Source organism: Salvelinus alpinus, chromosome 1 (genome assembly GCF_045679555.1).
Source record: "Salvelinus alpinus chromosome 1, SLU_Salpinus.1, whole genome shotgun sequence".
Lineage (NCBI taxonomy): Eukaryota > Metazoa > Chordata > Actinopteri > Salmoniformes > Salmonidae > Salvelinus > Salvelinus alpinus.
The window spans coordinates 20,010,867-20,071,814 of NC_092086.1; the positions used below are offsets into that span (position 1 = coordinate 20,010,867).

Below are 60,948 nucleotides of genomic sequence, written 5' to 3' on the forward strand. Positions count from 1 at the left end.
CTTGACAGGCATTTTCAAAGAACCTTTAGTCAGGGTGAGCTTCGCGCCCTTTTCAAACTTCCTGGTAGTTTGACAACGGTGGATAACAGTTACCTAAATAACTTATTTACTTGATACTCATACCTTATTGACCTTTAAAAACATTCCGTGGAACTCACAGGGAGGGTTGGGGCATGTCTTTCAAACTTCCAAAATATCATTTTTTATTTTACTTTGTATTAGAATATTGAAATGTACAAAAGTAAGGCTACAATTTATATGATGACATTAAAGTGATAGTTCAGCGTTGGACATATTTAGATATTTGTTTCCTTACCTTGAAAGCAGTCTACTGGAAAAGTCTCGGAGTGACTGCAATCCACACTCAGAGTGACTGCAAGACCCCGCCCCCCCACACACACAAACAGTTACCCTGCACCCCACCTCCCAATGAACATGTCTCATTGTTAAAGCGTAAATATGTATATTATTCTTTTTTTATTACTGTTTCATTCACTTCTCACTTCCCCCTCCCCTAATAGCCCCCATACCCGACAGACTTCATTCACCCTGCCCCCAACACCCAACGGTCATTTATAACTGCTACTGTTGTAAATGTGTATATATTATTATTGTTATGTCTCATTCTCTTTTTATTTATTTTATTTTTACCTGCACTGTTGGAGCCCGGAGAACAAGATTTTCACTGTACCCTATAATTACATCTGTGTCCCTATACAAGTGACTAATAAGCTCATCCAATCTAAACCTTTCACAACAGTCTGACTATGAACATCTGTATGAAAACCAAATTTAAAAAAACATTAAAAAACAACTGATGATGCAATATGAAAAGAAATTGGTGGAGGAGATTAATCATCAATGTAAATTGAGAAACTTTTGTTTGATTAAGAGCGAATTCATGTGTGACAGAAAGGTTATGTACATCCTACAGCCGGAGATCACTATGTGCACAGGTAAGAACAGGGATATTGCGCCTGTGTGTGTAAACAGGCTGGTATTGTGGTGAAATAGTATAGGAGAGACTTTGTAACTACTGTGACCTCAAAGAGGTAGAGAATGAAATTCACTCAATACTCTATTGCCCTTTAAAACATGATATATGTGTCTTTCTATTCCAGAAAGCCCACCAGGTATACCCTGGCATTATGTGGCTGAGCGACGATGAAAATGTTATATAAACCTATAATTGAATTACATATTTAGTTATAGGCGTATATCAGGTCCATGTACGTATGGATTGTGCATAGGCTTATACAGCTTTCACATTTTAATTATTTCTTGGGGCCTGAATGTGTTTAAATCGTTTTTTTCAGTTTCATTCACCTGTATTTATACATCTGTATTTATTTATTTTTGTTTTTGCTCTTTAAAGGTAGTTGTTTTTGCCTAGACAACCTTGTAATCATGTTGATTCTTTGTATGCGGTGCACACTGCACAGCACACCAGAGGACTCTTTGTAAGAATCATTGTCATTTTCTTTTAAAGTGTCAATTGATCCTGTAACGGATGGGTCGCCAACTGACAATTTGACACTGAAATAAAACATGAAATCAATCATTCAGGTGTTTCACTGTTCATGTGTCTGATTGTTTAATTTAGGTAGTTGCAAGTGTTTGTGTGTTCTTGGCTTTTGAGTGGTTTCAAATAGGATCACACCACCAGCATGGTTATAGTTTGTGGGCTGGTATAGGGATGTGTGTGTAAGTTGTCTAGGTAGTTGTGTCAGCTGACTAAAGATGTCAGATGTTCTCTCTATAGATGAAGAAGAAGAAGAGGGGAAGGGGGGGGTGGCTGGAACTCAATATTAGGAAGATGATCTAAATGTTTTGTAGACACCAGAAACTGTTGAGCGTGAAAACCCAGCAGCGTTGCAGTTCTTGACACAAAAAGATGCGCCTGGCACCTACATGTACTATCATACCCCGTTCAAAGACACTTAATTATTTTGTTTTGCCCATTCACCTTCCGAATGGCACACATACACAATACATGTTTAAATTGTCTCAAGGTTTAAAAAACCTTCTTTAAGCATCTACATTGTTTGAAGTGGGTTTAACAAGTGACATTAATAAGGGATTATAGCTTTCACCTGGATTCACCAGGTGTTCTTAATGTTTTGTACACTCTGTGTATGTTTGGCAGAAGGATTAGGATATATTTCCCAATAGGATGTGGAATCAGTATCAACATGTTTTTTTGTACATTGTCCTTGTGGCTTGGTGGGCTACATGTATAAAAGGGTTCCTCTTTCTCAAGCTGAACAGAACCTACAGACTACCACCTGTGATTCCTTCTCTGACAGGAAAAGATTACCATGGAGAAGTTGGCCGTCCTTCTGCTTCTGAGTGCTGCCATTGCACTGGGCGACGCAAACCTGATCCAGCTCCTTGGTTTAGAACCCTTACTGAAGACTAAGGTGGAACAGACTCCTCCTGCCGAGGCTCACGTGGCAGCAGTGCAGGAGGGGATAAAGGAAAGTTCATGTCCCTCAGACTGGCACACATATGGATCACACTGTTTCAAGTTTGTCAGCATTCAGCAATCATTCGTAGATTCGGAGCAAAACTGTTTGGCACTTGGTGGAAACCTAGCATCCGTGCATAGCCTTTTAGAGTACCAGTTTATGCAAGCACTGACAAATGATACCAATGGCCACCTACATAGCACCTGGCTTGGAGGTTTTGATGCAATCAAGGAGGGCACATGGATGTGGTCAGATGGGTCCAGATTTGATTACACTAACTGGGACACCGATGAGCCCAATAACGCTGGAGAAGGAGAGGACTGTCTGCATATGAACGCTGCAAGTGCGAAGCTCTGGTATGACGTGCCCTGTGAGTGGAAGTTTGCATATCTCTGTTCCAGAAGAATGTAGGCTAGGAAATGCCACAGCTACTTCCCCTCCACCTCCAGGGGTGAACAGTCTACACTTCAATAATCAAACCAAGATCTGCCACTCACTGCAGCTCACCAACATGACAAATAAAACCTGTATTCACAAAAAAAGCTAGCCACCTATCTAATAATTAGCTAACGAGCCATATCTAACAGTTCAAAATAATGACAGAGGAATTTACAAGAAACAGAAAACAGAAAACATGTAGCTATCGAAGAAACAGTCTTTGAAGCTCAATGCAGACTTTTATACTAAGTCATTATCTGCTGTTAGCTAGCTACTGTTTAGGTAGGCTGACATTTCAGGTTAACTAACATTAGCTAAGCTTGTGATGAAACTGTGTGATGTTGCTAATTCTGCTTTTGAAATTAAAGATACATTACATACTCTGAATTGTTTTAGTTTTTTTTTAGTTTGCTAATGCTTGACAAGTGGTCATGCCGCATTAACAAGTCAATGGTATATGTGCGATTTGTACCAACTGTACAATGAGTCTCACAAAGACACTTAGCTAATTAACATTAAGAAATAACACTTAAAGCACACACAATCTATTTTTAAACTAGAATAAATATAATCTCTCAATAACATGAACCTGCATCACTAAAAATGATTAATACATGATAAAACCTTAACATACTGTTAATATTAATTGTTAACTCTTTACTAACATACCATTCGTTAATGAATGGTTTAGATGTGGGACATTAAGGTTATATAACTATTAACTCAAATGAATTATCAGCTTTATAAACAATGTATTAATGCATTTTTTATGGCTTAGTAAAAATGCATACAATTAATAAATGCTTAGTAGATACATTCACAAAATGATTTTTTTAGGTTAACTAATGCATTGACTAATGTTAATGTATCCTTATTGTAAAGTGTTACCTTTCCCTGTCTTTCATATCTGAGGCTAAATCCATGAGGCTGAGAAATTTAATAGGGAATATGTCCAGACAGAGAGCGAGAGAGAGAAAAAGATAGGAAGTGAGAGAGAGAGATAGAGTTGGTGAGAGAGAGAGGGAGCGAGAGAGAGAGGGAGAGAGAGAGGGAGTGAGTGAGACAGAAAGAGAGAGAGAGAGAGAGCGAGAGAGGGGTGGGGGGAGAGAGAGAGAGCGAGAGAGAGAGAGAGAGGGGGGGGGAGAGAGAGAGAGAGAGAGAGAGAGAGAGAGAGAGAGAGAGAGAGAGAGAGAGAGAGAGAGAGAGAGAGAGTGAGAGAGAGAGAGAGAGAGATAGAGTTGGTGAGAGAGAGAGGGAGCGAGAGAGAGAGGGAGAGAGAGAGGGAGTGAGTGAGACAGAAGGAGAGAGAGAGAGAGAGCGAGAGAGGGGTGGGGGGAGAGAGAGAGAGCGAGAGAGAGAGAGAGGGAGGGAGAGAGAGAGAGAGAGAGAGAGAGAGAGAGAGAGGGATAAAGTGCTATTCTATTTCTCCATTGAATGACGGACTGAAACAAAAACAGAAAAGAAAGAGAAGGCAGAGTGTCCCTCAGACAACAATGTGACAGTCAGTAGGAGGAGGGAGATATGAGGAGGAATTTGCTTCTATTGGGCTGTTGTTGGAGGATATTAGTTTGTGACAGTAGGGTATATTGAAATTATACTTCACTTGATTAGCAAGTACATGTCACGCCCTGACCGTAGATTGCTTTGTATGTTTCTATTTTTAGTTTGGTCAGGGTGTGATGTGGGTGGGTATTCTATGTTGTCATTCTATGTTGTATGTCTAGGGTGTTATATTTCTATGTGTTTGGCCTAGTATGGTTCTCAATCAGAGGCAGGTGTTGATCGTTGTCTCTGATTGAGAATCATACTTAGGTAGCCTGTTTTCCCACTGTGTTTGTGGGTGGTTGTTTAGTGTTTTTGTTTCACCTTTCAGGACTGTTCGTTTGTCGTGTTTGTTGTTTTGTCTAGTGTTGCGTATTTCATTAAATAATATGAACACTTACCACCCTGCACCTTGGTCCTCCTCTCCTTTCCCAGACGACAAGCGTTACAGTACAATGCTTAAGGCGATATTAGCGTATAGGCTCACTGTCAACAAGTTGAAGAAAGTGCAGTGTCAGTGACACAAATTACGATCAAATGAAAACATCTGTTTTCTCCATTCCATTATAAGTATAATTTGAAGATAAATACACAACGCAGAGCATGAGAGGACTAAAAACTAGAGTACTAATAGTCAATAGCAAATTGTAAATAGGAGGTGGATTTCAGTTCAACATCTGTTAGAATCTGTGGAATGTCACTCCTGAACTCAGAGCGACGTGTGCTGCGTGTGCCACGTTTTCATTGGTCTGTACATTGAGTCGGGAGCAGAATACTGGTTATTTGGCCATTGGCCCAGTCGTTCTGCAAGGACATCTGATTGGTCAACCCCAGGATAGAGTGGGGGTTATAAATGGCATCCGGTTCCTTTGTTCAGTGGGGAAAAGCTGAGGACAGGGGAGACTGAACATCTGACTCCCAGCATAACATCTTGATTTGTCCTCTCTGAATAAACCTATTTTTCTCCCCCTAATTTGCTTTGGAGTTAGTGTTATTGAAGAATAACATCAATTGCCAACACCGTCATGAGTGTAGCAATTATTACAAAATGTTAAAAACAAATGATTTAAATTACTCTTTATACACATTTCCATTAGAACCATCAGAACTCAAAACTATGAAGCGGTCGGATATAAGCTTACCTCATGCTTCAGATCGATAGTGAAGTCAATCTTGACAGGGTCCTCTCTCACTTTGTTTGTGAGCCTGGAATATCAAATCACTGTCTATTAGAGTTTGTAGTTAGAACTGAATAGAAGTGTTATTACTTTCCCTAGACCACTTGGAATGTTGATGACAGAATGAAATAGACAGTTTAACCTCTACGGGATCGGTGTCGCTATACCGGGACGGTTGAGCTAATGTGCGCTAATATGAAAGCTTACATTCTTGTTCATCTAACAGCACAATTTACAGTAGCAATTACAGTGAAAAAATACCTTGCTATTGTTTGAGGAGAGTGCACAACAACAAAAACTTTTATCACAGCAACTGGTTTGATACATTCACCTCTGAAGGTAAATAATGTACTTACATTCAGTAATCTGGCTCTGATTTGTCATCCTGAGGGTCCCAGAGATAAAATGTAGCCTAGTTTTGTTTGATAAAGTCCATTTTTATATTTAAATGTAGGAACTTTGTTCTACAGTTTGAACCCTTGTATTCTCTGGCTCCACAACCACACCGGCTGATTGTCACATCAGCCTTCGCTTTCGCTCCTCCTGTCCAGCTCAGGCATTCGGCGTTGCCGGCCTTCTAGCTGCTGCCGAACCTATTGCTGGAAACGCCCTTCACTCATCAAACCAAAACTTGTCTCGTCATCATTACACACACCTGGTTCCAATCCCCAATCTATCACTGTATATATACTCCCTCTGCAATTTGTCTTTGTCGGTCATTGTAAATGTTACTTGTTTTCCTGAGAGGAATCTCTCCTACTATTCCCTGAGTACTTTATATTTTGCACTTTGGGTTTGCCCTGTGCCTTATATTTTGAAATATTTTGGGCACAACAGTGTTTGGGTTTCATCCTGCTTTGATCTATGGAGCTTTAAATAAATTCAGTAGTTCTAAACATGTGACTGCCTCCTGCCTACTCCTCTCTACACCAGCGACAGAACGGCCGACCCAACAAAACAGGAAGCAGCAGGACATCCCGACCTCTCCGCTGTAGGAGCGAAGCTCCGCCACCACGACTCGTGCCTGGAGCGCCTCAGGACTGCCATGGACGAGGTGCTCCGGGCCGTACGCCCACTGCAGGCTACACCACCAACTTCCCAGCTCCCCGCGGTCGTTCCAGCCACCACACCACCATCTACATCACCCTGTCCGATCAGCAACGTCCACCTGCCACTCCCGGAGCTGTTTGACGGCACCCCAGCTCATTGTAGGGGTTTTCTCCAGCAGTATGACCTCCACCTGGCCCGTCATGCCGGGATGGCTTCCGAGAGGTACTAGGTGGCCTTGGTGATCTCGGTACTGACAGGCCGGGCTCTGGAGTGGGCGCAAGCCGTTTGGGAGATGGACGGACCAGAAGTGCTTTGGTCCGATGAGCGCTTCACCCAACTCTTCCCTGCCGTCTTCGACCACCCTACAGAGGGTCGAGAGGGAGGTGAGGCTCTCCTCCGACTACGCCAGGGGTCCAGGACAGCATCGGAGTACACTCTGGATTTCCGGATGGTGGCAGCGTCCCCTGGCTGGAGCGACCAGGCCCTGTTGACGGCTTTCCGCAGGACGGCTGTCCTGCCCTAGTGGACTCAGGTGCTGCAGGCAATTTCCTAGGCCGGTCAGTGGCCTTATCATTACGCGTTCCTCTAGTCCCTTTACAACCCCCTATCCCAGTCTCTGCTCTAGACAACCGTCCCCTAGGAACAGGACTGGTGCGCTAGACCACGATTCCCATTTCCCTCACAGTTACTCACAACCACCATGAACGCATCACTTTCCTCATCTTAAACTCTTCTGCACAGTCAGAACCAGGACTTTTAGAAGACTCGTGCCACGTGCCTGCCCTCTCATCGCCCATGGGAAACTGTGGATTGATGGCAGCATTCGCGCAAAACTAAAAGCGCGAACCACTGCTTTTAATAATGGCAAGGCAACTGGAAACATAACCGAATACAAACAGTGTAGCTATTCCCCCAACAAGGCAATCAAACAAGCAAAGTGTCAGTATAGAGACAAAGTAGAGTCGCAATTCAACGGCTCAAACACCAGAATGTGGCAAGGTTTACAGTCAATCACGGATTACAAAAAGAAAACCAGCCCCGTCAACAAAACATCGACGTCTTGCTACCAGACAAATTAAAAACCTCTTTGCTTGCTTTGAGGACAATACAGTGTCACCTACAAGGCCCGCAACCAAAGCTTGTGGGCTCTCCTTCACCGTGGCCGACGTAAGTAAAACAATTAAACGTGTTAACCCTCGCAAGGCTGCCGGCCCAGACGGCATCCCTAGCTGCGTCCTCAGAGCATGTGCAGACCAGTTGGCTGGTGTGTTTACGGACATATTCAATCAATCCCTATCCCAGTCTGCTGTTCCCACATGCTTCAAGAGGGCCACCACTGTTCCTGTTCCCAAGAAAGCAAAGGTAACTGAGTTAAACGACTACCGCCCCGTAGCACTCACTTCCGTCATCATGAAGTGCTTTGAGAGACTAGTCAAGGACCATATCACCTCCACCCTACCTGACACCCTAGACCCACTCCAATTTGCTTACCGACCCAATAGGTCCACAGACGACGCAATCGCAATCGCAACCACACTGCACACTGCCCTAACCCATCTGGACAAGAGGAATACCTATGTGAGAATGCTGTTCATCGACTACAGCTCAGCATTTAACACCATAGTACCATCCAAACTCGTCATCAAGCTCGAGACCCTGGGTCTCGAACCCGCCCTGTGCAACTGGGTACTGGACTTCCTGACGGGCCGCCCCCAGGTGGTGAGGGTAGGTAACAACATCTCCGCCCCGCTGATCCTCAACACTGGGGCCCAACAAGGGTGCGTTTTGAGCCCTCTCCTGTACTCCCTGTTCACCCACGACTGCGTGGCCATACACGCCTCCAACTCAATCATCAAGTTTGCGGACGACACTACAGTGGTAGGCTTGATTACCAACAACGACGAGACGGCCTACAGGGAGGAGGTCAGGGCCCTCGGAGTGTGGTGTCAGGAAAATAACCTCACACTCAACGTCAACAAAACAAAGGAGATGATTGTGGACTTCAGGAAACAGCAGAGGGAGCACCCCCCTATCCACATCGACGGGACAGTAGTGGAGAGGGTAGTAAGTTCCTCGGTGTACACATCACGGACAAACTGAATTGGTCCACCCACACAGACAGCGTTGTGAAGAAGGCGCAGCAGCGCCTCTTCAACCTCAGGAGGCTGAAGAAATTCGGCTTGTCACCAAAAGCACTCACAAACTTCTACAGATGCACAATCGAGAGCATCCTGTCGGGCTGTATCACCGCCTGGTACGGCAACTGCTCCGCCCACAACCGTAAGGCTCTCCAAAGGGTAGTGAGGTCTGCACAACGCATCACCGGGGGAAAACTACCTGCCCTCCAGGACACCTACACCACCCAATGTCACAGGAAGGCCATAAAGATCATCAAGGACAACAACCACCCGAGCCACTGCCTGTTCACTCCGCTATCATCCAGAAGGCGAGGTCAGTACAGGTGCATCAAAGCAGGGACCGAGAGACTGAAAAACAGCTTCTATCTCAAGGCCATCAGACTGTTAAACAGCCACCACTAACATTTAGTGGCCGCTGCCAACATACTGACTCAACTCCAGCCACTTTAGTAATGGGAATTGATGGAAATTTATGTAAAAATGTATCACTAGCCACTTTAAACAATGCCACTTAATATAATGTTTACATACCCTACATTACTCATCTCATATGTATATGTATATACTGTACTCTATATCATCTACTGCATCTTGCCATCGTTATGTAATACATGTAACACTAGCCACTTTAAACTATGCCACTTTATGTTTATATACCCTACATTACTCATCTCATATGTATATACTGTACTCTATACCATCTACTGCATCTTGCCTATGCCGTTCTGTACCATCACTCATTCATATATCTTTATGTACATATTCTTTATCCCTTTACACTTGTGTGTATAAGGTAGTAGTTGTGGAATTGTTAGGTTAGATTACTCGTTGGTTATTACTGCATTGTCGGAACTAGAAGCATAAGCATTTCGCTACACTCACATTAACATTTGCTAACCATGTGTATGTGACAAATAAAATTTGATTTGATTTGATTTGATTGAACTATAGTCTATCATCTGGTTTCTGTAATGATGTCAGGTTAACTCCATGGGATCTTTATTGAACTATAGTCTATTAAATCATCTGGTTTCTGTAATGATGTTAGGTTAACTCCATGGGATCTTTATTGAACTATAGTCTATTAAATAATCTGGTTTCTGTAATGATGTTAGGTTAACTCCATGGGATCTTTATTGAACTATAGTCTATTAAATTATCTGGTTTCTGTAATGATGTCAGGTTAACTCCATGGGATCTTTATTGAACTATAGTCTATCATCTGGTTTCTGTCATGATGTCAGGTTAACTCCATGGTATCTTTATTGAACTATAGTCTATTAAATTATCTGGTTTCTGTAATGATGTCAGGTTAACTCCATGGGATCTTTATTGAACTATAGTCTATCATCTGGTTTCTGTCATGATGTTAGGTTAACTCCATGGGATCTTTATTGAACTATAGTCTATCATCTGGTTTCTGTCATGATGTCAGGTTAACTCCATGGGATCTTTATTGAACTATAGTCTATCATCTGGTTTCTGTCATGATGTCAGGTTAACTCCATGGGATCTTTATTGAACTATAGTCTATTAAATAATCTGGTTTCTCTCATGATGTCAGGTTAACTCCATGGGATCTTTATTGAACTATAGTCTATTAAATCATCTGGTTTCTGTCATGATGTTAGGTTAACTCCATGGCATCTTTATTGAACTACAGTCTATTAAATCATCTGGTTTCTTTAATGATGTCAGGTTAACTCCATGGGATCTTTATTGAACTACAGTCTATTAAATCATCTGGTTTCTGTCATGATGTCAGGTTAACTCCATGGGATCTTTATTGAACTACAGTCTATTAAATCATCTGGTTTCTTTAATGATGTCAGGTTAACTCCATGGGATCTTTATTGAACTACAGTCTATTAAATCATCTGGTTTCTGTCATGATGTCAGGTTAACTCCATGGGATCTTTATTGAACTACAGTCTATTAAATCATCTGGTTTCTGTAATGATGTCAGGTTAACTCCATGGGATCTTTATTGAACTATAGTCTATTAAATCATCTGGTTTCTGTCATGATGTTAGGTTAACTCCATGGGATCTTTATTGAACTATAGTCTATCATCTGGTTTCTGTCATGATGTCAGGTTAACTCCATGGGATCTTTATTGAACTATAGTCTATTAAATAATCTGGTTTCTCTCATGATGTCAGGTTAACTCCATGGGATCTTTATTGAACTATAGTCTATTAAATCATCTGGTTTCTGTCATAATGTTAGGTTAACTCCATGGGATCTTTATTGAACTACAGTCTATTAAATCATCTGGTTTCTTTAATGATGTCAGGTTAACTCCATGGGATCTTTATTGAACTACAGTCTATTAAATCATCTGGTTTCTGTCATGATGTCAGGTTAACTCCATGGGATCTTTATTGAACTACAGTCTATTAAATCATCTGGTGTCTTTAATGATGTCAGGTTAACTCCATGGGATCTTTATTGAACTACAGTCTATTAAATCATCTGGTTTCTGTCATGATGTCAGGTTAACTCCATGGGATCTTTATTGAACTACAGTCTATTAAATCATCTGGTTTCTGTAATGATGTCAGGTTAACTCCATGGGATCTTTATTGAACTATAGTCTATTAAATCATCTGGTTTCTGTCATGATGTCAGGTTAACTCCATGGGATCTTTATTGAACTATAGTCTATTAAATCATCTGGTTTCTGTAATGATGTCAGGTTAACTCCATGGGATCTTTATTGAACTATAGTCTATTAAATCATCTGGTTTCTGTCATGATGTCAGGTTAACTCCATGGGATCTTTATTGAACTATAGTCTATTAAATCATCTGGTTTCTGTAATGATGTCAGGTTAACTCCATGGGATCTTTATTGAACTACAGGTTATTACATCATCTGGAATATGAGGCAACACTGTGTATAACCATGGAAACTGCAACAACATGACAGCAACAAAGTGTATTCTTTTCTGTGAACATGAACTGTGTAACACGTGTCGTTTTTTCAATAAATTGTTACGTGTTTCATTGCTCCATCACATGATTCAGACTCGGCCCAAACAATGATGTAACGTATTATTCTCCTAAGTTTACTGGCTGAATAATGTTTTGATTATAACTTTATTAGCTGCCAGTGTGTGTATGTGATTCCCTGGTTGTAAGACTGGGTTAACCGCTCAGCTTGTCTCGGCTTGGTTTGGCTCAGTTCAGTTCAGTAGTGTGAAAAGTGTATTAGAGAGGGGTCGGAGCAGGTCGGGCTGCAGGCAGAGCCCAGATGTTCCACAGGTGATTACTGTAGGCTGCAGGAATGTACTGGAGGAAGAGGAGGAGGAGGAAGGAGGAGGGGGAAGCAGGAAGGGGGAGGAGGAGGGATGCTGCTTCCACATCAAATACCTCCACTGTATCTGGGGCCAGACTTTAGAGATGCCATTTCACTGTAACACTACAAACCTCCAGACAGACTTTAGAGATGACATTTCACTGTAACACTACAGACCTCCAGACAGCCTTTAGAGATACATTTACATTTTACATTTAAGTCATTTAGCAGACGCTCTTATCCAGAGCGACTTACAAATTGGTGCATTCACCTTATGATATCCAGTGGAACAACCACTTTACAATAGTGCATCTAACTCTTTTAAGGGGGGGGGGGGGTTAGAAGGATTACTTTATCCTATCCTAGGTATTCCTTAAAGAGGTGGGGTTTCAGGTGTCTCCGGAAGGTGGTGATTGACTCCGCTGACCTGGCGTCGTGAGGGAGTTTGTTCCACCATTGGGGTGCCAGAGCAGCGAACAGTTTTGACTGGGCTGAGCGGGAACTGTACTTCCTCAGAGGTAGGGAGGCGAGCAGGCCAGAGGTGGATGAACGCAGTGCCCTTGTTTGGGTGTAGGGCCTGATCAGAGCCTGAAGGTACGGAGGTGCCGTTCCCCTCACAGCTCCGTAGGCAAGCACCATGGTCTTGTAGCGGATGCGAGCTTCAACTGGAAGCCAGTGGAGAGAGCGGAGGAGCGGGGTGACGTGAGAGAACTTGGGAAGGTTGAACACCAGACGGGCTGTGGCGTTCTGGATGAGTTGTAGGGGTTTAATGGCACAGGCAGGGAGCCCAGCCAACAGCGAGTTGCAGTAATCCAGACGGGAGATGACAAGTGCCTGGATTAGGACCTGCGCCGATTCCTGTGTGAGGCAGGGTCGTACTCTGCGAATGTTGTAGAGCATGAACCTACAGGAACGGGTCACCGCCTTGATGTTAGTTGAGAACGACAGGGTGTTGTCCAGGATCACGCCAAGGTTCTTAGCACTCTGGGAGGAGGACACAATGGAGTTGTCAACCGTGATGGCGAGATCATGGAACGGGCAGTCCTTCCCCGGGAGGAAGAGCAGCTCCGTCTTGCCGAGATTCAGCTTGAGGTGGTGATCCGTCATCCACACTGATATGTCTGCCAGACATGCAGAGATGCGATTCGCCACCTGGTTATCAGAAGGGGGAAAGGAGAAGATTAATTGTGTGTCGTCTGCATAGCAATGATAGGAGAGACCATGTGAGGATATGACAGAGCCAAGTGACTTGGTGTATAGCGAGAATAGGAGAGGGCCTAGAACAGAGCCCTGGGGGACACCAGTGGTGAGAGCACGTGGTGCGGAGACAGATTCTCGCCACGCCACCTGGTAGGAGCGACCTGTCAGGTAGGACGCAATCCAAGCGTGGGCCGCGCCGGAGATGCCCAACTCGGAGAGGGTGGAGAGGAGGATCTGATGGTTCACAGTATCAAAGGCAGCCGATAGGTCTAGAAGGATGAGAGCAGAGGAGAGAGAGTTAGCTTTAGCAGTGCGGAGCGCCTCCGTGACACAGAGAAGAGCAGTCTCAGTTGAATGACTAGTCTTGAAACCTGACTGATTTGGATCAAGAAGGTCATTCTGAGAGAGATAGCAGGAGAGCTGGCCAAGGACGGCACGTTCAAGAGTTTTGGAGAGAAAAGAAAGAAGGGATACTGGTCTGTAGTTGTTGACATCGGAGGGATCGAGTGGAGGTTTTTTCAGAAGGGGTGCAACTCTCGCTCTCTTGAAGACGGAAGGGACGTAGCCAGCGGTCAAGGATGAGTTGATGAGCGAGGTGAGGTAAGGGAGAAGGTCTCCGGAAATGGTCTGGAGAAGAGAGGAGGGGATAGGGTCAAGCGGGCAGGTTGTTGGGCGGCCGGCCGTCACAAGACGCGAGATTTCATCTGGAGAGAGAGGGGAGAAAGAGGTCAAAGCACAGGGTAGGGCAGTGTGAGCAGAACCAGCGGTGTCGTTTGACTTAGCAAACGAGGATCGGATGTCGTCGACCTTCTTTTCAAAATGGTTGACGAAGTCATCCGCAGAGAGGGAGGAGGGGGGGGCGGGGGAGGAGGATTCAGGAGGGAGGAGAAGGTGGCAAAGAGCTTCCTAGGGTTAGAGGCAGATGCTTGGAATTTAGAGTGGTAGAAAGTGGCTTTAGCAGCAGAGACAGAAGAGGAGAATGTAGAGAGGAGGGAGTGAAAGGATGCCAGGTCCGCAGGGAGGCGAGTTTTCCTCCATTTCCGCTCGGCTGCCCGGAGCCCTGTTCTGTGAGCTCGCAATGAGTCGTCGAGCCACGGAGCAGGAGGGGAGGACCGAGCCGGCCTGGAGGATAGGGGACATAGAGAGTCAAAGGATGCAGAAAGGGAAGAGAGGAAGGTTGAGGAGGCAGAATCAGGAGATAGGTTGGAGAAGGTTTGAGCAGAGGGAAGAGATGATAGGATGGAAGAGGAGAGAGTAGCGGGGAGAGAGAGCGAAGGTTGGGACGGCGCGATACCATCCGAGTAGGGGCAGTGTGGGAAGTGTTGGATGAGAGCGAGAGGGAAAAGGATACAAGGTAGTGGTCGGAGACTTGGAGGGGAGTTGCAATGAGATTAGTGGAAGAACAGCATCTAGTAAAGATGAGGTCAAGCGTATTGCCTGCCTTGTGAGTAGGGGGGAAGGTGAGAGGGTGAGGTCAAAAGAGGAGAGGAGTGGAAAGAAGGAGGCAGAGAGGAATGAGTCAAAGGTAGACGTGGGGAGGTTAAAGTCACCCAGAACTGTGAGAGGTGAGCCATCCTCAGGAAAGGAACTTATCAAGGCGTCAAGCTCATTGATGAACTCTCCAAGGGAACCTGGAGGGCGATAAATGATAAGGATGTTAAGCTTGAAAGGGCTGGTAACTGTGACAGCATGGAATTCAAAGGAGGCGATAGACAGATGGGCCAGGGGAGAAAGAGAGAATGTCCACTTGGGAGAGATGAGGATCCCAGTGCCACCACCCCGCTGACCAGAAGCTCTCGGGGTGTGCGAGAACACGTGGGCAGACGAGGAGAGTGCAGTAGGAGTAGCAGTGTTATCTGTGGTAATCCATGTTTCCGTCAGTGCCAAGAAGTCGAGGGACTGGAGGGAAGCATAGGCTGAGATGAACTCTGCCTTGTTGGCCGCAGATTGGCAGTTCCAGAGGCTGCCGGAGACCTGGAACTCCACGTGGGTCGTGCGCGCTGGGACCACCAGGTTAGAGTGGCAGCGGCCACGCGGTGTGAAGGGTTTGTATGGTCTGTGCAGAGAGGAGAGAAGAGGGATAGACAGACACATAGTTGACAGGCTACAGAAGAGGCTACGCTAATGCAAAGGAGATTGGAATGACAAGTGGACTACACGTCTCGAATGTTCAGAAAGTTAAGCTTACGTTGCAAAAAATCTTATTGACTAAAATGATACAGTACTGCTGGCTGGTGAAGTAGGCTAGCTAGCAGTGGCTGCGTTGTTGACTTTGTTTGAAAGTGTAGCTGGCTAGGTAACCTCGATAACTGGCTAGGTAACCTCGATAATTACTCTAAACTACACAATTATCTTAGATACAAAGACAGCAAAGACAACTATGTAGCTAGCTAACACTACACTAATCTATACGACACTAATCAATATTAATCACCACATATCCTCTACCCTCCTCCATAATATAATCCATGATGTTTATATTAATCATCACATATCGTCTACCCTCCTCCATTATATAATCCATGATGTTTATATTAATCACCACATATCCTCTACCCTCCTCCATTATATAATCCATGATGTTTATATTAATCACTACATATCCTCTACCCTCCTCCATTATATATGATGTTTATATTAATCACATATCCTCTACCCTCCTCCATTATATATGATGTTTATATTAATCCCCACATATCTTCTACCCTCCTCCATTATATAATCCATGATGTTTATATTAATCACTACATATCCTCTACCCTCCTCCATTATATATGATGTTTATATTAATCACATATCCTCTACCCTCCTCCATTATATATGATGTTTATATTAATCCCCACATATCTTCTACCCTCCTCCATAATATAATCCATGATGTTTATATTAATCACCACATATCCTCTACCCTCCTCCATTATATAATCCATGGTGTTTATATTAATCACATATCCTCTACCCTTCATTATATAATCCATGATGTTTATATTAATCACCACATATCCTCTACTCTCCTCCATTATATAATCCATGGTGTTTATATTAATCACATATCCTCTACCCTTCATTATATAATCCATGATGTTTATATTAATCACTACATATCCTCTACCCTCCTCCATTATATAATCCATGATGTTTATATTAATCACCACATATCCTCTACTCTCCTCCATTATATAATCCATGGTGTTTATATTAATCACCACATATCCTCTACCCTCCTCCATTATATAATCCATGGTGTTTATATTAATCACCACATATCCTCTACCCTCCTCCATAATATAATCCATGATGTTTATATTAATCACCACATATCCTCTACCCTCCTCCATTATATAATCCATGATGTTTATATTAATCACTACATATCCTCTACCCTCCTCCATTATATAATCCATGATGTTTATATTAATCACTACATATCCTCTACCCTCCTCCATTATATAATCCATGATGTTTATATTAATCACTACATATCCTCTACCCTCCTCCATTATATAATCCATGATGTTTATATTAATCACATATTCTCTACCCTCCTCCATTATATAATCCATGATGTTTATATTAATCACCACATATCCTCTACCCTCCTCCATTATATAATCCATGATGTTTATATTAATCACTACATATCCTCTACCCTCCTCCATTATATAATCCATGATGTTTATATTAATCACCACATATCCTCTACCGTCCTCCATTATATAATCCATGATGTTTATATTAATCACCACATATCCTCTACCGTCCTCCATTATATAATCCATGATGTTTATATTAATCACTACATATCCTCTACCCTTCATTATATAATCCATGATGTTTATATTAATCACATATCCTCTACCCTCCTCCATTATATAATCCATGATGTTTATATTAATCACATATCCTCTACCCTCCTCCATTATATAATCCATGATGTTTATATTAATCACCACATATCCTCTACCCTCCTCCATTATATAATCCATGATGTTTATATTAATCACATATCCTCTACCCTCCTCCATTATATAATCCATGATGTTTATATTAATCACTACATATCCTCTACCCTCCTCCATTATATAATCCATGATGTTTATATTAATCACATATCCTCTACCCTCCTCCATTATATAATCCATGATGTTTATATTAATCACCACATATCCTCTACCCTCCTCCATTATATAATCCATGATGTTTATATTAATCACTACATATCCTCTACCCTCCTCCATTATATAATCCATGATGTATATATTAATCACCACATATCCTCTACTCTCCTCCATTATATAATCCATGATGTTTATATTAATCACTACATATCCTCTACCCTCCTCCATTATATAATCCATGATGTTTATATTAATCACTACATATCCTCTACCCTCCTCCATTATATAATCCATGATGTTTATATTAATCACATATCCTCTACCCTCCTCCATTATATAATCCATGATGTTTATATTAATCACTACATATCCTCTACCCTCCTCCATTATATAATCCATGATGTTTATATTAATCACTACATATCCTCTACCCTCCTCCATTATATAATCCATGATGTTTATATTAATCACCACATATCCTCTACCCTCCTCCATTATATAATCCATGATGTTTATATTAATCACATATCCTCTACCCTCCTCCATTATATAATCCATGATGTTTATAATAATCACCACATATCCTCTACCCTCCTCCATTATATAATCCATGATGTTTATATTAATCACCACATATCCTCTACCCTCCTCCATTATATAATCCATGATGTTTATATTAATCACTACATATCCTCTACCCTCCTCCATTATATAATCCATGATGTTTATATTAATCACTACATATCCTCTACCCTCCTCCATTATATAATCCATGATGTTTATATTAATCACTACATATCCTCTACCCTCCTCCATTATATAATCCATGATGTTTATATTAATCACTACATATCCTCTACCCTCCTCCATTATATAATCCATGATGTTTATATTAATCACATATCCTCTACCCTCCATTATATAATCCATGATGTTTATATTAATCACCACATATCCTCTACTCTCCTCCATTATATAATCCATGATGTTTATATTAATCACTACATATCCTCTACCCTCCTCCATTATATAATCCATGATGTTTATATTAATCACTACATATCCTCTACCCTCCTCCATTATATAATCCATGATGTTTATATTAATCACCACATATCCTCCACCCTCCTACATTATATAATCCATGATGTTTATATTAATCACATATCCTCTACCCTCCTCCATTATATAATCCATGATGTTTATATTAATCACATATCCTCTACCCTCCTCCATTATATAATCCATGATGTTTATATTAATCACTACATATCCTCTACCCTCCTCCATTATATAATCCATGATGTTTATATTAATCACTACATATCCTCTACCCTCCTCCATTATATAATCCATGATGTTTATATTAATCACATATCCTCTACCCTCCTCCATTATATAATCCATGATGTTTATATTAATCACTACATATCCTCTACCCTCCTCCATTATATAATCCATGATGTTTATATTAATCACTACATATCCTCTACCCTCCTCCATTATATAATCCATGATGTTTATATTAATCACTACATATCCTCTACCCTCCTCCATTATATAATCCATGATGTTTATATTAATCACTACATATCCTCCACCCTCCTCCATTATATAATCCATGATGTTTATATTAATCACTACATATCCTCTACCCTCCTCCATTATATAATCCATGATGTTTATATTAATCACTACATATCCTCTACCCTCCTCCATTATATAATCCATGATGTTTATATTAATCACCACATATCCTCTACCCTCCTCCATTATATAATCCATGATGTTTATATTAATCACTACATATCCTCTACCCTCCTCCATTATATAATCCATGATGTTTATATTAATCACTACATATCCTCTACCCTCCTCCATTATATAATCCATGATGTTTATATTAATCACTACATATCCTCTACCCTCCTCCATTATATAATCCATGATGTTTATATTAATCACCACATATCCTCTACCCTCCTCCATTATATAATCCATGATGTTTATATTAATCACTACATATCCTCCACCCTCCTCCATTATATAATCCATGATGTTTATATTAATCACTACATATCCTCTACCCTCCTCCATTATATAATCCATGATGTTTATATTAATCACTACATATCCTCCACCCTCCTCCATTATATAATCCATGATGTTTATATTAATCACTACATATCCTCTACCCTCCTCCATAATATAATCCATGATGTTTATATTAATCACTACATATCCTCCACCCTCCTCCATTATATAATCCATGATGTTTATATTAATCACTACATATCCTCTACCCTCCTCCATTATATAATCCATGATGTTTATATTAATCACCACATATCCTCTACCCTCCTCCATTATATAATCCATGATGTTTATATTAATCACCACATTCCTCTACCCTCCTCCATTATATAATCCATGATGTTTATATTAATCACCACATATCCTCTACCCTCCTCCATTATATAATCCATGATGTTTATATTAATCCCCACATATCCTCTACCCTCCTCCATTATATAATCCATGATGTTTATATTAATCACCACATATCCTCTACCCTCCTCCATTATATAATCCATGATGTTTATATTAATCACTACATATCCTCTACCCTCCTCCATTATATAATCCATGATGTTTATATTAATCACATATCCTCTACCCTCCTCCATTATATAATCCATAATGTTTATATTAATCACCACATATCCTCTACCCTCCTCCATTATATAATCTATGATGTTTATATTAATCACCACATATCCTCTACCCTCCTCCATTATATAATCCATGATGTTTATATTAATCACCACATATCCTCTACCCTCCATTATATAATCCATGATGTTTATATTAATCACCACATATCCTCTACCCTCCTCCATTATATAATCCATGATGTTTATATTAATCACCACATATCCTCTACCCTCCTCCATTATATAATCCATGATGTTTATATTAATCACTACATATCCTCTACCCTCCTCCATTATATAATCCATGATGTTTATATTAATCACTACATATCCTCTACCCTCCTCCATTATATAATCCATGATGTTTATATTAATCACCACATATCCTCTACCCTCCTCCATTATATAATCCATGATGTTTATATTAATCACCACATATCCTCTACACTCCTCCATTATATAATCCATGATGTTTATATTAATCACATATCCTCTACCCTCCATTATATAATCCATTATGTTTATATTAATCACATATCCTCTACCCTCCTCCATTATATAATCCATGATGTTTATATTAATCATCACATATCCTCTACCCTCCTCCATTATATAATCCATGATGTTTATATTAATCACTACATACCCTCTACCCTCCTCCATTATATAATCCATGATGTTTATATTAATCACTACATATCCTCTACCCTCCTCCATTATATAATCCATGATGTTTATATTAATCACATATCCTCTACCCTCCTCCATTATATAATCCATGATGTTTATATTAATCACCACATATCCTCTACCCTCCTCCATTATATAATCCATGATGTTTATATTAATCACTACATATCCTCTACTCTCCTCCATTATATAATCCATGATGTTTATATTAATCACATATCCTCTACCCTCCTCCATTATATAATCCATGATGTTTATATTAATCACTACATATCCTCTACCCTCCTCCATTATATAATCCATGATGTTTATATTAATCACTACATACCCTCTACCCTCCTCCATTATATAATCCATGATGTTTATATTAATCATCACATATCCTCTACCCTCCTCCATTATATAATCCATGATGTTTATATTAATCACCACATATCCTCTACCGTCCTCCATTATATATGATGTTTATATTAATTGAAAACAGAAAGGAAAATGCAGCACACTGCTGCTCCCAACGTTTCGACCCTTATGTCTTCATCAGGCATCCATATCCCCGGTGGGGGTGGAAGGTCCTATATGTAGTGGCAGTACTCAGTGACATCACTTCCTGAAACAGCAGGTACAAAAAATATAACATATGTTCACAGTCCTAAACATTCAATGTATAAAAATATATGATCGTACACAAGGAATGTGATCAATATTTACAGTAGTATATGTATACATACACATACAGTATTAGGATAATATTTGGATAAAATAACATAATTTTGACATTTTCAAACTATAAAAATGGTTTCAAGTCAAACTCCTCGTTAAGGCCAAGAGACGACAGTGTGTTGAGCCTGTGGATCCAGAAAGATTCCCTTTGAAGAAGTTTCCTCTCAGTGTCCCCTCCCCTGCGTGACATCTTGACCATTTCTATTCCAATGAATCTCAGAGAACTAATAGGATGTCCAGCTTGTACAACCAGATTTTCTGTCTCACCTGTCCGTATATTGCAGCGGTGTTCAATGATCCGTGTCTTAAGGCTTCTACGGGTTTACCCTATGTAAGACAGACCACGAGGACATGTCAACATGTAAATAACATTGATGGACATGCAGGTAATCAGGCCTTTGATGTTAAATCTCTGTCCTGGTCGGGGGGGTAAATGAGTTGCACGTGTAGGTGAAGCTGCATTGAGCACATTGGCCACATTTGTAATTACCATCCGGAAACTTGTCCAAGAAAGTTTCCCTTTTCTCTGGTGGATAATCAGATTTGACCACAATGTCTCTCACGTTAGGCGGTCTTTTAAAGACCAAACGTGGGGGATATTTAAAAATTAGTTTCAATTGTGGGTCAGTATCAATAATGTACCAGTGCTTCCTGATAATGTCCTTAATGCCTTCCCCAATGGTGAGTATAGGGTGAAGCATGATGGGACATGTTCTGCTTTTTCTTGAACTTTTGTTTGAAGGCTTTCCAACTGTGTTAGTCCTTCAAAACAATCATTGACATGTATTACCCAATTGTCTTTGTACCCCCTTTCCTTAAACCTTTTTGTGAGGTCCGTGGTCTGTTTCTTTTAAGAGGCATCAGATCTGCACATTCTTCTGATACGGCAGAATTAACTTATGTGGATGAAAGCTGTCACCTCTAAGGAGGGTATTCCTGTCCGTAGGTTTCCTATAGAGATCTGTAGAGAGGGAGGTTTTATCCTTAATAACCATCACATCAGGAAAACAGATTTGTGATAGGTCACAGTTAATGATGAAACAAAGGTGTTCATTCATGGAGTTTAGATAAGCATGGAATTCCAAGAGTTCTTCCTGGGTCCCTGTATAGACCATGAAAATGTCATCCAAATATCACAAAATAAGGAGAATGTTTGCAAGAAAGGGGTTAAGGTCTGGATTCAGCACCACATGTTTTTCAAACATTCCTAGATATAGGTTAACATAATTAGAAGCCATAGTGATCCCCGTCGCTGTCCCTTTGGTCTGGAGGAAAAAGTCTCCTCTGAAGAGAAAATAGTTGGAGGTTTGTAGCATTTCAGCCAAGTCCATCATACAAATGGTGCTGGGTAGAGCATTAGGAGGACGTTCACTGAGGTAGAACAGGAGGACCTCTAGGCCGCCCTGATGGGCGATGTTAGTATATAGACTGGTAACATCAAAAGTATACAGAATATAATTTTTCAGGAATAGGGTCCACAGATTTCAAAATATTAATAGAATCAATAGATTCTCTGGTATATGTGGGGAGAGAGATTACCCAGGGTTTCACAAAATGGTAGAGATATTCTCTGTCAGAGATACGTTACCACTGACAATGGGCCTGCCTGGTATAGGTGGAGTCACGCTTTTGTGAATTTTGGGGAGAGCGTACTTTATAGTGCCCTGGTCAAAGTAGTGACATTTGGGATGCACGCTCAGTTTCAGACCCCCCCCCATTCTCTCCCCCCCCCCCCCCCCACACACACACAGTTCTGAGAGGAGATAAAATAACCCCTTCATTTACATGAAGCTATAAATAAGGAGAGGAGGAGGGGAAGCAGGTGTGTTCTGGGGGAGAAAGGGGAACAACACATCACTGCCTGTAACTCAGTGTCAGAACTAGAACACGTCCCTGGTGAATGACTCTGATAACTAGAGAGAGTAGACACGAAACTATCAGTTGATCTTTGGGTAGGACTGAAACCAGTGGTCTACAGACAGCTGTTCCTGTTGTAAAGTACATGTAGATCTTTCCTCAGTCATTATTGGTGGTCGTATGTCCTCCTCTGCTGTACGTTGACAGAACTGCAGACTCTATTCTGATCACTGAGGCAGAATGTGAAACATAGCATGACATGCCTCTCTCTATATGTTGGACCAATCCTTCCACTTAAGGGGATACTTCAGAATTTTGTCAATGAGTCCCTTTATATACTTCCCCAGAGTCAGATGGACTTGTTCATACCATTTGTATTTTTCTGTGTCCAGTTTGAAGGAAGTTAGTTAGTTTAGTCAGTCAATGTTAACTAGTGTTTCCTATAGACTTCCAGTCACTGTGCGATCTTCATCTGACTCTGGGGAAGAAGATAAAGGACCTCATTGAGTGTTTACTTAGTCATGGATGGATGTCAGTGGGAGACTAAGTGAAGACCAGACCTATACAGTTGTTATTAATGCTGAAATGATACTGAGTCCAACATATAATGTTAATACTAGAGAACAGTCAACTGTTAGGTCATCTCTGGTTGGTCAGAATCCTTCTTATGATAATAAAGCAGGTAAGGATTCTGGGCTCCTCTCTCTTCGTTCAATTTAAACAGTCATTATCCAGATTCACCCTCATTTTGTGCTGCTAACACTGATGTTCATCAACATGCTCAAATACAAACACTTGTTCTTTAGAATGTTCTTTATTTAATATCCACAATACAACAAAGCTCTAACTATTCCTCTATTAATCATTAGTAATTCAACTCATTTCACAACAGTAGAGAGACCTAGTCATCATGACAGTGTTTCAGATGTCATGTTTTAGAGAACATGATGCTGGTACAGTGAATGCATCAATAGTAACTTGTCATGAGAAACAACCCTCAACAACTATTTGACATCACATTGGTTATTGTCATAATATTCACTGCTGCATTCAGACTTCAGCCCAATATCATCCATGTTGTTAGGATTTTAACGTCTATATTTAACAGCAAAGCAATGAATAAAACATAATTTAACAGCTTTAAACTACCAGCTGCACTCATTTAAAAATGAATATTTTGTTTTACAGACTACAACTAGTCTTTCTGATCTCTTTCTCAGAGAATGTTGACCCCAACGACACTTTACATGTGAACACCAGGTCCTTGTCCCAGTCTGCAGTCTGAATGGTCAGATAGCTGCTGATCTTGAAGGTTTTGTCTGGTTGCTGCTCAGCAGGGCTGGTAGAAACATCTTCTGTCACTGATTCACCATTAGACATCCAGCTGACATCTGCCAACCCCTTGGACTTCTGAGACAGGTTACTAGTCAGACACACCAGTGTTGCTCTGCTGGACTTGAGGTCTTCAGTGGATGGAGGGAACAGGGTCACAGCAGGTGTAGCCAGATCTCCATCTGTAGAAAGTAGTCAACGGATGAGATGAGAAGAAAACACAATGGATAACAGTTTATATTTCAGAACATGTGGGTATCATTACCAATACACCCTGCATTAAGAGCAATTATATTACGATCTGCTCTTCATGATGTTTACAATGATATTGATAGAAGGAATCATACGGTGTTAAGGTGTTAAAATGAGAGACAGAGCAATTTCTGGAAACATTATTTATAATATTACATCAGAGCTCTGGAAGACTAAAATGCTAAAAGCTGAACGAAATGTGGACATTTAAATATAAAATACAAATAATTCACAAGGAAATGGGATTTAAAAAAATGAAAAATGAAATATCTCCTTTACATTGAGTTATATAGACAACAGAAACACAAGATATTAATGATTAAACACTTTGAGATGAAAGATCTCCTTTACATTGAGTTATATAGACAACAGAAAAACAAGATATTCATGATTAAACACTTTGAGATGAAATATCTCCTTTACATTGAGTTATATAGACAACAGAAACACAAGATATTAATGATTAAACACTTTGAGATGAAATATCTCCTTTACATTGAGTTATATAGACAACAGAAACACAAGATATTCATGATTAAACACTTTGAGATGAAAGATCTCCTTTACATTGAGTTATATAGACAACAGAAACACAAGATATTAATGATTAAACACTTTGAGATGAAATATCTCCTTTACATTGAGTTATATAGACAACAGAAACACAAGATATTCATGATTAAACACTTTGAGATGAAAGATCTCCTTTACATTGAGTTATATAGACAACAGAAACACAAGATATTAATAATTAAACACTTTGAGATGAAATATCTCCTTTACATTGAGTTACACAGACAACAGAAACACAAGATATGAATGATAAAACATGAACAGAGCAGACCAACCAGAGACATTAACACAGTCATCAAACTGTTTCATAAGTCATTTACAAACAAAATACGAGACAGGATTAAAGCAGGTGCAAAATATTAAATCAGTGAATTTAAATGACATTTTATTAAACAAACATTTAAAAAAATATATATATATATCTGACCAACACTATAGTAGAAACAAAACATATTCTGTAGATTAACACATTAGAAGGGTACTCACCAGTAACAATGAGCTTGGTTCCTTGTCCGAATACCACAGTGATTCAGTTTGTATACACAGCCGTACAATAACCTCCTCCCTCTCTCTACTGAGGACAGGAACTGAACCATCCATTCAGACAGAGCTTCACTCTCTCTACTGAGAGGACAGGAACTGAAACATCCCATTCAGACAGAGCTTCACTCTCTCTACTGAGAGGACAGGAACTGAACCATCCCATTCAGACAGAGCTTCACTCTCACTAACGAGAGGACAGGAACTGAAACATCCATTCAGACAGAGCTTCACTCTCTCTACTGAGAGGACAGGAACTGAAACATCCCATTCAGACAGAGCTTCACTCTCTCTACTGAGAGGACAGGAACTGAAACATCCCATTCAGACAGAGCTTCACTCTCTCTACTGAGAGGACAGGAACTGAAACATCCATTCAGACAACGCTTCACTCTCTCTACTGAGAGGACAGGAACTGTAACATCCATTCAGACAGCGCTTCACTCTCACTACTGAGAGGACAGGAACTGAAACATTCATTCAGACAGAGCTTCACTCTCACTACTGAGAGGACAGTAACTGAAACATCCCATCCAGACAGAGCTTCACTCTCACTACTGAGAGGACAGGAACTGAAACATCCATTCTGACAGAGCTTCACTCTCTCTACTGAGAGGACAGGAACTGAAACATCCCATTCAGACAGAATTTCAATCTCTTTACTGAGAGGACAGGAACTGAAACATCCCATTCAGACAGAGCTTCACTCTCTCTACTGAGAGGACAGGAACTGAAACATCCCATTCAGACAGAGCTTCACTCTCTCTACTGAGAGGACAGGAACTGAAACATCCCATTCAGACAGAGCTTCACTCTCTCTACTGAGAGGACAGGAACTGAAACATCCCATCCAGACAGAGCTTCACTCTCTCTACTGAGAGGACAGGAACTGAAACATCCATTCAGACAGAGCTTCACTCTCTCTACTGAGAGGACAGGAACTGAAACATCCCATTCAGACAGAGCTTCACTCTCACCACTGAGAGGACAGGAACTGAAACATCCCATTCAGACAGAGCTTCACTCTCTCTACTGAGAGGACAGGAACTGAAACATCCCATTCAGACAGAGCTTCACTCTCTCTACTGAGAGGACAGGAACTGAAACATCCATTCAGACAGAGCTTCACTCTCTCTACTGAGAGGACAGGAACTGAAACATCCCATTCAGACAGAGCTTCACTCTCTCTACTGAGAGGACAGGAACTGAAACATCCATTCAGACAGAGCTTCACTCTCTCTACTGAGAGGACAGGAACTGAAACATCCCATTCAGACAGAGCTTCACTCTCACTACTGAGAGGACAGGAACTGAAACATCCCATTCAGACAGAGCTTCACTCTCACTACTGAGAGGACAGGAACTGAAACATCCCATTCTGACAGAGCTTCACTCTCTCTACTGAGAGGACAGGAACTGAAACATCCCATTCAGACAGAGCTTCACTCTCTCTACTGAGAGGACAGGAACTGGAACATCCATTCAGACAGAGCTTCACTCTCTCTACTGAGAGGACAGGAACTGAAACATCCCATTCTGACAGAGCTTCACTCTCTCTACTGAGAGGACAGGAACTGAAACATCCCATTCTGACAGAGCTTCACTCTCTCTACTGAGAGGACAGGAACTGAAACATCCCATTCAGACAGAGCTTCACTCTCTCTACTGAGAGGACAGGAACTGAAACATCCCATTCAGACAGAGCTTCAGTCTCTCTACTGAGAGGACAGGAACTGAAACATCCATTCAGACAGAGCTTCTCTCTCTCTACTGAGAGGACAGGAACTGAAACATCCATTCAGACAGAGCTTCAGTCTCTCTACTGAGAGGACAGGAACTGAAACATCCCATTCAGACAGAGCTTCTCTCTCTCTACTGAGAGGACAGGAACTGAAACATCCCATTCAGACAGAGCTTCACTCTCTCTACTGAGAGGACAGGAACTGAAACATCCCATTCAGACAGAGCTTCACTCTCTCTACTGAGAGGACATGAACTGAAACATCCCATTCAGACAGAGCTTCACTCTCACTACTGAGAGGACAGGAACTGAAACATCCCATTCAGACAGAGCTTCACTCTCTCTACTGAGAGGACAGGAACTGTAACATCCATTCAGACAGAGCTTCACTCTCTCTACTGAGAGGACAGGAACTGAAACATCCCATTCAGACAGAGCTTCACTCTCACTACTGAGAGGACAGGAACTGAAACATCCCATTCAGACAGAGCTTCTCTCTCTCTACTGAGAGGACAGGAACTGAAACATCCCATTCAGACAGAGCTTCACTCTCTCTACTGAGAGGACAGGAACTGAAACATCCCATTCAGACAGAGCTTCACTCTCTCTACTGAGAGGACATGAACTGAAACATCCCATTCAGACAGAGCTTCACTCTCACTACTGAGAGGACAGGAACTGAAACATCCCATTCAGACAGAGCTTCACTCTCTCTACTGAGAGGACAGGAACTGTAACATCCATTCAGACAGAGCTTCACTCTCTCTACTGAGAGGACAGGAACTGAAACATCCCATTCAGACAGAGCTTCAGTCTCTCTACTGAGAGGACAGGAACTGAAACATCCCATTCAGACAGAGCTTCACTCTCTCTACTGAGAGGACAGGAACTGAAACATCCCATTCAGACAGAGCTTCACTCTCTCTACTGAGAGGACAGGAACTGAAACATCCCATTCAGACAGAGCTTCACTCTCTCTACTGAGAGGACAGGAACTGAAACATCCCATTCAGACAGAGCTTCTCTCTCTCTACTGAGAGGACAGGAACTGAAACATCCCATTCAGACAGAGCTTCACTCTCACTACTGAGAGGACAGGAACTGAAACATCCCATTCAGACAGAGCTTCTCTCTCTCTACTGAGAGGACAGGAACTGAAACATCCCATTCAGACAGAGCTTCACTCTCTCTACTGAGAGGACAGGAACTGAAACATCCCATTCAGACAGAGCTTCACTCTCTCTACTGAGAGGACAGGAACTGAAACATCCCATTCAGACAGAGCTTCACTCTCTCTACTGAGAGGACAGGAACTGAAACATCCCATTCAGACAGAGCTTCACTCTCTCTACTGAGAGGACAGGAACTGAAACATCCCATTCAGACAGAGCTTCACTCTCTCTACTGAGAGGACAGGAACTGAAACATCCCATTCAGACAGAGCTTCACTCTCTCTACTGAGAGGACAGGAACTGAAACATCCCATTCAGACAGAGCTTCACTCTCTCTACTGAGAGGACAGGAACTGAAACATCCCATTCAGACAGAGCTTCACTCTCTCTACTGAGAGGACAGGAACTGAAACATCCCATTCAGACAGAGCTTCACTCTCTCTACTGAGAGGACAGGAACTGAAACATCCCATTCAGACAGAGCTTCACTCTCTCTACTGAGAGGACAGGAACTGAAACATCCCATTCAGACAGAGCTTCACTCTCTCTACTGAGAGGACAGGAACTGAAACATCCCATTCAGACAGAGCTTCACTCTCTCTACTGAGAGGACAGGAACTGAAACATCCCATTCAGACAGAGCTTCACTCTCTCTACTGAGAGGACAGGAACTGAAACATCCCATTCAGACAGAGCTTCACTCTCTCTACTGAGAGGACAGGAACTGAAACATCCCATTCAGACAGAGCTTCACTCTCTCTACTGAGAGGACAGGAACTGAAACATCCCATTCAGACAGAGCTTCACTCTCACTACTGAGAGGACAGGAACTGAAACATCCCATTCAGACAGAGCTTCACTCTCACTACTGAGAGGACAGGAACTGAAACATCCCATTCTGACAGAGCTTCACTCTCTCTACTGAGAGGACAGGAACTGAAACATCCCATTCAGACAGAGCTTCACTCTCTCTACTGAGAGGACAGGAACTGGAACATCCATTCAGACAGAGCTTCACTCTCTCTACTGAGAGGACAGGAACTGAAACATCCCATTCTGACAGAGCTTCACTCTCTCTACTGAGAGGACAGGAACTGAAACATCCCATTCTGACAGAGCTTCACTCTCTCTACTGAGAGGACAGGAACTGAAACATCCCATTCAGACAGAGCTTCACTCTCTCTACTGAGAGGACAGGAACTGAAACATCCCATTCAGACAGAGCTTCAGTCTCTCTACTGAGAGGACAGGAACTGAAACATCCATTCAGACAGAGCTTCTCTCTCTCTACTGAGAGGACAGGAACTGAAACATCCATTCAGACAGAGCTTCAGTCTCTCTACTGAGAGGACAGGAACTGAAACATCCCATTCAGACAGAGCTTCTCTCTCTCTACTGAGAGGACAGGAACTGAAACATCCCATTCAGACAGAGCTTCACTCTCTCTACTGAGAGGACAGGAACTGAAACATCCCATTCAGACAGAGCTTCACTCTCTCTACTGAGAGGACATGAACTGAAACATCCCATTCAGACAGAGCTTCACTCTCACTACTGAGAGGACAGGAACTGAAACATCCCATTCAGACAGAGCTTCACTCTCTCTACTGAGAGGACAGGAACTGTAACATCCATTCAGACAGAGCTTCACTCTCTCTACTGAGAGGACAGGAACTGAAACATCCCATTCAGACAGAGCTTCACTCTCACTACTGAGAGGACAGGAACTGAAACATCCCATTCAGACAGAGCTTCTCTCTCTCTACTGAGAGGACAGGAACTGAAACATCCCATTCAGACAGAGCTTCACTCTCTCTACTGAGAGGACAGGAACTGAAACATCCCATTCAGACAGAGCTTCACTCTCTCTACTGAGAGGACATGAACTGAAACATCCCATTCAGACAGAGCTTCACTCTCACTACTGAGAGGACAGGAACTGAAACATCCCATTCAGACAGAGCTTCACTCTCTCTACTGAGAGGACAGGAACTGTAACATCCATTCAGACAGAGCTTCACTCTCTCTACTGAGAGGACAGGAACTGAAACATCCCATTCAGACAGAGCTTCAGTCTCTCTACTGAGAGGACAGGAACTGAAACATCCCATTCAGACAGAGCTTCACTCTCTCTACTGAGAGGACAGGAACTGAAACATCCCATTCAGACAGAGCTTCACTCTCTCTACTGAGAGGACAGGAACTGAAACATCCCATTCAGACAGAGCTTCACTCTCTCTACTGAGAGGACAGGAACTGAAACATCCCATTCAGACAGAGCTTCTCTCTCTCTACTGAGAGGACAGGAACTGAAACATCCCATTCAGACAGAGCTTCACTCTCACTACTGAGAGGACAGGAACTGAAACATCCCATTCAGACAGAGCTTCTCTCTCTCTACTGAGAGGACAGGAACTGAAACATCCCATTCAGACAGAGCTTCACTCTCTCTACTGAGAGGACAGGAACTGAAACATCCCATTCAGACAGAGCTTCACTCTCTCTACTGAGAGGACAGGAACTGAAACATCCCATTCAGACAGAGCTTCACTCTCTCTACTGAGAGGACAGGAACTGAAACATCCCATTCAGACAGAGCTTCACTCTCTCTACTGAGAGGACAGGAACTGAAACATCCCATTCAGACAGAGCTTCACTCTCTCTACTGAGAGGACAGGAACTGAAACATCCCATTCAGACAGAGCTTCACTCTCTCTACTGAGAGGACAGGAACTGAAACATCCCATTCAGACAGAGCTTCACTCTCTCTACTGAGAGGACAGGAACTGAAACATCCCATTCAGACAGAGCTTCACTCTCTCTACTGAGAGGACAGGAACTGAAACATCCCATTCAGACAGAGCTTCACTCTCTCTACTGAGAGGACAGGAACTGAAACATCCCATTCAGACAGAGCTTCACTCTCTCTACTGAGAGGACAGGAACTGAAACATCCCATTCAGACAGAGCTTCACTCTCTCTACTGAGAGGACAGGAACTGAAACATCCCATTCAGACAGAGCTTCACTCTCTCTACTGAGAGGACAGGAACTGAAACATCCCATTCAGACAGAGCTTCACTCTCTCTACTGAGAGGACAGGAACTGAAACATCCCATTCAGACAGAGCTTCACTCTCTCTACTGAGAGGACAGGAACTGAAACATCCCATTCAGACAGAGCTTCACTCTCTCTACTGAGAGGACAGGAACTGAAACATCCCATTCAGACAGAGCTTCACTCTCTCTACTGAGAGGACAGGAACTGAAACATCCATTCAGACAGAGCTTCACTCTCTCTACTGAGAGGACAGGAACTGAAACATCCATTCAGACAGAGCTTCACTCTCTCTACTGAGAGGACAGGAACTGAAACATCCATTCAGACAGAGCTTCACTCTCTCTACTGAGAGGACAGGAACTGAAACATCCCATTCAGACAGAGCTTCACTCTCTCTACTGAGAGGACAGGAACTGAAACATCCCATTCAGACAGAGCTTCACTCTCTCTACTAAGAGGACAGGAACTGAAGAGGAGAAACCAGAACCATATTCTACAGAGGTCCAACCAGTGTGGTACCACCTTAACACGTACTGAGGGACTCCTCCTGGAACCTGTTTATACCAACCAGTAATATTATCAACAGTCCCCAGGTTACAGTCCAGAGTGTCCGTCTCTATTATCAACAGTCCCCAGGTTACAGTCCATAGTGTCCGTCTCTATTACCAGCAGGCCCCAGGTTACAGTCTATAGTGGCCATCTCTATTATCAACAGTCTCCAGGTTACAGTCCAGAGAGGTCGTGTCTCCTTTCCTCACTGTCACAACAGGCGGCTTCTGTGTCACCACAGTCACACCACTGACACCTGGGAAATAAGAAGATGACATGTAGTAAAGAGAAACATACAGACTCATTATTAATAAAACAGGAAGTAAAACCTCCAGGAAGTCAGACTCCTTACATGTTAGAGCAGTGATGAGAGTGCAGAGTGTCCCCAGCATGTTGTCAGTGTGGTGTGAACGGCCCTTACTGTCCAGCTGAGAGATGAGCAGGGTTGGAGTGTGAGGAGAGGAGAGGCTGCAGGACCCACCTATAAGGAGACAGACAGGGAGGACCAGAGGGAGGGGCCTCTATATCTCAGCCTATCAGCTTCTGAGAGGATGGACTTCTGATCAATTTAAATGACTGTAACTGTTCAACTATCAAAAATATCTACATATTTTATATTGGACTAACAAAAACCATTTGAGATCATTTTGGTTACACGGAAAAGAGCAGTATTTTGTTTCATGTGAGTTATGTTGGTAAGTTTTCTTAAAATCAGCATGTCATAATATGTATAATAATAACATAATAATAATAATATCTGGACCTGATAGTGGGGTTCTGAACTAACAGTACATCACTAAATGACTGTTGATGTCATATGTCTCTACTGTAAACCAGGGGACTGACTATCATGGAGGTTATCTGATACATGGAGTCTTCTGTTAGGACTGAACCTTCTGGAATATCACTTTATCATTCATGCTTTGTGACAACTAGGTGTAATTGTTAATGACAACATTCTAGTGAATGTGTGAAGGGTTTTGTGTAAAACACAAGCATGGAATGTTCTCCTACTGCAGACACACTGGTTCAGGATGACTTGACATTCAGTTAGTGTCTATATTCAGAACATCTGAAAGCAGAAGTGAGTGTATTTGGTGAGGAGGTTTTTGTCATGGTGTATATCACTGTGATACGTTCTCTTTAACAGAGCTGTCCCATGTCTGACAGTAATACACTGCTGAGTCTGTCTCCTCCACAGTATTAATAATCAAACGATAATCTGATTTAGACTGATGATTAGATGTAAATTTAGAGGAGGAGAAACCAGAGCCATAGGTAGGAGCACTATTACCATGGTAGAACCTTATCACATACTGAGGAACTCCTCCTGGAACCTGTTTATACCAACGACCAGCACTATTCTCAACAGTCCCCAGGTTACAGTCCAGAGTGGCTGTCTCTCCTTTGCTCACTGTCACAACAGGAGGCTTCTGTGTCACCACAGTCACACCACTGACACCTGGGAAATAAGATGACATGTAGTAAAGAGAAGCATACAGACTCATTATTAATAAAACAGGAAGCAAAACTTCCAGGAAGTCAGACTCCTTACATGTTAGAGCAGTGATGAGAGTGCAGAGTGTCCCCAGCATGTTGTCAGTGTGTGATGTGAACGGCCCTTACTGTCCAGCTGAGAGATGAGCAGGGTTGGAGTGAGGAGAGGAGAGGCTGCAGGACCCACCTATAAGGAGACAGACAGGGAGGAACAGAGGGAGGGGCCTCTACAGTTAACCAATCACCAGCTACTCTCATTGCTCTACATGAGGCCCTGTCTTCTTCACTGACTCATATTCTACCTCCATCAAACCATAACTGGAGTTTAATATCCTAAACTAGTTTTACACAGAGACAACATAATGATGAGGTACTCAGGATGTTTCCCAAATGTCTCCCTAATCCTTTTATAGTGGACTACTGTTGACCAGAACCCAATGAGCCTTTGTCAAAAGTAGTGCACTGTAAAGGGAATAGAGTGTAATTAGGGACATAGTCTCAGTTTTTGTTCTCTCCCCCCACACACACAGTTCTGAGAGGAGATCAAATAACCTCTTAATTTACATGAAGCTATAAATAAGGAGAGGAGGGGAAGCAGGTGTCCTGGGGGAGAAAGGGAGCAACACATCACTGCCTGTACCTCAGTGTCAGATCTAGGACACGTCCCTGGTGAATGACTCTGATAACTAGAGATAGTAGACATGAAACTATCAGCTGGTCTTTGGGTGGGACTGAAACCAGTGGTCTACAGACAGCTGTTCCTGTTGTTCACTTAGTCATGGATGGATGTCAGTGGGAGACTAAGTGAAGACCAGACCTATACAGTTGTTATTAATGCTGAAATGATACTGAGTCCAACATATAATGTTAATACTAGAGCACAGTTAACTGTTAGGTCATCTCTGGTTGGTCAGAATCCTTCTTTTGATAATAAACCTGGTAAGGATTCTGGGCTCTTCTGTCTTTGTTCAATTTAAACAGTCATTATCCAGATTCACCCTCGTTTAGTGCTGCTAACACTGATGTTCATCAACATGCTCAAATACAAACACTTGTTCTTTAGAATGATCTTTATTTAATATCCACAATACAGCAAAGCTCTAACTATTCCTCTATTAATCATTAGTAATTCAACTCATTTCACAACAGTAGAGAGGTATAGTCATCATGACAGTGTTTCAGATGTTATGTTTTAGAGAACATGATGCTGGTACAGTGAATGCATCAATAGTAACTTGTCATGAGAAACAACCCTCAACAACTATTTGACATCACATTGGTTATTGTCATAATATTCACTGCTGCATTCAGACTTCAGCCCAATATCATCCATGTTGTTAGGATTTTAACTTCTATATTTAACAGCAAAGCAAGGATCAAAACATCACTTAAACGTTCTAACGAAATAACAGCTGCACTCATTGTGAAGCTCTAACAAACTACCAGTTGTATTGATTGTCTGAAACTATTGTTTTACAGACTACAACTAGTCTTTCTGATCTCTTTCTCAGAGAATGTTGACCCCAACGACACTTTACATGTGAACACCAGGTCCTTGTCCCAGTCTGCAGTCTGAATGGTCAGATAGCTGCTGATCTTGAAGGTTTTGTCTGGTTGCTGCTCAGCAGGGCTGGTAGAAACATCTTCTGTCACTGATTCACCGTTAGACATCCAGCTGACATCTGCCAACCCCTTGGACTTCTGAGACAGGTTACTAGTCAGACACACCAGTGTTGCTCTGCTGGACTTGAGGTCTTCAGTGGATGGAGGGAACAGGGTCACAGCAGGTGTAGCCAGATCTCCATCTGTAGAAAGTAGTCAACGGATGGGATGAGAAGAAAACACAATGGATAACAGTTTATATTTCAGTACATGTGGGTATCATTACCAATACACCCTGCATTAAGAGCAATTAAATAGAGAACTGCTCTTCATGATGTTTACAATGATACTGATAGAAGGAATCATACTCTGTTAAGGTGTTAAAATGAGAGACAGAGCAATTTCTGGAAACATTATTTATAATATTATATCACAGTTCTGGAAGACTAAAATGCTAAAAGCTGAACGAAATGTGGACATTTTAAATATAAAATACAAATAATTCACAAGGAAATGGGATTAAAAAATATATATATATATTTGTCTAAGAAATTGAGCTGGATAAAATTTCTGGAGATGAAAGATCTCCTTTACATTGAGTTATACAGACAACAGAAACACAAGATATTAATGATTAAAGACTTTGAGATGAAAGATCTCCTTTACATTGAGTTATATAGACAACATAAACACAAGATATTCATGATTAAACCCTTTGAGATGAAATATCTCCTTTACATTGAGTTATACAGACAACAGAAACACAAGATATTCATGATAAAACATGAACAGAGCAGACCAACCAGAGACATTAACACAGTCATCAAAATGTCAAGTCATTCACAAACAACATACGAGACAGGATTAAAGCAGGTGCAAAATATTAAATCAGTGAATTTAAATGACATTTTATTAAACAAACATTTAAAAATATATATATATATCTGACCAACATTATAGTAGAAACAAAACCTATTCTGTAGATTAAAACATTAGAAGGGTACTCACCAGTAACAATGAGCTTGGTTCCTGGTCCGAATACCACAGTGATTCAGTTTGTATACACAGCCGTACAAAAACCTCCTCACTCTCTCTACTGAGAGGACAGGAACTGAAACATCCCATTCAGACGGAGCTTCACTCTCTCTACTGAGAGGACTGGAACTGAAACATCCCATTCAGACAGAGCTTCACTCTCACTACTGAGAGGACAGGAACTGAAACATCCCATTCAGACAGAGCTTCACTCTCACAGTGAGAGGACAGTAACTGAAACATCCCATTCAGACAGAGCTTCACTCTCTCTACTGAGAGGACAGGAACTGAAACATCCCATTCAGACAGAGCTTCACTCTCTCTACTGAGAGGACAGGAACTGAAACATCCCATTTAGACAGAGCTTCACTCTCTCTACTGAGAGGACTGGAACTGAAACATCCCATTCAGACAGAGCTTCACTCTCACTACTGAGAGGACAGGAACTGAAACATCCCATTCAGACAGAGCTTCACTCTCTCTACTGAGAGGACAGGAACTGAAACATCCCATTTAGACAGAGCTTCACTCTCTCTACTCAGAGGACAGGAACTGAAACATCCCATTCAGACAGAGCTTCACTCTCTCTACTGAGAGGACAGGAACTGAAACATCCCATTCAGACAGAGCTTCACTCTCTCTACTGAGAGGACAGGAACTGAAACATCCATTCAGACAGAGCTTCACTCTCTCTACAAACATCTGGCTTTTCTAGAGTTTCTCTCTATGAAGTAACAGTATATAGCATAGGATCATACTCTGCTCTTGTCAATCCATGAATTGAAGCACTATCCGTATGATACAGTCTTCACTTGATGATGATTACATCAAGAATGGCTAAATCTCTTTTCACAGTCGTCTTATAATCTTTTTGACATGCATGGATGGATGGTTCTTCCATTTCCAGATATCCCATTGTGTCATGTATATATTGTTATAATAATCACTGATCAACTGCTGCTTCTTAGAGTTCACCCCTCTACCACGAAGCAGAAGTGAGTGTATTTGGTGAGGAGGTTTTTGTCATAGTGTATATCACTGTGATGCCCACTGGTCAACAGAGTAGTCATTCGTTTTACAGTAATACACTGCTGAGTCTTCCTCCTCCAAATTATTAATAGTCAAACTATAATCTGATATAGACTGATGATTAGAAGTGAATTTAGGAGAGGAGAAACCAGAGCCATATTTTACAGAGCTCCAACTATAGTAGTACCACTGTAAAACATACTGAGGAACTCCTCCTGGAACCTGTTTATACAAATGAGCACTATTATCAACAGTCCCCAGGTTACAGTCCAGAGTGTCCGTCTCTATTATCAACAGTCTCCAGGTTACAGTCCAGAGTGTCCGTCTCTATTATCAACAGTCCCCAGGTTACAGTCCAGAGTGGCCATCTCTATTATCAACAGTCCCCAGGTTACAGTCCAGAGTGGCCGTCTCTATTATCAACAGTCCCCAGGTTACAGTCCATAGTGGCCTTCTCTATTATCAACAGTCCCCAGGTTACAGTCTATAGTGGCCTTCTCTATTATCAACAGTCCCCAGGTTACAGTCTATAGTGGTCGTCTCTATTATCAACAGTCTCCAGGTTACAGTCCAGAGTGTCCGTCTCTATTATCAACAGACCCCAGGTTATAGTCCATAGTGGCCGTCTCTATTATCAACAGTCCCCATGGTTACAGTCCATAGTGGCCGTCTCTATTATCAACAGTCCCCAGGTTATAGTCCATAGTGGCCGTCTCTATTATCAACAGTCCCCAGGTTACAGTCCATAGTGGCCGTCTCTATTATCAACAGTCCCCAGGTTACAGTCCATAGTGGCCGTCTCTATTATCAACAGTCCCCAGGTTACAGTCCAGAGTGGCCGTCTCTATTATCAACAGTCCCCAGGTTACAGTCCAGAGTGTCCGTCTCTATTATCAACAGTCCCCAGGTTACAGTCCAGAGTCCCGTCTCTATTATCAACAGTCCCCAGGTTACAGTCCAGAGTGGCCGTGTCTCCTTTCCTCACTGTCACAAAAGGAGGCTTCTGTGTCACCACAGTCACACCACTGACACCTGGGAAATAAGAAGATGACATGTAGTAAAGAGAAACATACAGACTCATTATCAATAAACCAGGAAGTAAAACCTCCAGGAAGTCAGACTCCTTACATGTTAGAGCAGTGATGAGAGTGCAGAGTGTCCCCAGCATGTTGTCAGTGTGTGGTGTGAACGGCCCTTACTGTCCAGCCGAGAGATGAGCAGGGTTGGAGTGTGAGGAGAGGAGAGGCTGCAGGACCCACCTATAAGGAGACAGACAGGGAAGAACAGAGGGAGGGGCCTCTATATCTCAGCCTATCAGCTTTGAGAAGAAGGACTTCTGATTAGTTTAAATTACTGTATCTGTTCAACTATCAAAAATATCAATATTTTATATTGGACTAACAAAATCCATATGGGATCATTTTGGTTGTTCTGAAAATAGCAGTATTTTGTTTCATGTGAGTTATGTTGGTAAGTTTCCTTAAAATCAGCATGTCATAATATGTATAATAATAACATCATAATAATATTATCTGGACCTGATAGTGGGGTTCTGAACTAACAATAGATCACTAAATGACTGTTGATGTAATATGTCTCTACTGTAAACCAGGGGACTGACTATCATGGAGGTTGTCTGATACATGGAGTCTTCTGTTAGGATTGAACCTTCTGGAATATCACTTTATCATTCATGCTTTGTGACAACTAGGTGTAATTGTTAATGACAACATTCTAGTAAATGTGTGAAGGGTTTTGTGTAAAACACAAGCATGGAATGTTCTCCTACTGCAGACACACTGGTTCAGGATGACTTGACAGTCAGTTAGTGTCTATATTCAGAACATCTGAAAGCAGAAGTGAGTGTGTTTGGTGAGGAGGTTTTTGTCATGGTGTATATCACTGTGATACGTGCTCTTTAACAGAGCTGTCATATGTCTGACAGTAATACACTGCTGAGTCTGTCTCCTCCACAGTATTAATAATCAAACGATAATCTGATTTAGACTGATGATCAGATGTAAATTTAGGAGAGGAGAAACCAGAGCCATAGGTAGGAGCACTATAAGCGTGGTAGAAATATAAAACAAACTGTGGAACTCCTCCTGGAACCTGTTTATACCAACAAGCAACACTATTCTGAACAGTCCCCAGGTTACAGTCCAGAGAGGCCGTCTCTCCTTTCCTCACCGTTACAACAGGAGGCTTCTGTGTCACCACAGTCACACCAATGACACCTGGGAAATAAGAAGATGACATGTAGTAAAGAGAAACATACAGATTCATTATTAATAAAACAGGAAATAAAACTTCCAGGAAGTCAGACTCCTTACATGTTAGAGCAGTGATGAGAGTGCAGAGTGTCCCCAGCATGTTGTCAGTGTGTGGTGTGAACGGCCCTTACTGTCCAGCTGAGAGATGAGCAGGGTTGGAGTGTGAGGAGAGGAGAGGCTGCAGGACCCACCTATAAGGAGACAGACAGGGAGGACCAGAGGGAGGGGCATCTATATCTCAGCCTATCAGCAAACCACGTAGGACCAGAGGGAGGGGCCTCTACAATCACTAACTACTCTCATAGTTGATTGACATGTCTGGGGGTTAACAGACTTCCACAGTTCTAATATAACTATTATAATTATTGATCTTTACTGGCCTACAAGTCACTTTAAATGTGTCCCAACTATTTAAGCAAATGGGCTGTATGATAAACTAACTCAAATATATTTGTTCTGCTTTTGACCCTCCACCATCTTCTACCCTCATCACAGCTCCAATATATAATCCATGATGTTTATATTAATCACCATATATCCTCTACCCTCCTCCATTATATAATCCATGATGTTTATATTAATCACTACATATCCTCTACCCTCCTCCATTATATAATCCATGATGTTTATATTAATCACCACATATCCTCTACTCTCCTCCATTATATAATCCATGATGTTTATATTAATCACCACATATCCTCTACCCTCCTCCATTATATAATCCATGATGTTTATATTAATCACCACATATCCTCTACCCTCCTCCATTATATAATCCATGATGTTTATATTAATCACTACATATCCTCTACCCTCCTCCATTATATAATCCATGATGTTTATATTAATCACCACATATCCTCTACCCTCCTCCATTATATAATCCATGATGTTTATATTAATCACCACATATCCTCTACCCTCCTCCATTATATAATCCATGATGTTTATATTAATCCCCACATATTCTCTACCCTCCTCCATTATATAATCCATGATGTTTATATTAATCCCCACATATCCTCTACCCTCCTCCATTATATAATCCATGATGTTTATATTAATCACCACATATCCTCTACCCTCCTCCATTATATAATCCATGATGTTTATATTAATCACTACATATCCTCTACCCTCCTCCATTATATAATCCATGATGTTTATATTAATCACTACATATCCTCTACCCTCCTCCATTATATAATCCATGATGTTTATATTAATCCCCACATATCCTCTACCCTCCTCCATTATATAATCCATGATGTTTATATTAATCACTACATATCCTCTACCCTCCTCCATTATATAATCCATGATGTTTATATTAATCACTACATATCCTCTACCCTCCTCCATTATATAATCCATGATGTTTATATTAATCCCCACATATCCTCTACCCTCCTCCATTATATAATCCATGATGTTTATATTAATCCCCACATATCCTCTACCCTCCTCCATTATATAATCCATGATGTTTATATTAATCACCACATATCCTCTACCCTCCTCCATTATATAATCCATGATGTTTATATTAATCCCCACATATCCTCTACCCTCCTCCATTATATAATCCATGATGTTTATATTAATCACATATCCTCTACCCTCCTCCATTATATAATCCATGATGTTTATATTAATCACATATCCTCTACCCTCCTCCATTATATAATCCATGATGTTTATATTAATCACTACATATCCTCTACCCTCCTCCATTATATAATCCATGATGTTTATATTAATCACTACATATCCTCTACCCTCCTCCATTATATAATCCATGATGTTTATATTAATCACATATCCTCTACCCTCCTCCATTATATAATCCATGATGTTTATATTAATCACTACATATCCTCTACCCTCCTCCATTATATAATCCATGATGTTTATATTAATCCCCACATATCCTCTACCCTCCTCCATTATATAATCCATGATGTTTATATTAATCACTACATATCCTCTACCCTCCATTATATAATCCATGATGTTTATATTAATCACTACATATCCTCTACCCTCCATTATATAATCCATGATGTTTATATTAATCACTACATATCCTCTACCCTCCTCCATTATATAATCCATGATGTTTATATTAATCACTACATATCCTCTACCCTCCTCCATTATATAATCCATGATGTTTATATTAATCACATATCCTCTACCCTCCATTATATAATCCATGATGTTTATATTAATCACCACATATCCTCTACCCTCCATTATATAATCCATGATGTTTATATTAATCACCACATATCCTCTACCCTCCTCCATTATATAATCCATGATGTTTATATTAATCACCACATATCCTCTACCCTCCTCCATTATATAATCCATGATGTTTATATTAATCACTACATATCCTCTACCCTACTCCATTATATAATCCATGATGTTTATATTAATCACATATCCTCTACCCTCCTCCATTATATAATCCATGATGTTTATATTAATCACTACATATCCTCTACCCTACTCCATTATATAATCCATGATGTTTATATTAATCACATATCCTCTACCCTCCTCCATTATATAATCCATGATGTTTATATTAATCACCACATATCCTCTACCCTCCTCCATTATATAATCCATGATGTTTATATTAATCACCACATATCCTCTACCCTCCTCCATTATATAATCCATGATGTTTATATTAATCACTACATATCCTCTACCCTCCTCCATTATATAATCCATGATGTTTATATTAATCACTACATATCCTCTACCCTCCTCCATTATATAATCCATGATGTTTATATTAATCACTACATATCCTCTACCCTCCTCCATTATATAATCCATGATGTTTATATTAATCACTACATATCCTCTACCCTCCTCCATTATATAATCCATGATGTTTATATTAATCACTACATATCCTCTACCCTCCTCCATTATATAATCCATGATGTTTATATTAATCACTACATATACTCTACCCTCCTCCATTATATAATCCATGATGTTTATATTAATCACATATCCTCTACCCTCCTCCATTATATAATCCATGATGTTTATATTAATCACATACCCTCTACCCTCCTCCATTATATAATCCATGATGTTTATATTAATCACCACATATCCTCTACCCTCCTCCATTATATAATCCATGATGTTTATATTAATCATCACATATCCTCTACCCTCCTCCATTATATAATCCATGATGTTTATATTAATCACCACATATCCTCTACCCTCCTCCATTATATAATCCATGATGTTTATATTAATCCCCACATATCCTCTACCCTCCTCCATTATATAATCCATGATGTTTATATTAATCACATATCCTCTACCCTCCTCCATTATATAATCCATGATGTTTATATTAATCATCACATATCCTCTACCCTCCTCCATTATATAATCCATGATGTTTATATTAATCACCACATATCCTCTACCCTCCTCCATTATATAATCCATGATGTTTATATTAATCACTACATATCCTCTACCCTCCATTATATAATCCATGATGTTTATATTAATCACCACATATCCTCTACCCTCCTCCATTATATAATCCATGATGTTTATATTAATCACTACATATCCTCTACCCTCCTCCATTATATAATCCATGATGTTTATATTAATCACTACATATCCTCTACCCTCCATTATATAATCCATGATGTTTATATTAATCACTACATATCCTCTACCCTCCATTATATAATCCATGATGTTTATATTAATCACTACATATCCTCTACCCTCCTCCATTATATAATCCATGATGTTTATATTAATCACTACATATCCTCTACCCTCCTCCATTATATAATCCATGATGTTTATATTAATCACCACATATCCTCTACCCTCCATTATATAATCCATGATGTTTATATTAATCACCACATATCCTCTACCCTCCTCCATTATATAATCCATGATGTTTATATTAATCACTACATATCCTCTACCCTCCTCCATTATATAATCCATGATGTTTATATTAATCACTACATATCCTCTACCCTCCTCCATTATATAATCCATGATGTTTATATTAATCACTACATATCCTCTACCCTCCTCCATTATATAATCCATGATGTTTATATTAATCACTACATATCCTCTACCCTCCTCCATTATATAATCCATGATGTTTATATTAATCCCCACATATCCTCTACCCTCCTCCATTATATAATCCATGATGTTTATATTAATCACCACATATCCTCTACCCTCCTCCATTATATAATCCATGATGTTTATATTAATCACCACATATCCTCTACCCTCCTCCATTATATAATCCATGATGTTTATATTAATCACTACATATCCTCTACCCTCCTCCATTATATAATCCATGATGTTTATATTAATCCCCACATATCCTCTACCCTCCTCCATTATATAATCCATGATGTTTATATTAATCACTACATATCCTCTACCCTCCTCCATTATATAATCCATGATGTTTATATTAATCACTACATATCCTCTACCCTCCTCCATTATATAATCCATGATGTTTATATTAATCACTACATATCCTCTACCCTCCTCCATTATATAATCCATGATGTTTATATTAATCACCACATATCCTCTACCCTCCTCCATTATATAATCCATGATGTTTATATTAATCCCCACATATCCTCTACCCTCCTCCATTATATAATCCATGATGTTTATATTAATCACCACATATCCTCTACCCTCCTCCATTATATAATCCATGATGTTTATATTAATCACTACATATCCTCTACCCTCCATTATATAATCCATGATGTTCATATTAATCACTACATATCCTCTACCCTCCTCCATTATATAATCCATGATGTTTATATTAATCACTACATATCCTCTACCCTCCATTATATAATCCATGATGTTTATATTAATCACTACATATCCTCTACCCTCCTCCATTATATAATCCATGATGTTTATATTAATCACCACATATCCTCTACCCTCCTCCATTATATAATCCATGATGTTTATATTAATCACTACATACCCTCTACCCTCCTCCATTATATAATCCATGATGTTTATATTAATCACTACATATCCTCTACCCTCCTCCATTATATAATCCATGATGTTTATATTAATCACTACATATCCTCTACCCTCCTCCATTATATAATCCATGATGTTTATATTAATCCCCACATATCCTCTACCCTCCATTATATAATCCATGATGTTTATATTAATCCCCACATATCCTCTACCCTCCTCCATTATATAATCCATGATGTTTATATTAATCACTACATATCCTCTACCCTCCTCCATTATATAATCCATGATGTTTATATTAATCACTACATATCCTCTACCCTCCTCCATTATATAATCCATGATGTTTATATTAATCACTACATATCCTCTACCCTCCTCCATTATATAATCCATGATGTTTATATTAATCCCCACATATCCTCTACTCTCCTCCATTATATAATCCATGATGTTTATATTAATCACTACATATCCTCTACCCTCCTCCATTATATAATCCATGATGTTTATATTAATCCCCACATATCCTCTACCCTCCTCCATTATATAATCCATGATGTTTATATTAATCCCCACATATCCTCTACCCTCCTCCATTATATAATCCATGATGTTTATATTAATCACTACATATCCTCTACCCTCCTCCATTATATAATCCATGATGTTTATATTAATCCCCACATATCCTCTACCCTCCTCCATTATATAATCCATGATGTTTATATTAATCACATATCCTCTACCCTCCATTATATAATCCATGATGTTTATATTAATCACTACATATCCTCTACCCTCCTCCATTATATAATCCATGATGTTTATATTAATCACTACATATCCTCTACCCTCCTCCATTATATAATCCATGATGTTTATATTAATCACTACATATCCTCTACCCTCCTCCATTATATAATCCATGATGTTTATATTAATCACTACATATCCTCTACCCTCCTCCATTATATAATCCATGATGTTTATATTAATCCCCACATATCCTCTACCCTCCTCCATTATATAATCCATGATGTTTATATTAATCACTACATATCCTCTACCCTCCTCCATTATATAATCCATGATGTTTATATTAATCACTACATATCCTCTACCCTCCTCCATTATATAATCCATGATGTTTATATTAATCACTACATATCCTCTACCCTCCTCCATTATATAATCCATGATGTTTATATTAATCCCCACATATCCTCTACCCTCCTCCATTATATAATCCATGATGTTTATATTAATCACACATATCCTCTACCCTCCTCCATTATATAATCCATGATGTTTATATTAATCACTACATATCCTCTACCCTCCTCCATTATATAATCCATGATGTTTATATTAATCACTACATATCCTCTACCCTCCTCCATTATATAATCCATGATGTTTATATTAATCACTACATATCCTCTACCCTCCTCCATTATATAATCCATGATGTTTATATTAATCACCACATACCCTCTACCCTCCTCCATTATATAATCCATTATGTTTATATTAATCACTACATATCCTCTACCCTCCTCCATTATATAATCCATGATGTTTATATTAATCACCACATACCCTCTACCCTCCTCCATTATATAATCCATGATGTTTATATTAATCACTACATATCCTCTACCCTCCTCCATTATATAATCCATGATGTTTATATTAATCACCACATACCCTCTACCCTCCTCCATTATATAATCCATGATGTTTATATTAATCACTACATATCCTCTACCCTCCTCCATTATATAATCCATGATGTTTATATTAATCACCACATATCCTCTACCCTCCTCCATTATATAATCCATGATGTTTATATTAATCCCCACATATCCTCTACCCTCCTCCATTATATAATCCATGATGTTTATATTAATCACTACATACCCTCTACCCTCCTCCATTATATAATCCATGATGTTTATATTAATCACTACATATCCTCTACCCTCCTCCATTATATAATCCATGATGTTTATATTAATCACTACATATCCTCTACCCTCCATTATATAATCCATGATGTTTATATTAATCACTACATATCCTCTACCCTCCATTATATAATCCATGATGTTTATATTAATCACCACATATCCTCTACCCTCCTCCATTATATAATCCATGATGTTTATATTAATCACATATCCTCTACCCTCCTCCATTATATAATCCATGATGTTTATATTAATCACTACATATCCTCTATCCTCCTCCATTATATAATCCATGATGTTTATATTAATCACTACATATCCTCTACCCTCCTCCATTATATAATCCATGATGTTTATATTAATCACTACATATCCTCTATCCTCCTCCATTATATAATCCATGATGTTTATATTAATCACTACATATCCTCTACCCTCCTCCATTATATAATCCATGATGTTTATATTAATCACCACATATCCTCTACCCTCCTCCATTATATAATCCATGATGTTTATATTAATCACTACATATCCTCTACTCTCCTCCATTATATAATCCATGATGTTTATATTAATCACTACATATCCTCTACTCTCCTCCATTATATAATCCATGATGTTTATATTAATCACTACATATCCTCTACCCTCCTCCATTATATAATCCATGATGTTTATATTAATCACTACATATCCTCTATCCTCCTCCATTATATAATCCATGATGTTTATATTAATCACTACATATCCTCTACCCTCCTCCATTATATAATCCATGATGTTTATATTAATCACTACATATCCTCTACCCTCCTCCATTATATAATCCATGATGTTTATATTAATCACTACATATCCTCTACCCTCCTCCATTATATAATCCATGATGTTTATATTAATCACCACATATCCTCTACCCTCCTCCATTATATAATCCATGATGTTTATATTAATCACTACATATCCTCTACCCTCCTCCATTATATAATCCATGATGTTTATATTAATCACTACATATCCTCTACCCTCCTCCATTATATAATCCATGATGTTTATATTAATCACTACATATCCTCTACCCTCCTCCATTATATAATCCATGATGTTTATATTAATCACCACATATCCTCTACCCTCCTCCATTATATAATAAGTTTACTGAAATCAGCATGTCATAATATGTATAATAATAACATAATAATAATATTATCTGGACCTGATAGTGGGGTTCTGAACTAACAGTACATCACTAAATGACTGTTGATGTAATATGTCTCTACTGTAAACCAGGGGACTGACTATCATGGAGGTTATCTGATACATGGAGTCTTCTGTTAGGACTGAACCTTCTGGAATATCACTTTATCATTCATGCTTTGTGACAACTAGGTGTAATTGTTAATGACAACATTCTAGTAAATGTGTGAAGGGTTTTGTGTAAAACACAAGCATGGAATGTTCTCCTACTGCAGACACACTGGTTCAGGATGACTTGACATTCAGTTAGTGTCTATATTCAGAACATCTGAAAGCAGAAGTGAGTGTGTTTGGTGAGGAGGTTTTTGTCATGGTGTATATCACTGTGATACGAGCGCAAAGGGAGAGTCATTCCGAGTCTGACAGTAATACACTGCTGAGTCTGTCTCCTCCACATTACTGATTATAAACTGATAAACCTTATTAGACGTGGCTTTAGATGTGAAACGATCAGAGGAGAAACCAGATCCATATTTGTCAGGAGAGGAAGAGGTAGAGCTACTCCAACTATGGTAAAACCTTAACACATACTGAGGAGCTCCTCCTGGAACCTGTTTATACCAGTTTACAACATTGTTTTCATCTTTGGTGATGTCACAGTAAAAGGTAGCAGTCCCCTTTGTACTGACAGTCAGTACTGAAGGTGTCTGTATCACTGCTTTCTGGCAACTGACATCTGTGGGAATTAAACACACAATTTATTAAGACAATTAATCATACATGAATGTAAAACTTCATTGGCATTGTTTTGAGATTCAGAATGAACAAACAGTAAATTCCTTACATGTTAGAGCAGTGATGAGAGTGCAGAGTGTCCCCAGCATGTTGTCAGTGTGTGGTGTGAACGACCCTTACTGTCCAGCTGAGAGATGAGCAGGGTTGGAGTGTGAGGAGAGGAGAGGCTGCAGGACCCACCTATAAGGAGACAGACAGGGAGGACCAGAGGGAGGGGCCTCTGCAGGTAACCAATCACCAGTGACTTTTATTGTTGATTGACATATCTGGGGGTTCACAGACTTCCACAGTTCTAATAATAATATTATATTGAACAAAAATATATACACAACATGCAACAATTTCAAAGATTTTACTGAGTTACAGTTCATATAAGGAAATCAGCCAATTGAAATAAATAAATTAGGCCCTAATCTGTGGATTTCACATGATTGGGCAGGGGTGCTGCCATGGGTGGGCCTTGGAGGGCATAGGCTCAGAGCAGGTCTAGAACAATGAGCAACTCAGTCCCCCTCAGAGCAGGTCTAGAACGATGAGTTACTCAGTCCCTCCTCAGAGCAGGTCTAGAACGATGAGTTACTCAGTCCCTCAGAACAGGTCTAGAACAATGAGTAACTCAGTCCCCCCTCAGAGCAAAAAAATAACCTCTTAATTTACATGAAGCTATAAATAAGGAGAGGAGGAGGGGAGGGGAAGCAGGTGTGTTCTGGGGGAGAAGGGGAACAACACATCACTGCCTGTAACTCAGTGTCAGAACTAGAACACGTCCCTGGTGAATGACTCTGATAACTAGAGATAGTAGACATGAAACTATCAGCTGGTCTTTGGGTGGGACTGAAACCAGTGGTCTACAGACAGCTGTTCCTGTTGTTCACTTAGTCATGGATTGATGTCAGTGGGAGAATAAGTGAAGACCAGACCTATACAGTTGTTATTAATGCTTAAATGATACTGACTCCAACATCTAATGTTAATACTAGAGAAATGTTTAAACCATGTAATAATGGCAGCTTCAAACTCTCTAAACATTGACCTGTCATTCTTGCATCCTTGGTTAAAATGGAGGCCGGTGTTTTAGTCTGAAATACCTGGATGCTTCTCTTTCTCTCAGCCTAACTTACATTTACATTTTACATTTTAGTCATTTAGCAGACGCTCTTATCCAGAGCGACTTACAGTAGAGTGCATACATTTTATTACATTTTTACATACTGAGACAAGGATATCCCTACCGGCCAAGAGCAGTCGCTCTTATCCAGAGCGACTTACAGTAGAGTGCATACATTTTTATTACATTTTTTTTACATACTGAGACAAGGATATCCCTACCGGCCAAACCCTCCCTACCGGCCAAACCCTCCCTAACCCGGACGACGCTATGCCAATTGTGCGTCGCCCCACGGATCTCCCGGTTGCGGCCGGCTGCGACAGAGCCTGGGCGCGAACCCAGCCCAGCCTGGGCGTGAACCCAGAGACTCTGGTGGCGCAGCTAGCACTGCGATGCAGTGCCCTAGACCACAGTGCCCTAGACCACTTCTGTAACTTTCTCTCCATCCTCCGTGTCTCCAAGGGTCCCTGGTTCAACTCCACATCCCTCCATCCTCCTCTAACTTGGTTCATTAGTTTCCAGATTCCCCCTCAATCAGTGCTGTGAAAAATTCTGCCTACATTTCCATCATATTAACCACAGGCTCTTCAATGTAAGGCTACAGTCAACTGTTAGGTCATCTCTGGTTGGTCACAATCCTTCTTATGATAATAAACCAGGTAAGGATTCTGGACTCTTCTGTCTTGGTTCAATTTAAACAGTCATTATCCAGATTCACCCTCATTAAGTGCTGCTAACACTGATGTTCATCAACATGCTCAAATACAAACACTTGTTCTTTAGAATGTGCTTTATTTAATATCCACAATACAACAAAGCTCTAACTATTCCTCTATTAATCATTAGTAATTCAACTCATTTCACAACAGTAGAGAGGTATAGTCATCATGACAGTGTTTCAGATGTCATGTTTTAGAGAACATGATGCCAGTACAGTGAATGCATCAATAGTAACTTGTCATGAGAAACAACCCTCAACAACTATTTGACATTACATTGGTTATTGTCATAATATTCACTGCTGCATTCAGACTTCAGCCCAATATCATCCATGTTGTTAGGATTTTAACTTATATATTTAACAGCAAAGCAAGGATCAAATCATCACTTAAACGTTCTAACAAAATAACAGCTTCACTCGCTGTGAAGCTATAACAAACTACCAGTTGTATTGATTGTCTGAAACTATTGATTTACAGACTACAACTAGTCTTTCTGATCTCTTTCTCAGAGAATGTTGACCCCAACGACACTTTACAAGTGAACACCAGGTCCTTGTCCCAGTCTGCAGTCTGAATGGTCAGATAGCTGCTGATCGTGAAGGTTTTGTCTGGTTGCTGCTCAGCAGGGCTGGTAGAAACATCTTCTGTCACTGATTCACTGTTAGACATCCAGCTGACATCTGCCAACCCCTTGGACCTCTGAGACAGGTTACTAGTCAGACACACCAGTGTTGCTCTGCTGGACTTGAGGTCTTCAGTGGACGGAGGGAACAGGGTCACAGCAGGTGTAGCCAGATCTCCATCTGTAGAAAGTAGTCAACGGATGGGATGAGAAGAAAACACAATGGATAACAGTTTATATTTCAGTAGATGTTGGTATCATTACCAATACACCCTGCATTAAGAGGAAACTGATGCAGCCGCTAAATAGAGAACTGTTGTTCATTATGTTCACAATGACATTGATAGAAGTCATGATACTGTGTTAAAATGTTATTTTCCATGGAGCAGAGAGACAGAGACATGTCTAGAAACATTATTTATAATATTACATCACAGTTCTGAAAGACTAAAATGCTAAAAGCTGAATGAAATGTGCACATTGTTAAAATAAAATACAAATAATTCACAAGCAAGTGGGATAAAAAAAAAAGTATGCATTTGTCTAAGAAATTGAGCAGGATTAAACACTTTGAGATTAAGTATCTCCTTTACATTGAGTTATACAGACAACAGAAATACAATATCTGCATGATAAACATGAACAGAGCAGACCAACCAGAGACATTAACACTGTCATCAAACTGTTTCATAAGTAATTTACAAACATACGAGACAGGATTAAAGCAGGTGCAAAATATTAAATCAGTGAATTAAAATGACATTTTATTAAACAAATATTTAAAAAATATATATATATCTGACCAACACTATAGTAGAAACAAAACATATTCTGTAGATTAAAACATTAGAAGGAAACTCACCAGTAACTATGAGCTTGGTTCCTGGTCCGAATACCACAGTGATTCAGTTTGTATACACAGCCGTACAAAAACCTCCTCACTCTCTCTACTGAGAGGACTGGAACTGAAACATCCCATTCAGACAGAGCTTCACTCTCACTACTGAGAGGACAGGAACTGAAACATCCCATTCAGACAGAGCTTCACTCTCTCTACTGAGAGGACAGGAACTGAAACATCCCATTCAGACAGAGCTTCACTCTCACTACTGAGAGGACAGGAACTGAAACATCCCATTTAGACAAAGCTTCACTCTCTCTACTGAGAGGACAGGAACTAAAACATCCCATTCAGACAGAGCTTCACTCTCTCTACTGAGAGGACAGGAACTGAAACATCCCATTCAGACAGAGCTTCACTCTCACTACTGAGAGGACAGGAACTGAAACATCCCATTCAGACAGAGCTTCACTCTCTCTACTGAGAGGACAGGAACTGAACCATCCCATTCAGACAGAGCTTCACTCTCTCTACTGAGAGGACAGGAACTGAAACATCCCATTCAGACAGAGCTTCACTCTCTCTACTGAGAGGACAGGAACTGAAACATCCCATTCAGACAGAGCTTCACTCTCTCTACTGAGAGGACAGGAACTGAAACATCCCATTCAGACAGAGCTTCACTCTCTCTACTGAGAGGACAGGAACTGAAACATCCCATTCAGACAGAGCTTCACTCTCTCTACTGAGAGGACAGGAACTGAAACATCCCATTCAGACAGAGCTTCACTCTCTCTACAAACATCTCAGGTTTTTCTAGAGTTTCTCTCTATGAAGTAACAGTATATAGAATAGCATCATATTCTGCTGTTGGTGTCTGGTCCTTTTGAATCCATCAGTTAAAGCAATATCCATATGATGCCGTTTTGACCTGATGATGATGATGATGATTTGATGATGATGCTGATCACAACAAGAGAGACAACATCAGTTTCCTTTCAGACAATGTCTTCTTATAATCTTTTTGACATGTAGGAATGAATGGTTCTTCCATTCCCAGGTCTCCCATTGTGTCATGTATATATTGTTATAATAATTAATCACTGACCAACTGCTGTTTCTTAGAGTTCAACCCTCTACCACGAAGCAGAAGTGAGTGTATTTGGTGAGGAGGTTTTTGTCATGGTGTACATCACTGTGATACAGCCTCTTCAACAGAGATGTCCCATGTCTGACAGTAATACACTGCTGAGTCTTTCTCCTCCACATTGTTAATAATCAAACTCTAATCTGATTTAGACTGATGATTAGATGTGAATTTATGAGAGGAGAAACCAGAACCATATTCTACAGAGCTCCAACCAGTGTGGTACCACCTTAACATGTACTGAGGGACTCTTCCTGGAACCTGTTAATACCAACCAGCAATATTATCAACAGTCTCCAGGTTACAGTCCAGAGTGTCCGTCTCTATTATCAACAGTCCCCAGGTTACAGTCCAGAGTGGCCGTCTCTATTATCAACAGTCCCCAGGTTACAGTCCAGAGTGGCCGTCTGTATTATCAACAGTCCCCAGGTTACAGTCCAGAGTGGTCGTCTCTATTATCAACAGTCCCCAGGTTACAGTCCATAGTGTCCGTCTCTATCATCAACAGTCCCCAGGTTACAGTCCAGAGTGGCCGTCTCTATTATCAACAGTCCCCAGGTTACAGTCCAGAGTGGCCGTCTCTATTATCAACAGTCCCCAGGTTACAGTCCAGAGTGGCCGTCTATTATCAACAGTCCCCAGGTTACAGTCCAGAGTGGCCGTCTCTATTATCAACAGTCCCCAGGTTACAGTCCAGAGTGTCCGTCTCTATCATCAACAGTCCCCAGGTTACAGTCCAGAGTGTCCGTCTCTATTATCAACAGTCCCCAGGTTACAGTCCAGAGTGTCCGTCTCTATTATCAACAGTCCCCAGGTTACAGTCCTTAGTGGCCTTCTCTATTATCAACAGTCCCCAGGTTACAGTCCAGAGTGGCCGTCTCTATTATCAACAGTCCCCAGGTTACAGTCCAGAGTGTCTCTCTCCATTATCAACAGTCCCCAGGTTACAGTCCAGAGTGGCCTTCTCTATCATCAACAGTCCCCAGGTTACAGTCCATAGTGGCCTTCTCTATCATCAACAGTCCACAGGTTACAGTCCAGAGTGTCTGTCTCTATTATCAACAGTCCCGAGGTTACAGTCCAGAGTGTCCGTCTCTATTATCAACAGTCCCCAGGTTACAGTCCAGAGTGGCCGTCTCTATTATCAACAGTCCCCAGGTTACAGTCCAGTGTATCCGTCTCTTATCAACAGTCCCCAGGTTACAGTCCAGAGAGGCCGTTTCTATCATCAACAGGCCCCAGGTTACAGTCCAGTGTATCCGTCTCTTATCAACAGTCCCCAGGTTACAGTCCAGAGTGGCCATCTCTATTATCAACAGTCCCCAGGTTACAGTCCATAGTGGCCGTCTCTATTATCAACAGTCCCCAGGTTACAGTCCAGAGTGGTCGTCTCTATTGTCAACAGTCCTCCCCAGGTTACAGTCCATAGTGGCCGTCTCTATTATCAACAGTCCCCATGTTACAGTCCAGAGTGTCCGTCTCTATTGTCAACAGTCCCCAGGTTACAGTCCAGAGTGGTCGTCTCTATTATCAACAGTCCCCAGGTTACAGTCCAGAGTGTCCGTCTCTATTATCAACAGTCCTCCCCAGGTTACAGTCCATAGTGGCCGTCTCTATTATCAACAGTCCCCATGTTACAGTCCAGAGTGTCCGTCTCTATTGTCAACAGTCCCCAGGTTACAGTCCAGAGTGGCCATCTCTATCATCAACAGTCCCCAGGTTACAGTCCAGAGTGGCCGTCTCTATTATCAACAGTCCCCAGGTTACAGTCCAGAGTGGCCGTCTCTATTATCAACAGTCTCCAGGTTACAGTCCAGAGTGGCCGTCTCTATTATCAACAGTACCCAGGTTACAGTCCAGAGTTGCCGTCTCTATTATCAACAGTCCCCAGGTTACAGTCCAGAGTGGCCGTCTCTATTATCAACAGTCCCCAGGTTACAGTCCAGAGTGTCTCTCTCCATTATCAACAGTCCCCAGGTTACAGTCCATAGTGGCCGTCTCTATTATCAACAGTCTCCAGGTTACAGTCCAGAGTCCCGTCTCTATTATCAACAGTCCCCAGGTTATAGTCCATGGTGGTCGTCTCTATTATCAACAGTCCCCAGGTTACAGTCCAGAGTGTCCGTCTCTATTATCAACAGTCCCCAGGTTACAGTCCAGTGGCCTTCTCTATTATCAACAGTCCCCAGGTTACAGTCCAGAGTGGCCGTCTCTATTATCAACAGTCCCCAGGTTACAGTCCAGTGTATCCGTCTCTTATCAACAGTCCCCAGGTTACAGTCCAGAGAGGCCGTTTCTATCATCAACAGGCCCCAGGTTACAGTCCAGTGTATCCGTCTCTTATCAACAGTCCCCAGGTTACAGTCCAGAGTGGCCGGCTCTATTGTCAACAGTCCCCAGGTTACAGTCCAGAGTGTCCGTCTCTACTATCAACAGTCCCCAGGTTACAGTCCAGAGTGGTCGTCTCTATTGTCAACAGTCCCCAGGTTACAGTCCAGAGTGTCCGTCTCTATTATCAGCAGTCCTCCCCAGGTTACAGTCCATAGTGGCCGTCTCTATTATCAACAGTCCCCATGTTACAGTCCAGAGTGTCCGTCTCTATTGTCAACAGTCCCCAGGTTACAGTCCAGAGTGGCCATCTCTATCATCAACAGTCCCCAGGTTACAGTCCAGAGTGGCCGTCTCTATTATCAACAGTCCCCAGGTTACAGTCCAGAGTGGCCGTCTCTATTATCAACAGTCTCCAGGTTACAGTCCAGAGTGGCCGTCTCTATTATCAACAGTCCCCAGGTTACAGTCCAGAGTGGCCGTCTCTATTATCAACAGTCCCCATGTTACAGTCCAGAGTGGCCGTCTCTATTATCAACAGTCCCCATGTTACAGTCCAGAGTGGCCGTCTCTATTATCAACAGTCCCCAGGTTACAGTCCAGAGTGTCTCTCTCCATTATCAACAGTCCCCAGGTTACAGTCCAGAGTGGCCTTCTCTATCATCAACAGTCCCCAGGTTACAGTCCAAAGTGGCCGTCTCTATTATCAACAGTCCCCAGGTTACAGTCCAGAGTGGCCGTCTCTATTATCAACAGTCCCCAGGTTACAGTCCAGAGTGCCTATCTCTATTATCAACAGTCCCCAGGTTACAGTCCAGAGTGGCCGTCTCTATTATCAACAGACCCCAGGTTACAGTCCAGAGTGACCGTCTCTATTATCAACAGTCCCCAGGATACAGTCCAGAGTGTCCGTCTCTATTATCAACAGTCCCCAGGTTACAGTCCAGAGTGCCCGTCTCTATTATCAACAGTCCCCAGGTTACAGTCCAGAGTGGTCGTCTCTATTATCAACAGTCCCCAGGATACAGTCCAGAGTGTCCGTCTCTATTATCAACAGTCCCCAGGTTACAGTCCAGAGTGCCCGTCTCTATTATCAACAGTCCCCAGGTTACAGTCCAGAGTGGCCGTCTCTATTATCAACAGTCCCCAGGTTACAGTCCAGAGTGTCCGTCTCTATTATCAACAGTCCCCAGGTTACAGTCCAGAGTGGCCGTCTCTATTATCAACAGTCCCCAGGTTACAGTCCAGAGTGTCCGTCTCTATTATCAACAGTCCCCAGGTTACAGTCCAGAGTGTCCGTCTCTATTATCAACAGTCCCCAGGTTACAGTCCAGTGGCCTTCTCTATTATCAACAGTCCCCAGGTTACAGTCCAGAGTGTCCGTCTCTATTATCAACAGTCCCCAGGTTACAGTCCAGAGTGTCCGTCTCTATTATCAACAGTCCCCAGGTTACAGTCCAGTGGCCTTCTCTATTATCAACAGTCCCCAGGTTACAGTCCAGAGTGTCCGTCTCTATTATCAACAGTACCCAGGTTACAGTCCAGAGTTGCCGTCTCTATTATCAACAGTCCCCAGGTTACAGTCCAGAGTGGCCGTCTCTATTATCAACAGTCCCCAGGTTACAGTCCAGAGTGTCTCTCTCCATTATCAACAGTCCCCAGGTTACAGTCCATAGTGGCCGTCTCTATTATCAACAGTCTCCAGGTTACAGTCCAGAGTCCCGTCTCTATTATCAACAGTCCCCAGGTTATAGTCCATGGTGGTCGTCTCTATTATCAACAGTCCCCAGGTTACAGTCCAGAGTGTCCGTCTCTATTATCAACAGTCCCCAGGTTACAGTCCAGTGGCCTTCTCTATTATCAACAGTCCCCAGGTTACAGTCCAGAGTGGCCGTCTCTATTATCAACAGTCCCCAGGTTACAGTCCAGTGTATCCGTCTCTTATCAACAGTCCCCAGGTTACAGTCCAGAGAGGCCGTTTCTATCATCAACAGGCCCCAGGTTACAGTCCAGTGTATCCGTCTCTTATCAACAGTCCCCAGGTTACAGTCCAGAGTGGCCGGCTCTATTGTCAACAGTCCCCAGGTTACAGTCCAGAGTGTCCGTCTCTACTATCAACAGTCCCCAGGTTACAGTCCAGAGTGGTCGTCTCTATTGTCAACAGTCCCCAGGTTACAGTCCAGAGTGTCCGTCTCTATTATCAGCAGTCCTCCCCAGGTTACAGTCCATAGTGGCCGTCTCTATTATCAACAGTCCCCATGTTACAGTCCAGAGTGTCCGTCTCTATTGTCAACAGTCCCCAGGTTACAGTCCAGAGTGGCCATCTCTATCATCAACAGTCCCCAGGTTACAGTCCAGAGTGGCCGTCTCTATTATCAACAGTCCCCAGGTTACAGTCCAGAGTGGTCGTCTCTATTGTCAACAGTCCCCAGGTTACAGTCCAGAGTGTCCGTCTCTATTATCAGCAGTCCTCCCCAGGTTACAGTCCATAGTGGCCGTCTCTATTATCAACAGTCCCCATGTTACAGTCCAGAGTGTCCGTCTCTATTGTCAACAGTCCCCAGGTTACAGTCCAGAGTGGCCATCTCTATCATCAACAGTCCCCAGGTTACAGTCCAGAGTGGCCGTCTCTATTATCAACAGTCCCCAGGTTACAGTCCAGAGTGGCCGTCTCTATTATCAACAGTCTCCAGGTTACAGTCCAGAGTGGCCGTCTCTATTATCAACAGTCCCCAGGTTACAGTCCAGAGTGGCCGTCTCTATTATCAACAGTCCCCATGTTACAGTCCAGAGTGGCCGTCTCTATTATCAACAGTCCCCATGTTACAGTCCAGAGTGGCCGTCTCTATTATCAACAGTCCCCAGGTTACAGTCCAGAGTGTCTCTCTCCATTATCAACAGTCCCCAGGTTACAGTCCAGAGTGGCCTTCTCTATCATCAACAGTCCCCAGGTTACAGTCCAAAGTGGCCGTCTCTATTATCAACAGTCCCCAGGTTACAGTCCAGAGTGGCCGTCTCTATTATCAACAGTCCCCAGGTTACAGTCCAGAGTGCCTATCTCTATTATCAACAGTCCCCAGGTTACAGTCCAGAGTGGCCGTCTCTATTATCAACAGACCCCAGGTTACAGTCCAGAGTGCCCGTCTCTATTATCAACAGTCCCCAGGTTACAGTCCAGAGTGGCCGTCTCTATTATCAACAGTCCCCAGGATACAGTCCAGAGTGTCCGTCTCTATTATCAACAGTCCCCAGGTTACAGTCCAGAGTGCCCGTCTCTATTATCAACAGTCCCCAGGTTACAGTCCAGAGTGGCCGTCTCTATTATCAACAGTCCCCAGGTTACAGTCCAGAGTGTCCGTCTCTATTATCAACAGTCCCCAGGTTACAGTCCAGAGTGGCCGTCTCTATTATCAACAGTCCCCAGGTTACAGTCCAGAGTGTCCGTCTCTATTATCAACAGTCCCCAGGTTACAGTCCAGAGTGTCCGTCTCTATTATCAACAGTCCCCAGGTTACAGTCCAGTGGCCTTCTCTATTATCAACAGTCCCCAGGTTACAGTCCAGAGTGTCCGTCTCTATTATCAACAGTCCCCAGGTTACAGTCCAGAGTGTCCGTCTCTATTATCAACAGTCCCCAGGTTACAGTCCAGTGGCCTTCTCTATTATCAACAGTCCCCAGGTTACAGTCCAGAGTGTCCGTCTCTATTATCAACAGTTCCCAGGTTACAGTCCAGAGTGGCCGTCTCTATTATCAACAGTCCCCAGGTTACAGTCCAGAGTGGCCGTCTCTATTATCAACAGTCCCCAGGTTACAGTCCAGAGTGGTCGTCTCTATTATCAACAGTCCCCAGGTTACAGTCCAGAGTGGCCGTCTCTATTATCAACAGTCCCCAGGTTACAGTCCATAGTGGCCATCTCTACTATCAACAGTCCCCAGGTTACAGTCCATAGTGGCCGTCTCTTTTATCAACAGTCACCAGGTTATAGTCCATGGTGGTCGTCTCTTTTATCAACAGTCCCCAGGTTACAGTCCAGAGAGGCCGTCTCTATTATCAACAGTCCCCAGGTTACAGTCCATAGTGGCCTTCTCTCCTTTCCTCACTGTCACAACAGGAGGCTTCTGTGTCACCACAGTCACACCACTGACACCTGGGAAATAAGAAGACGACATGTAGTAAAGAGAAACATACAGACTCATTATTAATAAAACAGGAAGTAAAACCTCCAGGAAGTCAGACTCCATACATGTTAGAGCAGTGATGAGAGTGCAGAGTGTCCCCAGCATGTTGTCAGAGTGTGGTGTGAACGGCCCTTACTGTCCAGCTGAGAGATGAGCAGGGTTGGAGTGTAAGGAGAGGAGAGGCTGCAGGACCCACCTATAAGGAGACAGACAGGGAGGAACAGAGGGAGGGGCCTCTATATCTAAGCCTATCAGCTTCTGTAATGATGGACTTCTGATCAATTTAAATTACTGTGTTACAGATACAGGTATCCTGTGTGTGTGTATCCTGTGTGTGTATTTCTTTTCTCTCCTTCTCCCCTCACAGGTGGCAATCATCATTCCCCAATCAGTCACCAATCAGTCGCTAATCAGAAGACACCTGCTCCTTTTCTCCTACCCTATCACATTCCCTTTCCCTTGGTTTAAAACCCTGTCAGTTGTTTTCTCTGGAGCTCGATCTCTATGTCATGCAATTTCTCTCTAGATCTCTTGTGGTTTGCAACTACATGTCACTTTGTCTGTTACCCTGTGAGTATTGTTTTGTTATGGTGTTTGGCTGTTTGTTTGATGGTGGGAAAAGGGGGTACCAAGACAAGTCGCCCATGGGCATACACTACCTGTAGGAATACTTTGTCTAAGAACACTAGTTAGAACTGGGCGGACCACCCGCTGTATTTTTGGTTAGTTAGTTAACTGTATTGAAGTAGGCTAGACTAGCTTAGGGGTGTTTTTGGATATTTGTTTCTTTCCTTGGGTCCAGCTCAGCCCCTTTTCCTGCCCTCCTTTACGCGTGTTTAAAAATAAACCCTTAGTGCTTGATGGTAATTTAGTTGTCCGTGGTT

The 60,948-nt window shown here is 41.3% G+C and overlaps 2 protein-coding genes, 2 pseudogenes and 1 gene segment (V, D, J or C); 1 reads left to right on the plus strand and 4 right to left on the minus strand.

The window, feature by feature from the left end:
• The window catches only part of LOC139571228 (immunoglobulin lambda-1 light chain-like), a 26,845-nt pseudogene extending 26,416 nt beyond the window's left edge, over positions 1-429 (minus strand).
• A 1,819-nt stretch (positions 430-2,248) lies between these two features.
• On the plus strand, positions 2,249-3,293 carry LOC139571210 (ladderlectin-like). Its single transcript, XM_071393860.1, has one exon. The coding sequence runs from the start codon at positions 2,319-2,321 to the stop codon at positions 2,877-2,879; it is 561 nt and encodes a 186-aa protein (XP_071249961.1). The 5' UTR covers positions 2,249-2,318; the 3' UTR covers positions 2,880-3,293.
• A 20,918-nt stretch (positions 3,294-24,211) lies between these two features.
• On the minus strand, positions 24,212-34,422 carry LOC139571198 (Ig lambda chain C region-like). The segment is given in 3 exon segments: positions 24,212-24,927; positions 33,926-34,093; positions 34,187-34,422. Coding segments are annotated over 3 exon segments (540 nt in total).
• Positions 34,423-35,180: 758 nt separating this feature from the next.
• On the minus strand, positions 35,181-49,258 carry LOC139571185 (immunoglobulin lambda-1 light chain-like). Of its 2 annotated transcripts, XM_071393815.1 has the most exons (5): positions 40,128-40,182; positions 39,907-40,031; positions 37,811-38,016; positions 36,739-36,770; positions 35,181-35,933 (listed from the first exon to the last, which is right to left on the minus strand). In XM_071393815.1, the coding sequence occupies exons 1-5, from the start codon at positions 40,165-40,167 to the stop codon at positions 35,602-35,604; spliced, it is 735 nt and encodes a 244-aa protein (XP_071249916.1). In that variant the 5' UTR covers positions 40,168-40,182; the 3' UTR covers positions 35,181-35,601. The 2 variants fall into 2 exon arrangements, with proteins under 2 accessions (XP_071249916.1, XP_071249906.1); XM_071393805.1 differs by lacking the exons at positions 37,811-38,016; positions 39,907-40,031; positions 40,128-40,182 and adding exons at positions 48,711-49,058; positions 49,167-49,258 and having other exon boundaries at positions 36,739-36,768.
• Positions 49,259-50,997: 1,739 nt separating this feature from the next.
• Positions 50,998-60,184, minus strand: LOC139571207 (immunoglobulin lambda-1 light chain-like; annotated as a pseudogene).
• Positions 60,185-60,948: the final 764 nt, after the last annotated feature.

What these genes read in the sequence shown, in the direction of transcription:
- LOC139571210 (XM_071393860.1), top strand. Translation starts at nt 2,319, where the DNA reads ATGGAGAAGTTGGCCGTCCTTCTGCTTCTGAGTGCTGCCATTGCACTG.
- LOC139571185 (XM_071393805.1), bottom strand. Translation starts at nt 49,206, where the DNA reads ATGCTGGGGACACTCTGCACTCTCATCACTGCTCTAACAT. An exon ending in TCTCATCACTGCTCTAACAT is followed by an intron (nt 49,059 to 49,166) that starts GTAAGGAATTTA and finishes TAATTCCCACAG; the next exon opens with ATGTCAGTTGCCAGAAAGCA. An exon ending in CTCTCCCTTTGCGCTCGTAT is followed by an intron (nt 36,769 to 48,710) that starts CACAGTGATATA and finishes TCACTGTGGTAT; the next exon opens with TCGGACCAGGAACCAAGCTC.